This window comes from Eubalaena glacialis, chromosome 5 (genome assembly GCF_028564815.1).
Source record: "Eubalaena glacialis isolate mEubGla1 chromosome 5, mEubGla1.1.hap2.+ XY, whole genome shotgun sequence".
Taxonomy (NCBI): domain Eukaryota; kingdom Metazoa; phylum Chordata; class Mammalia; order Artiodactyla; family Balaenidae; genus Eubalaena; species Eubalaena glacialis.
Window position 1 is genome coordinate 42,217,567 of NC_083720.1, and position 72,089 is coordinate 42,289,655.

General features: G+C 37.7%; 1 pseudogene; it reads right to left on the reverse strand.

Annotated features, from left to right (window-relative positions):
• Nucleotides 1-45,007: 45,007 nt before the first annotated feature.
• On the reverse strand, nt 45,008-56,063 carry LOC133091767 (tigger transposable element-derived protein 1-like; annotated as a pseudogene).
• Nucleotides 56,064-72,089: the final 16,026 nt, after the last annotated feature.

Sequence of the window (72,089 nt, forward strand, 5' to 3'; positions counted from 1 at the left end):
TGAGCAGGACCCTGTGGGGCTCCTGGGAACAAAAGCCTTTCTGTGTCCCCCATTTCTTGATTACAGGAAATAGGCTTCATTCAGCCTCCAGGACCCTCCCTGAGTTCCAGCAAGCAGGTTCAAATAGATGCTATTAAAGAGAGGGGGTGCAGAGACAAGGGAAAGCCAAAAGAAACAGTAGTGCAGCCTTGTGGTAGGGTCCTTGTTCTCCCTCAAGGATATACATAACAATATCTTTGAACTGTTTTGCAGATACTGAGACCCCCCAACCAAGTGGGAGAAATTAACATTATGGTGCTCTCAAGCACGGAGACCCCAGACCTGTTGGAACCAGAAGGTTGATGGTGCTGACTCACCCACTTACCTCACCACCAACCAATCAGAAGAATGTCCAAGAACTGCTCACGCTTTCTCTGAACCATTACTATAAAACTTCTCATTATGCCGTCCAGGTGGGGACACACAGTTTTGAGTGCATTAGCCCACTGTGGCTCCCTTTGCCTGGCAAAGCAATAAAGTTATTCTTTTCTATTTCACCCAAAACTCTGTCTCCGAGATTTAATTCGGTGTCAGAGTACAGAGGCCAGATTCGGTCTCACCAGTGAATACAGCTGACTTCCAGTGTACTCCTCAAAGTTTTCTTTCCTTTTCTTCCCGAGATGAAGAATCTCAGACATAAAGGAAATGCTTCGACAGTAGCTTTGGAAGCTTTCCTAAATGTGGATTTACTGCTATTTCTAGTTATGGCATAGCTATCAGCCTGTACTAGTACATCTATTCAGTGTAATTGAATACTTAAAAGAATGGAATATGCTTCATAAAATGCAGGTGTAAAATCAATTGCAGCAAGCCAAGTTAAAAAAATAAATAAATAAACTCCACCAAGGAATATTTATTGGCATTGATTGTACTTTATTTTATTTTTTATTATATTTATTCTTCAATTTTACCACTTCGATTTCTTATTAAGAGATTGCATAAAAAATTTATGCAAAAGTCCCAGTTAAACAAGGAATAGACAGAACTTGGTGAACACATTATTGTAAAAATAAAATATTTACCAAATATATAGACGACTAATAGGAAGAGCTAATGTATACTGGGTCCTTACTAAGTATCAGGCATGAAGTATATATGCATGATTACTTAATTTACCTTCACAACAGTTCTTTAAGTTAAGCAGCACTGTTACCCCATCTTACAGTTTGGCAGCTGGGGCGCATGTAAATTATGTAATACATCCAGGGGTACTGAGCTAGTCAGTGACAGAGCAGGGATTCAAAACTACGTTGTCTAAATCTCACTAATGTTATTTTAATTAAGGAATCTTGGACCCATCAAAGCTCACTCTTCAGGCAATATGGAAAGAAGCTTCCATTTCCTCTTTTTCTTAGCTTTTTTTTTCAACAAAGAAAGACACATTCAGGGATTGATTCCTTTTATTTAGAAAAGTGTTAAAACAGGCATTTCAAGGAGTGAGTGAAATACGAGAGATGGTGGGATCCTGGACATGTTATTTGGAAAGACAAATAGAAAATAATAAAGTGAATTCTTGACTACAATAGTAGCCCATATGTGCTCAAGTTAAAGTGACACGGGGCAGTAGAAGACAAAATTTGGTTGAGGGCACAGGTAGACTGAAAAGGTAAAAAGAAAACTATAAGCAAAAAGGTAGGGAAGTGAAGACATCTGTGCATGTTGGAGAAGGTGGGACCAGTGGACTGGTGGGTTTGAGTTATATTCCTTTAGGACAGTATTGATTAGGGGAGAATGGTGGCTATGTATAATCTGCTTGTCATCATTAGAGCCTAGATTTCAATGACTGTGACTTGAATTCTATTATTTGACATAAAAAACCCACCTAAAAGTGAGTTCTCTCTACCTGCTTCTGGAATGTTAGACTCCCTGGAGAATTATTTCCCAACTTTGTCATTTGACAAAGGCACTAGTTTCCTAGGGCTACCATAAAAATGCCACAAACCTGGTGGCTTAAAACAACAGGAACTTATTGTCTCACAGTTCTGGCAACTAAAAGTCTTAAGTCAAGGTGTTGGCAAGGTTGGCTCCTTTTGGAGGATCTGAGGAATAATATGCTCCATGCCTCTCTCCTAGCCTCTAGTGGCTAAGGGCAATCCTTGGCATTAATTGGCTTGTGGTTTTATCACTCCAGTGTCTGCTTCCATCCCTTATATGGTTGTTTTCCATCTGTGTGTCTCTGTGTCTTCACCTGGTGTTCTTCTTGTGTGTTCATGTCCAAATTTCCCTCTTTGTATAAGGCCACCAGTCATATTTGATTAGGCTCACCCTAATGACCCCACTAACTTGATTAAATATACAAAAACCCTATTTACAAATAAGGGCATCTTTACAGGTGCTGGGTTTAAGACTTCAACACACCCATTTTGGGGGGGGGGACACAATTCAAGTCATAACAGCAAAGTTAGCAGATATGATGATCACTGCTTTCTCACATCCAAGGCTTAGGATTTTCAAAATCAGATTTTATTGGTGTGAGTTGATCCCAACCCCAAATCCAAATCAATTTCTTCCCACTTTTTCATTCTGGGAAACTTCTTTCTAACCACTGAGAGGCCATGATAAAGGATGTGGTTCATCCTCCTACACTGTTGGCAGGAATGTAAATTGGTGCAGCCACTATAGAAAACAGTATGGAGTTTCCTCAAGAAACTAAAAATAAAGTTGCCATATAACCCAGCAATCCCACTCCTGGACATATATCCAGACAAAACTATAATTCAAAAAGATACATGCACACTGATGTTTATAGCAGCACTAGTTACAATAGCCAAGACATGGAAGCAACTTAAATGTCCATCAACAGATAAATGGATATAAAAAAGAAGTGATATATATATATATACATATATATATATACACACATATATATATATACATATATATGTATATATATGTATATATATATAATGTAATACTACTCAGCCATAAAAAAGAATGAAATAATGCCATTTGCAGCAACATGGATGGACCTAAAGTTTATCATACTAAGTGAAGCAAGTCAGAAAGAGAAAGGCAAATACCATATGATATCACTTATATGTGGAATCTAAAATATAACAAAAATGTACTCATTTATGAAACAGAAACAGACTCCCAGACATAGAAAACAAACTTACGGTTACCAAAGGAGAAAGGTGTGTAGAGCAGGGATAAATTAGGACTGTGGGATTAGAAGATACAAATTGCTGTACATAAAATAGATAAAAAACAAGGTCCTACTGAATAGCACAGGGAACTATATACAATGTTCTTCTGTACACCAGAAACTAACACAATACTGTAAATCAACTATACTTCAAAAAAAAAAAATGAAAAGAAAAGAAAAAGAAAAAGATGTGGTTCAGGGAATGGGGTCAGCAAAAATGAGGGTAGAGGTCACAATTATTCCTATTTATAACCTTGGTATCCTATATTACTTGGCACCAAGTACACATATGATAAATGTTACACAATTGCATGAAATTACACATAGCCTAAAGGTTACTGGGATATCAAGAATTACTTTTGAGAATTCAGTTAGCTTACAGTTATTTTTTAAACTCCCTTCCTGGTATACTGTAAAGCCCACTAATCTGAAAATCAGTTTCCTAACACAATTTCTCACCAGTGGTCTGGCTTTGGTTCACCACCTAATAGAAAGATAGCACTATCCTTAGAGCATAACCCATAAAACCAAACAGATCTGGTTTCAAATATCAAACCCTTCACTTTCTGGCTTTGTGATATTGGAAAATTTATATAAACCTCCCTGAACATCAGTCTCTTTATCTATTAAGCGAAGATCAAAATAGCACATGCGAAGCTTAATAAGCAAGTCTATGTAAAGTGCTAGAGAATAGAGCCTGGTAAGCAGTAACTCTGCAAGGAATGCCTTAAGTTGCTATCATCATAATTATCCCAGGCTTGATGCTTAAATGTGGTTTCACATTTAATGCTCATAACACTTTATGAGGTAGGTATGGCTTTTATATCCATTATACAGCTGAGAACACTGGCACAGTGTGGGCTTAGGAACTAGCTCAAGCACTCATGAGTTCTTTAAAGAAGTTGGAGAAGGAACTGCAGGTATGGGCCAGAGCACTCTGACTCCAAAGCCCTGTTTGTCACCTGCTTCTCTTGTTTAAAATGGTGTATTTAAGAGAGTATAAGGCAATGTGTTTTAGGTTATCATCAGGTGGAAAAATGAATTTAATTTCAGAGTGTTTGTTTCACTGTGACCATCTAGACAGTAGTAAAATAAAATAAGTTCATAAACAAGCAAGCAAGCAAACAAACCTGTTTTTCTTTAGCAGGCAGTGGACAGAGCTTGAATCTCACCTGTGTCCAACTCCCATTCCAGCTCATGTTCTCCACTGTGATGCTATGGTGATTATCATAGCTCCTCCATAGTAAAGAGGTAGACCGTTGGGGTAACCACACATACCTAGAAACAGCAAAGTTCCAAATGGATACAGTCCACTTTCCATCACAAGGATATTTTAAGTAATTCAGTAATGCACAATATACATACAGTGACCAAAACAAGTGGAGAAAGTAGGGTGAGGAATCGGATCACTAGTGAGTTCCAAATATTAACACAGGCCATAGATTGCAGGTATGCAAACTCAAAAGGAGGTAAAAACCGATGCTAGTGAGTGTTAATGAGAAGAGGCTACAGAAACAAGGAGGCGTCCCTGGAGGGAGACATTTGTAAATGGAAGTACAAGCACTCAGAAACAAACTGGACATGTGGATTGAGCAGAGGGGGACTTGAGATGGCATCTAATTCCCACTGCTAAACTACCCTGAAGTCAATGGAGTCACAGCTGTCAAAGAATTGTAGAGCTATTTAGTGGAAATTAAAACCTAATTTCAGAAACAACACATAGGTTTGATGGGCACAAATCATGTCTTATGTTTCTGTGTCTGCCTTTAGATTCCAACACTTAGGATGTATCTCAGTCATTTAGCATCTACCTCATCTTTGAGGTTGAGCTTCCAGAAAATTTCACTGGACCCAAAGTAAAATATGTTTGTCAAGGAGATGGCATAGCACAAAAATTTGGGAGATAGATATTAAAAATCTCAGAGATATCCAACAATTTGTAATTGTGTGAACAGATTTTGGGTCTGTTAGGCCAGGGGTCCCCAACCCCTGGGCCGTGGACCGGTACTGGTCCATGGCCCGTTAGGAACCAGGCCACACAGCAGGAGGTGAGCAGCGGGCGAGCAAGCAAAGCTTCATCTGCCGCTCCCCATTGCTCCCCATTGCTCATATTACCACCTGAACCACCCCCCAACCCCTGTCCGTGGAAAAATTTTCTTCCATGAAACCAGTCCCTGGTGCCAAAAAGGTTGGGGACTGCTGTATTAGGCTATGTATTCCCTTTCATAAAATGACTGAAACTGAGACATTGAGTCACCTTTAATAGGATACAGGCTTGGAATTAGCCTGGAGCTGGTGTCTTACAAAATATTCCACTTTCAACAGTTACATCTTGATTGACTTGATCAAAATTGGTCAATGACTATCACTAGACCTAAAGCAGCACACCCTTTTAAGAGTAAAATTGATTGGGTTTATTTAGACTGTTTTTGTATTGCTGTTACAAATCCATTCATTTGTATAGCTAATAGCTTAATACTTTCCATTGCAATTGATCAAAATTCCATGAGGATTTTTGTTTAAGAGAGCTACAACTGAGAAAAGAAAAGAATGTACATTTGTGGTAAATCCCTAAGATTTTGTTGAACTGCCAAGACTTCTGACCATCACTGATAAGGAATTTACAATGCTGACTGCTCTTTATCTAAGTTTTCTCTTGAGTTTTCTGGGTATGTAGATGCTGCAACAGAGCTGCATTCTAGGCTTTACCACTTCCTTCTGAGCTCTGAGCACTGAATCTGTTTTTTTTTTTTTTTTTCTTTCTTTCTGTGGTTGTTTGCTTTTAATCTGAGGAAGATCTTTCTCCTCTATTTTAGTTTCAGTTTCCTTAATCATAGATCTGACAAAATTTATTTGGTTTTCTAATAACCTGAGAAAGTTCAAAACAAAAACCATTCAGAGTCCATCATCAGAATCTTAAGTAGTTACTCTGAAATACGGCCAAGTGTTGCCAAGGAAATGTGGCATCCCTGAGTGGAAGAACAACCCAGATTTCACAGACTGCTTCATTCTTTCATCAGAAACATCATTTTGACAATGGCAACAACAGGGTGAGCTATAACATCTTATCTAATCTAAACGTCTTCCTTCCTCTCTTTCTAAGTTGTGGAAGCCAAAGGTCTCATTTCATCTCTGGCCCCCAGTGAGGTTTAAATTACACAAGCAAGATATAGTTTTCATTCCAAATGCTTAAGATTGTTGGGGGTAAGTAGTGATCATTCAGAATCAACACTAATGACAGTCAGAAATTAGACACAGAGAGATGAAATTCTAAGTCCCTGATGTGTTCTGTAAAGTTAAATAACTGCCTTGCTTCAGTTGGTGCCTTTTTAAGAGAGTCCAGGTTGGATGATTGAGGAATAAATAGATGAAAATCCCTTTTTAAATTAACACAAGACAGGACAGGAAAAGAAAGAAAAGAGAAGCAAGAGTTGCATTCTGATAAATATTAAAAACATCCAAAGGTGGATTCAGTAATTATTTTAGGGTTTTGCAGCTCAGTGTGGCAAAATTGTCACAGATTTTAGTACAGCTGAAAGATTTTTTTTTAAGGGGGAGGGTCATGAGACAGGTATATATGTAGAAAATGTCACATGAAACTCAACATGACAGTGCTTGAAAACAAACAGCTATGTTCTAGCTATCTATGACTGCAGTCAAACTGTTTTAAAACTCAGTGTTTTTATTGGAAGAATGCAGACATGCTTCACAGAGTTGTTCAACTCGTAAGCCACTGGTACACTATCGGGCACAGCTAGAACAAGGCAGGGCTCTTGTCTCTCAGTAACTTCTCCCCTTTTGCTGCTGATCCAGAACCATGGCTGTTGACAACTCTTGAGTTTCATCTGCTTCAGGAGATTACTTGGATTCCCTGTAACAAAAGGCTAAAAATATTGAGTCAAGGCTCTGATTGACCTGGTGTAGGTTAGATACCTAACACTGGATGAATCATTAGAGCCAAAAGTTAGGTATCCTAGTAAAGAAAATGCCGGTTTCAGTGGTAACCTTGTGATAAACAATAGTATCCCCCAGAAACCTGGGGCGAGAAGCAATCCTTTGGGTTGACAAACTCCTGTTCATCATGTAATTGAAGGTGATTTCCCCTCTTCTTTGACTTTTAATAAGATGAATGCACACTTTGCCCCCACCTCTAGAGAAAAATGTAAGACCATATGGTGTGAAGTTTGTGTGTTCTGTAAAGTTGATGAAGCAGGAACCTTGCCTGTCCCGTTCATCATTACACATTTCCATCTAGAGCAGAGCCTGGCACTGTGGATTCTCAATAAACATATGTTGAATGAATAAATAGAAAAAAAAATCTGGCTTTATTCTATTTTTTCTAACTATTTTATTCTTCTCTTCTGTTTCCCTACTTACTAGTATTTTATCTTGTTGTTTTGTATATAATTTTGAAATCCACCTCAACTCAAAAGGAAAAGGAAAGGAATTGTTTGGATTTCAGGTGGTCACAGATAATACTCTCTTTCCCATTCTAAGTTTAGAACTATTGAGAGTAAGATGTAGGAGAAAGCCTGGGGTAGAATATGACTTTAGGTTTACAGCCAGATAGTCTTGCTTCTATTTCATTTCGACATTACACAGACTCGTCAACCCAGTCATTGTCATAGGTGGGCACCCTCTGGAAGGGGCTGAGCAGGGCCCTCTCAATTTCTTCTAATTTGTTCACCATTCAGATGAATCACTCCCCGTCTCCTGAGAACAGTGGAAGTCAGATCCTGAGAACAGTGGAAGTCGGAAGAGAGACCAACACTCTTTTTCTAGTACAAGTCCCTTCATATAGAAACCCATGCTTATGGGGGCATGGAAATTCTTCCCTAACAGGTATATAAAGAAAGAAATGGAAGAAAGAGGAAGGAAACAGAAAATCTGCCAGAAAAAAAAAATAAGATGAAACCAAGTTCTGATCTGGTTACTCCTTTGACATAAGCATGAATGACAAGCCTCTACACCTCCCACCCCCTCCCTCCATCCCACTCTATTCCAGCAACTGCTTTCTTTCCTATCTTGCCTTTGGGTTTCTGTCCTAGTGTCTCAATATCCTTGCTCTCTTCTTGAGACAAGAGATATTTAAAAATTATAACAAAAACTAGCAAAGATATCAAGTCTATCATTTCCAAATTAAATATCCATTATCCTAATGTAGCTATTATGACCAAATAGTTTCAAGACATTTGGGATGAGAGATCTTTGGTCATCACTGGGAATCCATCCCATGGATATGAGAATCACTAAAACCCTTTTCTTTTTTCTGTTTATAATGAGGAAAGTGGTTAGGAAACTAGAATTATGTCAACCAAGTCAACAGATATTCATTGACTTCCTACCATATGTAAGACATTTTACCTCAAATAGAGTCAAATTAAGTTTGATTGATACACATATTTTTTAAAAGACATTTAAAAGCACAAGATAAGACCATTAAAGGATGGCCCAGGATCAACTGCCAGATGAGTTATATGACTAATATATAATGATAGAAGAAGAAACTTAAAAACATAAAAAACAAAAACAAACAAGCAAAAATTCTTCCTCCTTGTGCAAAAATTTTACCTGTTGCAAAATAAGCATGAATAGGAACACAGGAATATATAGCGTATTAAAAAGACCCATAAAAGTTCCCATTATTTTCTAAACTCTAAATAGTTAATTTAGGGCTTTTCATGAAAGGTGAAAGAAAATTTATGTATGAGTCAATCAAGAACATGAACAAATATCTAACAAATAGTGTTGTCTCATAAACTTCAAAATCCATGAAAATACATTTCTAAGTAGTAAAGGGATAAAATAAAGAAATAAAGCAAGGAACGAAACAGCTTCAAGTTAGGGATAAAAGTACTAGAGGACGTAAGTGTTGTACTTTAAATTCTGCTTCAATTTTTTTTTCTGAAAATATAAATGAAAATCACATAATTAATTTTAAAAATTCACAATTTTGATATATATTAATATTTTTAAAGTGGATAGTGAATGCTACATTGTCTGAGATTCAGCAGTCCACATCTGGAAATTAGATATCAACTAAAGCAAGACCTAAGGACTCCTTCCAGAAAATGCAGGCAATAATGTCAGCTGACCTCTAGAGGGCTCCCTATAAACCAGATCTAGTTCATGAAGTGATACCAGTCATCAGAGGGGGAAGCACTTTTCTTAAAATGTGGTTCACACAGATTTAAAAGGTTTTTATTTGGAGAATCACATGCCTAACTCGCTTTTCCAGATGAAATGAATCTTCAACAACCTTTAGGCATAGTTTGGTATGTTCCAAAGCTTAATTCAGGATACTTGTCATTTCTGCAGTGCTGAACAAATTGTATGCTCCAGGTATGCCCACTTACCTTTGTACACAGCACCAAACACAATGCCCCGCATAGAACTGGGTGACCAAGAAATGTGTGTTTATTTGAATCGATCTGCTCTTGTAGTTCAAATGGTGTCTGGAAAAATATTATCAACACAGAATGAAGCAGAAAATAATGAAAACATATTTGACATTTTTGTAGCTTGTAACACTTAACACACACTTTCATGTATATTATCTTACTGAAGGCTTAAAACATTGGTGAATCCGGCTTTATTATCATTTACATTGATGAGATGACTGCATCTAAGGGACTTGATGTAATTAAGCATAGATTCAAATTTAGTTCTTTTGATTTCAATCTCAGTGACCTTTTCATTGACTCATTCTGGTTATCAAGATAATGAAGTGACAAATTGGTAACATTTCTAAAAGGTGTCCCTTAGTAGATAGACTCATGGAACCTGAGCAAGGGAGAAGGCATTAGACATGATCTCTTCTAATTAGTCATAACCTTGGAAAGCTGGTTGGCTCATGAAGGGAATCAGGTAGTGGAGCCCCCATGTATCAGCTCCTAGAGAGACTGAGGGACTCATGCAAAATTGTTCAACTAACAGGTGCCAGGAGCAGACATCAGAACCAGAAAGGAGAGCCATTTTCTTAGTTGACAAACCCAGGGAGGTAAACAGGCCTCTATGATGGTCTCCAAGTAACAGGATGAATGAGGTTGGAACTGAGTATCAAGTCTGAATAAGAAACAACACAGAGGAGCACAAGAGGAGTTGATCAACATGAGATCTGGTGGACATGAACTTGACCCTATGTGACTGGGTCTAACTGCAGTCCTAGTTTAGTTCACCCATACTGTTTCTATCTTAGTGTTGCAGTGCTCAGGATAGGAGGAGGAAGAGGGAATAGAAATTGTTAATTTAAAAAAAATCAATTTTCTTCTTATTCATCAGTTGATACCTGGCAGTAAACCTGGAGAATCATGACCCAGAGAAATGCATTCTTGATAAAACAAATACCTCTCTGTTTATAAATAAAAGTAGGTTGGTGGGATTGTTTCTAGACAAAGCCCTGAGGGTGATAAAGGACAAAAGGGCTGAAATGGATGAAAGGTAACAGAGAAGAGAGGATGAGTTCCCAAAATGTAAGTGATGCCAACCTTGTAATTTTGCTATGGGCTTGTCTTCCATAGAATTGAAAGGGCAATAAATCACAGTGGTTAAGAGCATAATCTGCCTGTGTTTGAATCTTTTGTGTCTACCAATCACTAGCTGTGTGTTTTGAAAACATTTTTTAAAATTATCTAAATTTCTCTTCTGTAAAATTGAGATAATATGGCACCTACTTCATGGGTTGTTGTAAAAAAGTCCTAGTTTAAGCTAGGACTTTTTAAAGTTTACAAAAGTCCTAGTCTAAACACTAAAATAATTATATAATATACGTGACTCACTCAGACCAGCAAACCCCAAGTAAATTTCAGTTATTTTGATGGGAGAGGGACTGTGGTGGATGAGGCATTCTGGGAAAGTATAATAATTTACACCAGCAGAAAACCAGATTGGATGTCACATTTTTAGGATACATATAGCTCTTCAGGGTCTACAGGAAAAATCTGGACTTTTTAGCATGATGTTAAGGCTTTACAGTATGTCAATGAATTTCCACCCGTATCCCTTGTCTACCTCTCCAACTCCCTGTCTCAAAGGAAGGCAGGCATCTGTTCTAATTTATCCATTAATTCAGCAAATAGTTATTGAGCATCTATACTTTGATGCAATGGTCTATTCCAAGAATTGAGATATAGTAGACAGAATTCCCTGCCCTCAGAGAACTTTTATCCTAGTGGAACTCATTTGAGTAGTTACTAATGTTCATCTCTGTGCTTCCTGCCTATTGTGGAGTTACTGGATGTTGGAAAATGGGTTTTATTTTCCTCCTCTCTAAGGTGTGAGGATCCTAAGCCTTTTTACACATTTATTTCCTTTGGATATTTTTCAGGAAACCTGAGTTTCATCCTGGTCCTTGCTACCCATCCAGCTACCAGAAGGGACAGTTGAGGGGGAGTCCAGATTCCTATGTCCACTGGTGCATTGAGCACAGGACCCTACCTCTTCCCAGCTGGCGGCTACTTACACTAGCACTGAGTCCTGCTATTGGTTTCCGATGCCCTGTCCTGAAAGCCCCCAACCACTCATAAAACGGACTAATATAGCATTTCCCTAGTTTCCATCAAATCTGTCTGCACCCTGACCCAGCAGGGCTCTCCCAAGAGTGACTGTCTCCTTGGGCTCTTATGGGATGTCTGCAGAGTCTTCTGTTCTTTGACAGTCATCTCTTTCTCCAAAGGTTATTGCCTTCCTGAATTCCCTGCTATGTGCCCTGCCTGGCCCACCAGCGAAGACCTAATAAATGCTTTTCAAATGAATCCAGGTGAGATGACCTTGGGGTATGTGGATCAACAATTTGTATTTTAATAAATTAATGTTTACTTTAATGTTAAGAAAGATGGAACTTGGATGAATAGATGAATACATTTTTAAAGTTTAAAGACCACCAACTTTAGTAGTGTCACAAAAGTGATCAGAGTTTGGGTACCACTGACCCAGTAGCTGATAATAAAAGCTTTATAGTTTAACTGGTTGGGTTTTAATCATGTTTCAGACAAAAACCAGTTAAGTGACCTTGGGAAAGGGCTTTCTGAACCTCAGTTTACTTATTTAAAAATGGGGCTAATAATAGTACTTACATCATAGCATTGTTGTGATGAGTAAATGAAATACAAAATGTGTAATCCATGTGAAATGCTAAAACCTGTTGCAGGCACATGTGAATGTTCAGTAAATGATGACTATTATTCATCATTGCTATAATAACATATCTACCGCCTTGTCAACTCCTGCTTCCTATTTTAAGCACCACTGAATAGAGAACTCAGGTTGCTGCCTTGTTCCCAAGAACTTGCATAGGAGTTGGGGTAGGTCTGGGGATATTCAGGTGGATCCCACTTGTAGACAGTTTGAGAGGAACCTGGGAATTAGAGAACTGCATAGGACCAAGGAGAAACTGAGGCCTGGGCAGATGTTCTGTGGCTTAGCTCAGGAGCACATCTCCCAGGCAGTGGAATGAGAAGACTGAAATCTCTTCTGATAACCCCAAGACTGCTTTGCCTTGCCAATTTATTTTAATTGATACACTTTATTCCTTAAAAAAAATGATCAGGCCTTCCTAAATCTTAGACAAGTGCTCAGTCCATATTCAATGCTATGAAGCAGAAATTCTGCACAGCAATAAGGAGAACAGACATAAATAAGATTTGTTTAATCGTAAAACCTGAAGTGCTTAGTCATTACATTGTAATCTAAGCTGATCTAAACAAGGGAGTGCATATATGCCATATAAGCTTTTTCTCTTCTAAAAATATCTCACTACCATCCACAGGAAGAGTTAAATATAAATATTTCATTTTATGGCCTTTATTTCTGAAACATAAAATGTTTTACATTTCTAATCCCTAGACTATTTTTCATGGTATTTCTGTTTATCTTGCATTCTACTTCCAAGCCATGTTTGGAGGGGAAATGCAATGATTTCAGGAAAGTCTGAACTGTTTTTCAATTATCATGAGTGAATCTGGGACTGGAGGAGTCATTTAACTCCTCTGATCTTCAACAATTGCTCTGCATGACAGGAGTTGCTCTAGTTGGGTTTTTACCCTCTTGGTTTCTTTTGAATTCTCTGTGGTTGCTCTCACTTCCTTTTGTGTTTCTCCATTGTTTATTGCAGTGAGTTTCAATGGGGCTTACCTAGACTGGTTTTATAGCAATAAAGAGTTGTTTGGGTGGGCTTCCCTGGTGGCGCAGTGGTTGAGACTATGCCTGCCAATGCGGGGGACACGGGTTCGAGCCCTGGTCTGGGAAGATCCCACATGCCGCGGAGCAACTAGGCACGTGAGCCACAATTACTGAGCTTGCGTGTCTGGAGCCTGTGCTCCGCAACAAGAGAGGCCGCGATAATGAGAGGCCAGCGCACCGCGATGAAGAGTGGCCCCCACTTGCCGCAACTAGAGAAAGCCCTCGCACAGAAACGAAGACCCAACACAATCATAAATAAATAAATAAATTAATTAAAAAAAAAAAAAAGAGTTGTTTGGTTGAATGTTTTCCAACATCAAAGTTTCATTATGCAGAAAAGTAACAACTCTGGAGTCACTTCCAATGACCTTAGGATGGATTTGAAGAATTCTAAGGTGAAAACAGCAGTGGTAAATTTCACGTACATTCCTCCTCAGGCAGGGCAATTTTGTTGAGCCTATGCAATCACAAAAGTCCCCACACTTAGAAGAGCTCTGACCTCGGTTTAATGCTCTGCTGTCACCATTTGACATTCTTAATAATTTTTGAACAATTCCTTATGAAGTCATGGACTGCCCCAACTCCAAGCTTGATGCCACAAGATGCTCCAACTGCTTGGAATGCCACGGCCTACTTCTTCCCTGCCTGATGAACTCATAGTTCAAGGGTCATTCTCTCTGCATAGTTTTCTCTCAGTTCTCCAGGCAGAGTTAATCACTCAGTGTCTCCATGTTTCCATGGCAACTCATGCACACCTTTGGAATTGCAGTTTTTATTCTATACTATAGTTGCAGGTGTGATTTTCTATCTATCTCAAGCATGAACTCCAGGAGAGGGATCAGGTCTGAGTTTTTCCTTTTGTTCCCCTAGAATAGTTCCTGATACTTAGTAGTGCTACTTCAATATGCAATAATAAGGCACGTTTCAGTAAGTATTCACACTTTCAATAAGTATTGTCTCTTCATGCAGCAACCTGATACTTCTCATTCATTGACCCTGTGCATTGCTCTCTTTGCACAAGATACCACTATCCATTCTTTGTACGTGCAGAACCCTTATTCATTTTGGAATGCCCAACTGAAAGTCACTTCTTCTGGGAAGACTTCCTTGAACGTAAAAGAAAGAGGATATCGCTCTCTCCTCTGTGCTCTTGCAGCACTTACCTCATTGAATTGTGAGTGTTTGAAATGTATATTTCCCCCACCTGACTGAGAGCTCCTTGAAGCTCATGTGTTATTCAACTTTGAATCCCAAGCCCTGGCTTGGTACACAGAACAAAAGAGAAAGAAAGAAGGGTAAGAGGGAGGAAAGAAGGAAGGGAAGGAAGGAAGGGAGGGAGGGAGGCAGGGAGGGAGGAAGGAAGGAAGAAAGGGGGGAAAGAAGGAAGAAAAAATGAAGTGAGCAAGCAAGAAAAGAAAAAGGCAAAGGAACAAATCATATGATACCAAATGATGATGTGATAGATGAAAACTCCAACTGAGCAATTCAGTTGTAATATCTTACATGCCATGAGTTGACTGCGTGCCTTTTTCTTTATACCCTAGAGTGTGGAAGAAGAATAGGGGACCCTCTAAGATAACTGATTTTTTGGCACAAACTTGAATTGTCTAGTTGCATCAGTTTTATGGATCCAACTAAACTAGAACCCATATTTTTCACCAGATAGGAAAGAGAAATCTTACACTTTAAGATAAAAATGTAGCTCCCTTAAAGTCTTACAGATGTACTGATTGATATATTTTACAAAGTAAATTGTGTATTGTGGGTTTTTTTGGGGGGGGGTTTTAAACATCTTTATTGGAGTATAATTGCTTTACAATAGTGTGTTAGTTTCTGCTTTATAACAAAGTGAATCAGTTATACATATACATATGTTCCCATATCTCTTCCCTCTTGCATCTCCCTCCCTCCCACCCTCCCTATCCCACCCCTCTAGGTGGTCACAAAGCACCGAGCTGATCTCCCTCTGCTATGCGGCTGCTTCCCACTAGCTATCTATTTTACACTTGGTAGTGTATATATGTCCATGACACTCTCTCACCCTGTCACATCTCACCCCTCCCCCTCCCCATATCCTCAAGTCCATTCTCTAGTAGGTCTGTGTCTTTATTCCCGTCTTACCACTAGGTTCTTCATGACCTTTTTTTTTTTTCCCCTTAGATTCCATATATATGTGTTAGCATACTGTATTAGTTTTTCTCTTTCTGACTTACTTCACTCTGTATGACAGACTCTAACTCCATCCACCTCACTACAAATAACTCAATTTCATTTCTTTTTATGGCTGAGTAATATTCCATTGTATATATGTGCCACATCTTCTTTATCCATTCATCCGATCATGGACACTTAGGTTGCTTCCATGTCCTGGCTATTGTAAATAGAGCTACAATGAACATTATGGTACATGACTCTTTTTGAATTATGGTTTTGTGCATTGTATATTCTTGACACCCTTGTTAAAGGTCAGTTGACCATTTATGTGTGTGTTTATTTCTGGGGTCTCTATTCTGTTCCATTGGTGTATGTGTCCATTTTATGCCAGTATCATACTGTTTGGATTACTGTAGCTTTGTTATACATTTTGAAATCATGATTCTTTCCACTTTGTTCTTGTTCAAAATTCCTTTAGCTATCTGAGGATTTTTGTGGTTCCATATGAAGTTTAGGTTTTTTTTTTTGTTTTTTTTTCCTATTTCTGTAAAAAATACCACTAAAGTGTTTTTAAAAAGGAAAAAAAAAAAAAAAGCATCACTTCACTTTCTTCTCCCAAACCCTATTTAGTAAGCACCACTGTTACCATTTTCCTGGTAAGAAAACTGAACTTAGGAAAGCTGAAGATCTTTTTCGATGTTATTTGGCTGATAAATAGCATTAGAATCAAACAGATTCCATTTTTTTCCCAAACACGTGTTTTGGGGTTGTGGCCAAGGGGTGGGATGGGGTGTTACTTATGTTAATAGGTTAAACTCATTTTATTTTAAAGATTCAGAAGGCAAAACCCCATTCTGGTTAATGGGTGCCAACTAATTCCAATAATAATCCATTGCAAGTCTCTGCTTACTAGAGACTGTTAACTGTTTAGCAGCAGTCATTTTTAACAAGTCCATAACATTGCCATTACATGAATTATACATGGATTATAAAATGATTATTTAGTCAGTGGAAAATTAAATCCGTCAGTGTTTTCCAAATCTGAGCTAGGACATTCATCAGAAAAACTGTTAAATTTTTAATCAACTGTACTGCAGTTGATGTAGCTATCAGCCTAAATTGCTCTTTCTCTGTCATTCCCCTTGTTGCAGAATATAGTGTAGAATTACCAGCTCTACGATGCTAATTGATTTTTTTCTTGCAGAGATTTAAGACAGACTGACATATCATCCAGCACTGAAATAAAAAAAGTTGCATGAGCTTCAAAGACACATTTCACATATACTGAGCAGTAATTTAACATTTTAGGGTTTTTTTCAACTTTCCTCCTGCTGACCCAGCACCTCAAACTGGAGTCCACCTTGGACCGAGATCACACTCTAAATATTCAGACCCAAACAGTACTATAATTAAAAAATAATATAGTATGTTAAAAGAGAAGTATTATGAACAACATAGTATAAGAAAAAGGGACTTCCATTTGTATAGCAATAACATAACATAATAAAAGAGCAGACTCAAATGCACAAAAGAAAGACTGAAGCTCCATACAGATAGATAACTTCATGGGACATTTCTTGCATCCATAAAGTGATTTAGACAGTTTCTCACTTAAAAAAAATCTCTCCTTTTTTCCAGTGTACTTTAAGTTCTTCTGATGACAGTCAAGGGAAATGTTTGTGTGTTTCTTCAAGAAAATTCATTTATTTATTAGTTGAACCTTGCAAGCTTGTCTTTGCATCCATTTAAAGAAATACCTTCACAGGCAAACACAGGCAAAGAAAGACCCTGAGAACACTCTTCAGGCTACAACTCTGTGTCAGAAGCACAGCTGGAAGGAGGAATCAGAAGATACAGTGCTCACCTGTGCCCCTGACACAGCACTGCCCACCTCAGGCCCCAGTTGCTGTCACACTGTGGGTTTCTACCCAGTTCCAGGTCCTCTCTGGCTTTCTTAGACATGATGTATTGTGAGCAATAACATGTTTATCTAAACCAGTGTTTCTCAGAATCAAATGTTCATGCAACTCACCTGGGAGTCTTGCTGAAATGCAGATTCTGATTTTGCTCATTCGCACAGTGAAGAGCACCACATGAGATAAGGATGCACTTGCTCAAGGCCCTCATGTTCTGTTTCCAAAATTTTAGGTCCCACCGTAGCCTGGAGATAACCATTCACTGTTTCCCGAACATACTCTGTGCTTAGAAACCTCTGTACACTTGCAATCTTTGTTCCCTCTAACTGCAATATCCTTCCTCCTTTCCCTGCCTGATGAGATCTTGTTTATCTTTCTAGATAGAACTCAAAAGAGAAGCATGCTCTGTCCCCTGCCTGAGCACTCCCCACTCAGGCAGAAGTAACACTCCTCCCATTGACCTGGTGTTGCTATTGTAACAAAGAAGAGCAAACCTGACTCCATGTTGGATCTATTCCTTCAGCTCTAACCCTTGTGCTCTGTTGCCTGTGCTTAGTCATGCTGGCTCTGCACCTTTTGTAAAGGAATTGCCTACAGCCTGAAATATACAGAATAGCCCATTCTCAAGGCTCTGACCTTTAAAGGTATAACACTTTTCCATTCGTATAAACACAAACAGAGGATAACACCTGTCTAGTTGGAGGTTTATAGGAACATTGTGACCAGACCTATGTGGACAGCTGCAAGAGCAAAGGATTCCAGCATCAGAAGTTTGCAACAACCAGCCACACACCCTTTAGTATAAAGGAAGCCTGAATTCTAACTCAAGTAAGATGGTTCTTTGCGACACTAGTCCACCATCTTCTCAGTCTGCTGGCTTTCCGAATAAAATTGTTATTTCTTGCCGCAAGGACTCATCTCTTAATTTACTGGCCTGTCATGTGGCAAGCAGTACTAGCTTGGACTCAGTAACATTGTGATAGCATCTTAATGGTTCTTTCTGCTTCTGTTCTCACCAACTCCACCCCACCTTACAATCCATTCCAAATTCTGAAAATGTAAATCAGATTATAAAAATCCTCCGTGTAAACACCTCTTGCCCCACGAGTGGCCACTTAAACACCTTAATAAAATTCAATCTCCCTACCCTGATCTACAAGTATCTGCATGACTACTTGCTGCTGGGATGCTTTTCCATACTGAATCCCCTCCCACACAGAGGCTCTGGTTCCACCATGCTTCCATCTGAACCTGTAAGAGGATGAGTTTGTTCCTACCCCAACCATGAGCTGATTCCTCTGTCTGGAATGTTCTTCCCCAGGAGCTTCACTTACCTGACCTCTTCTCATTCTGGTCTCAGCTCACTCCATCAAAACAAAAATTGAAGAAGCCACAGGACTGTCTCTGGGAATTGTGCTGTATTGCTTCCATCACAACCTTTATGATTATTTTTAGAGATTCTTATTTTAAAATAAAAATAAAAACAAAACTAAGGTACACATTGGGAATTGAACTACTATGGTTTTTCTTTCTAGAGATATGACATCATGTTTTCTGGTCAGTAATGTTCTATCAAACATTGTACTAAACGAATGTACTAAATCCAAGCAGACAGATGACCAGTAAAGCTATTTCAGTCCTGCAGCCTTAATGGGGTTTTAGACTGGGAGTACTTATCTAGGGTTTAACTCAAGCTAACTGCCCATCTCAAGATTTCTGAAAATCCTACTATCACAGCTAGTGTTGGCTGCAGGAATCAACTTAGAGAGATTTCCTTTACCTAAAAAGTACATGTGAAAATCAATACCTAGTCTTACATGTGCAGTCTTGTATCACTGTCTTCTGCTGGTACTGATGTAGTCCCATTGGTTAATAACTTTCATTTACATGTTTTTTAAAAAAAATATTTTTATAGATGAATACTCAGGCTAACCTAGTGGATATAATCTTGGAACTTCCGTGATTACTCACTTCAAGGTCAAAGTATTATATGCTGTATGCTTTTTAGCTGTTAGTGCTATGAAAGAAAAATGCTTTCTGGGCTTCCCTGGTGGCGCAGTGGTTGAGAATCTGCTAATGCAGGGGACACGGGTTTGAGCCCTGGTCTGGGAAGATCCCACATGCCGCGGAGCAACTAGGCACGTGAGCCACAATTACTGAGCCTGCGTGTCTGGAGCCTGTGCTCCGCAACAAGAGAGGCCGCGATAGCGAGAGGCCCGCGCACCGCGATGAAGAGTGGCCCCCACTTGCCGCAACTAAAGAAAGCCCTCGCACAGAAGCGAAGACCCAACACAGCCATAAATAATAAATAAATAAATAAATAAATAAATAAAGGGAAAAAGATGATTCAATTAAAAAAAAATGCTTTCTATGCTGGTGTTCCTATTTTACTGGGCAACAACTTTTATGACTACCTGCTGTTTTCTTCTTCATTTATTGTCCGTCCTTTTCTACCAGAATTACTAATCCCATGAGAGAGGGGACTCTGCCTTCATTATGGAACACTGTATTCCCAGAGACTAAAGCAATGTTTGGTGCTTTCAGTAAATATTGGTTGAATCAATGAATGTTGAAAGTATTCAACAAAATTAAATCCCCTTAGAAAGACAGATGGCTTGAATGCCAGCCCTGTTCTTTATGAGCTGCTTACCCCCTCTAAGCCTCAGTTTTCTCATCTGTAGGATGGGAATACTGAATCCCACCCTCCAAAGCTGTTGTGATAAGTAAAATCAGATAATGCACATAACATGTGTAGCACAGCATGGCATAAGGGACAAGCTCAGTCAGCAAAGTTATGATTTTCATTACTATCAACAACTCTTTTATTTACACAAAAGGAGCAGTAGGGCTTGGGGGAAACCAGGGAGATTGTGAAAGCACATGCCTTAGAAACAACATGGGAACCATGGCCTTCTCTCCTAGCTCCAAGAGGTATCTCAAGATAGGGAATGTTTATTTAGAGAATCAGCTTGAAAGTTAGTAATTATCTGATTAATGATCATCACACAAAGGTTTCTTTTCCGAGATGATGAGTTTAAGAGTATCTGGGCTCAAGGGGAAGATTCTAACCTGCTGCTATGTGAATAGTGAAATATTTAAAATTGGATGTATGGAGTGGGAAGGTAATTATGTATATGGCAAACACATGGCAGAGGCTATATTTCTTCCACTGAAAGAAACAAGTCCAAATATGTAACGTACACACATTCTTCTTCCTATAAATACACAGATTGGATGATGCTGTGGCAACATTTTGTTAAGTACCAGAATCCTGGAGAAATCACTCGAAGCACGTTATCCAAAGAACAGATGGTCGGTGTCCTTCCTGATCTGAAGGTATTTCTGGCTGTCATGTGGTTATTCTATAATAAACCCCACTGAGAGGCAATGGAAGGTAAGCAATCAGTTGCACTCTCCAACTTTACAAAAGAAAGCACTGGAAAAAAAAATTAAAGACTGGCTCTTTTAAAGATGATTCTATCACAGAGCCTGAGGGTTAGAAGGGGCCTTAAAAAACATCAAGACCATCTGTTCTTTCTGGGTGAAAGCTCATTGGATTAGAGTCAGCTTGACTTTGAAGACCTGCAAAGGATGACTCAAAAATTCAATCATGACATCTGTGGCTTTGTCCAAAAATGTTGCCATGTAGACTCTGCTCACTCAGATCCTATTCTCTCAGCTTCTTTCCTCCATAGCCCTCTCCCGCAGGGACTTGTTCCAGATCAAGCAGCCTGCAGCCAAGTCCGTGTCTCTGCTGGTTCTTCTTTGACCTCTGCTCAGGACCCATGAAGGGAGGTACTGGTAACCACATGCTAACTGTCCCCCAGACAATTTGCTTTCAATATGTTTTTTTTTTTCCTCTCTCTCTCTCTCTCTCACACAACTGTATTACAAGACCTGTTTCATTATTTTTATTTTACAGATGAGGCTTTGAAGTCCAAGATGTTAACTCTTCAACCAAGAGGTAGTAATTGGAAATAAGATAGAGACAGTGCCCAGGTTGTCTGCCTCCTTGACACTTCATCAAACCTGTGCAAAAATCTTTTTTTTCTAACTTCTTAATACCTCCATAGAAGTTCTCTTCCCAGAACTTAAGGGATAACCATTTATTCTCTAAAGTAGAACATGAAACTCACCCATACATGGGCAATGAATAGCTGTAGAATGGGATACCTATATCCTATCATTGACTGATTGATCGATTGATTCATTCATTCATTCATTTTTTTTCTTGAACATGATCATGAGAGTGAAGGACCTACTGCTCAAGCCAGAAACTTCTCATCATTCTTTAAATGTCTCTATCTCTACTTTCATCTAATCTTGATTAGTTACTTGAGCTTCTGAACCATAGTGTCCAGGTCTGTAAAACAGAGAAATTACATGCCATAGAGAAAGGTCATGATTATGACAAAGTGCTATCTGTGAAGTGCTTGGGTTTTTAGCCAGTGTTAGTACCCTTTCTCTCTATATGCTGAATAAAGGAGGGTGAAGACTCTTCACATTCACCATAACCTCTTCTTCAATATGGAAGAAAGATGTGTCTGTTTTCTAAATTCCTGGGGCTGGATCTGTAAGAATTTCTTACAGTTCAAGCTCTTTTGGTCTCATTCATTGATGTGTGCTCAGAACCAGAATGAGAGTGGGGCCAGTCCAAAGCAAATGCTTAAAGGGTCTTTGTTGAATACACATATTGATAAATGGAACCTGAAAGCAAAGTAACTTTTTCAGAAAATTCTCTACTCATTTTAGTTTTTATAAAATAGATTTTTCTTTACGCATTAATAATTGCTGTTTTTTAAAATGACACTTTTATATTGGATGTTTATCCTGTAATGATAATAGTCTCAACCATTTCTAAAGAAAAACTAGAGTTTTGAAGCTGCTAGAAAAAATTATCTTATTCCCCAAATTCTTTGTTCCTACCTTCTAAGAATAACCAAGATCTCCAACTTGAAGAATTCAATGAAAGAATAGCCTTTTATTTTCCTATTTAATTTTAGAAATTGATATTTAAGATCATCTTAGAACTTTACTTTTAGAAAACAAAAATCAGTTCTATGTAAATAAAGGTATACTGTAGACTTTCTTTTGTGTTTCTGTGTTATCTACAATTATTATTTGACTTATGTGGAAAGAACATCTATCAACAGAGAAATGACATTTTGAACAATAGGGCTGGAATTTCATTGGCAGAGATAGCCTGTTTGTATACATCTGGTTGTCAACTTTGTTTCATTCCCTCAACAATCAAATTGCTTTCTGAAATATTAACGATATCTCTATTTTCCAGAACTGCTAACCTACTCCTTATGAGAAGCACATTTATTAACTAAACTACAGCATTCGTGTACAGTTATCGTCTTTCACTTTACTAAGTATTTCATCCAAATTCTAGGTTTTCAAAGATTGTTTAGGCTGGTTCTTTACTTTCCCAACCCTTCAGTGTTATTTTTTTTCTTCAATTTTTTTTAATGAAATTAACTTCATTTGGTATTGTTTCTTTTTCACTTTGGATTCCCTTGCATTCTGGTTGATTTTAATTATTTATTATTTATGGTGGGGTTTGTGACATATTCCTGTGATTCTAAGAGTTAGAGCTATACCAAGAGGTATCCTTTCCTTCTTAACCCTGCTACCTGTTCCTGTTCCATGATACTTTCCAGCCCTTTCCTATCTAACCTCTGCATGTAACCAACCTCTTTATTTTTTGGTTTATCCTTCCTGTATATCTTTTGCAAAATCGTGTGTGTACATTTTCTTATATTCTTTTCTTTATTACATGAAGTGTAGCTTACTATAGGTAAAACTTTTGCACTTTGCATTTTTCACATAACAGTATGTTCTGAAAATCACATTAGTTAAAAAGGTCTTCCACTATTTTTGTTATAACTACCTATTATTCCATTGTGTAGATGTACCATAATTTTTTCAATAATTTTTGTAGAAGTATCTAGATCATTTCTAATATTTTGTAACAGTAAACAATGCTGCAACGAATAACTTTGTACATATATGTATTTCATGCTGTAAATTCTTAGGAGTGGAATTGTGGGTTCAAAATATAAGTTCATAGGTAGTTTTGTTGGGTCTTGCTAAACTCCCCTCCAGAAGGGTTGTATTGGTTTGCATGTTGGCCAGTAATATTTGAAGAGAGTGTGTTATCTCACTGGTTTGCTAACAGGATGGGTTATCCTACTTTTTTTTTTTTTTTAAATGGACTTTGCTTTTTAAAGTAGTTTTAGGTTCACAGAAAAAAATGAGTGGAAAGTAGATAGTTCCCATATACTCCTTGCCCTACACAATGCACAGCCTCCCTCACATTCAACATCCCCCACCACAGTGGTACACTTGTTACAATTGATAAACCTACATTGACACGTCATCATCAACCAAAGTCTATAGTTTTCATTGGGGTTCACCCTTGGTATTGTGTGTTATATGGGTTTGACAAATATATAATAACCTGTACCCACCACAATAATATTATATGGAATAGTTTCACAGCCCCATAAATTCTCCATGCTCTGCCTATTCATTCCTCCCTCTTCCCTAAACCCTGGACACCACTGATATTTTACTGTCTCCATAATTTTGCCTTTTCCAGAATGTCATATTGTTGAAATCATACAGTATGCAGCCTTTTAAGATTGGCTTCATTCACTTAGCAATATGCATTTAATGTTGCTCCATATCTTTTCATTTCTTAATAGTTCACTTTTTTTTAAGCACTGAATGATATTCCATTGTCTGGATCTACTACAGTTTATCCATTCACCTACTGAAGGACATCTTGGTTGCTTCCAAGTTTTGGCAATTATGAATGAAGCTGCTATAAGCATGTGTGTCTAGGTTGTTGTGTGGATGTAAGTTTTCAACTCCTTTGGATAAATACCAAAGGGTGTGATTGCTGGATCATATGGTAAGAGCATGATTAGTTTTGTAAAAAACTGCCAAACTGTCTTTCAGTGTGATTGTACTATTTTGTATTCTCACCAACAATGAATGTGAGTTCCTATTCCTCCACATCCTCCTTTGCAAAAATTTGATATTGTCAGTGTTTTGGATTTTGTACATTTTATTTTTTTATTTATCTATTTATTTATCTATCTATTTATTTATTTTTATTATTTTTTTAATTTTTAATTTAATTTAATTTATTTTTTATACAGCGGATTCTTATTAGTGATCAATCTTATACACATCAGTGTATACATGTCAATCCCAATCACCCAATTCAGCACACCACCACCCCGATCCCCCTGCCGCTTTCCCCCTTGGTGTCCATACGTTTGTTCTCTACATCTGTGTCTCAATTTCTGCCCTGCAAACCGGTTCATCTGTACCATTTTTCTAGGTTCCAAATATATGCATTAATATACGATATTTGTTTTTGTCTTTCTGACTTACTTCACTCTGTATGACAGTCTCTAGATCCATCCACATCTCAACAAATGACCCAATATCGTTCCTTTTTATGGCTGAGTAATATTCCATTGTATATATGTACCACATCTTCTTTATCCATTTGTCTGTCAATGGGCATTTAGGTTGCTTCCATGACCTGGCTATTGTAAACTGTGCTGCAATGAATATTGGGGTGCACGTGTCTTTTTGAATTATGGTTTTCTCTGGGTATATGCCCAGTAGTGGGATTGCTGGATCATATGGTAATTCTGTTTTTAGTTTTTTAAGGAACCTCCATACTGTTCTCCATAGTGGCAGTATCAATTTACATTCCCACCAACAGTGCAAGAGGGTTCCCTTTTCTCCACACACTCTCCAGCATTTGTTGTTTGTAGATTTTCTGATGTTGCCCATTCTAACTGGTGTGAGGTGATACCTCATTGTGGTTTTGATTTGCATTTCTCTAATAATTAGTGATGTTGACCAGCTTTTCACGTGCTTCTTGGCCATCTGTATGTCTTCTTTGGAGAAATGTCTATTTAGGCCTTCTGTCCATTTTTGGATTGGGTTTTTGTTTTTTTAATATTGAGCTGCATGAGGTGTTTATATATTTTTGAGATTAATCCTTTGTCTGTTGATTCGTTTGCAAATACTTTCTCCCATTCTGAGGGTTGCCTTTTTGTCTTGTTTATGGTTTCTTTTGTGGTGCAAAAGCTTTGAAGTTTCATTAGGTCCCATTTGTTTATTTTTGTTTTTATTTCCATTACTCTAGGAGGTGGATCAAAAAAGATCTTGCTGTGATTTATGTCAAAGAGTGTTCTTTCTAAGTTTTCCTCTAACAGTTTTATAGTGTCCGGTCTTACATTTAGGTCTCGAATCCATTTTGAGTTTATTATTGTGTATGATGTTAGGGAGTGTTCTAACTTCATTCTTTTACATGTAGCTGTCCAGTTTTCCCAGCACCACTTATTGAAGAGACTGTCTTTTCTCCATTGTATATCTTTGCATTCCTTTGTCATAGATTAGTTGACCATAGGTGTGTGGGTTTATCTCTGGGTTTCTATCCTGTTCCATTGATCTGTATTTCTGTTTTTGTGTCAGTACCATATTGTCTTGATCACTGTAGCTTTGTAGTATAGTCTGAAGTCAGGGAGTTTGATTCCTCCAGCTGTTTTTTTCCCTCAAGACTGCTTTGGCTTTTCGGGGTCTTTTGTGTCTCCAAACATATTTTAAGATATTTTGTTCTAGTTCTGTAAAAAATGCCATTGGTAATTTGATAGAGATTGCATTGAACCTGTAGATTGCTTTTGGTAGTATAGTTATTTTCACAATATTGATTCTTCCAATCCAAGAACATGGTATATCTCTCCATCTGTTGGTATCATCTTTAATTTCTTTCATCAGTGCCTTATAGTTTTCTGCATACAGGTCTTTTGTCTCCCTATGTAGGTTTATTCCTAGATATTTTATTCTATTTGTTGCAATGGTAAATGGGAGTGTTTCCTTAATTTCTCTTTCAGATCTTTCATCATTAAAGTATAGGAATGCAAGAGATTTCTGTGCATTAATTTTGTATCCTGTAACTTTACCAAATTCATTGATTAGCTCTAGAAGTTTTCTGGTGGCATCTTTAGGGTTCTCTATGTATGGTATCATCTCATCTGCAAACAGTGACAGTTTTACTTCTTTTTTTCCAATTTGTATTCCTTTTATTTCTTTTTCTTCTCTGACTGCCATGGCTAGGACTTCAAAAACTATGTTGAATAATAGTGGTGAGAGTGGACATCCTTGTCTTGTTCCTGATCTTAGAGGAAATGCTTTCAGTTTTTCACCATTGAGAATGATGTTTGCTGTGGGTTTGTCATTTATGGCCTTTATTACGTTGAGGTAGGTTCTCTCTATGCCCACTCTCTGGAGAGTTTTTATCATAAATGGGTGTTGAATTTTGTCAAAAGCTTTTTCTGCATCTATTGTGATGATCATATGGTTTTTATTCTTCAATTAGTTAATATGGTGTATCACATTGATTGATTTGCATATATTTAAGAATCCTTGCATCCCTGGGAAAAATCCCACTTGATCATGGTGTATCATCCTTTTAATGTGTTGTTGGATTCTATTTGCTAGTATATTTTTGAGGATTTTCGCATCTGTATTCATCAGTGATATTGGTCTGTAATTTTCTTTTTTTGTAGTATCTTTGTCTGCTTTTGGTATTAGGTTGATGGTGACCTCATGGAATGAGTTTGGGAGTGTTCTTTCCTCCTCAATTTTTTGGAAGAGTTTGAGAAGGATGGGTGTTAGCTCTTCTCTAAATGTTTGATAGAATTCACATGTGAAGCCATCTGGTCCTGGACTTTTGTTTGTTGGAAAATTCTTAATCACAGTTTTAATTTCATTACTTGTGATTGGTCTGTTCATATTTTCTATTTCTTCCTGGTTCAATCTTGGAAGGTTATACCTTTCTAAGAATTTGTCCATTTCTTCCAGGTTGTCCATTTTATTGGTATACAGTTGCTTGTAGTAGTATCTTAGGATGCTTTGTATTTCTGCGGTGTCTGTTGTAACTTCTCCTATTTCACTTTTAATTTTATTGATTTGAGTCCTCTCCCTACTTTTCTTGTTGAGTCTGGCTAATGGTTTATCAATTTTGTTTATCTTCTCAAAGAATCAGCTTTTAGTTTTATTGATCTTTGCTATTGTTTTCTTTGATTCTATTTCATTTATTTGTGCTCTGATCTTTATGATTTCTTTCCTTCTGCTAACTTTGGGTTTTGTTTTTTCTTCTTTCTCTAGTTCCTTTTCGTGTAAGGTTAGATTGTTTATTCGTGATTTTTCTTGTTTCTTGATGTAGGCTTGTATAGCTATAAACTTCCCTCTTAGAACTGCTTTTGCTGCATCACATAGGTTTTGGATCGTCATGTTTTCATTGTCATTTGTCTCTAGGTATTTCTTGATCTCCTCTTTGATTTCTTCAGTGATCTCTTGGTTATTCAGTAACGTATTCTTTAGCCTCCATGTATTTGTGTTTTTTACCTTTTTTTCCCTGTAATTCATTTCTAATCTCATAGCCTTGTGGTCAGAAAAGATGCTTGATATGATTTCAATTTTCTTAAATTTACTGAGGTTTGATTTGTGACCCAAGATGTGATCTATCCTGGAGAATGTTCCATGCACACTTGAGAAGAAAGTGTATTCTGTTGTTTTTGGATGGAATGTCCTATAAATATCAATTAAATCTATCTGGTCTATTGTGTCATTTAAAGCTTCTGTTTCCTTATTTATTTTCATTTTGGATGATCTGTCCATTGGTGTAAGTGAGGTGTTAAAGTCCCCCACTATTATTGTGTTACTGTCGATTTCCTCTTTTAGAGCTGTTAGCATTTGCCTTATGTATTGAGGTGCTCCTATGTTGGGTGCATATATATTTCTAACTTTTATATCTTCTTCTTGGATTGATCCCTTGATCATTATGTAGTGTCCTTCCTTGTCTCTTGTAACATTCTTTATTTTAAAGTGTATTTCATCTGATATGAGTATTGCTACTCCAGCTTTCTTTTGATATCCATTTGCATGGAGTATCTTTTTCCATCCCTTCACTTTCAGTCTGTATGTGTCCCTAGGTCTGAAGTTGGTCTCTTGTAGACAACATATAGATGGGTCTTGTTTTTGTATCCATTCAGCAAGCCTGTTTCTTTTGGTTGCAGCATTTAATCCATTCATGTTTAAGGTAATTATCGGTATGTATGTACCTATGACCATTTTCTTAATTGTTTTGGGTTTTTTTTTGTAGGTCCTTTTCTTCTCTTGAGCTTCCCACTTAGAGAAGTTCCTTTAGCATTTGTTGTAGAGCTGGTTTGGTGGTGCTGAATTCTCTTAGCTTTTGCTTGTCTGTAAAGCTTTTGATTTCTCCATCGAATCTGAATGAGATCCTTGCTGGGTAGAGTAATCTTGGTTGTAGGTTCTTCCCTTTCATCACTTTAAGTATATCATGCTACTCCCTTCTGGCTTGTAGAGTTTCTGCTGAGAAATCTGCTGTTAACCTTATGGGAGTTCCCTTGTATGTTATCTGTCATTTTTCCCTTGCTGCTTTCAATATTTTTTCTTTGTCTTTAATTTTTGCCAGTTTGATTACTATGTGTCTCGGCGTGTTTTTCCTTGGGTTTATCCTGTATGGAACTCTCTGCACTTCCTGGACTTGGGTGGCTATTTCCTTTCCCATGTTAAGGAAGTTTTCAATTATAATCTCTTCAAATATTTTCTCTGGTCCTTTCTCTTTCTCTTCTCCTTCTGCGACCCCTATAACGTGAATGTTGTTGCGTTTAATGTTGTCCCAGAGGTCTCTTAGTCTGTCTTCATTTCTTTTCATTCTTTTTTCTTTATTCTGTTCCACAGCAGTGAATTCCACCTTTCTGTCTTCCAGGTCACTTATACGTTTTTCTGCCTCAGTTATTCTGCTATTGATTCCTTCTAGTGTAGTTTTCATTTCAGTTATTGTATTGTTCATCTCTGTTTGTTTGTTCTATAATCTTCTAAGTCTTTGTTAAATATTTCTTGCATCTTCTCGATCTTTGCCTCCATTCTTTTTCCAAGGTCCTGGATCATCATCACTATCATTATTCAGAATTCATTTCTGGAAGGTTGCCTATCTCCACTTCATTTAGTTTTTTTTTTCTTTCTGGGGTTTTAGCTTTTTCCTTCATCTGGTACATAGCCCTCTGCCTTTTCATCTTGTCTATCTTTCTGTGAATGTGGGTTTTGTTCCACAGGCTGCAGGATTGCAGTTCTTCTTTCTTATGCTGTCTGCCCTCTGGTGGATGAGGCTATCTAAGAGGCTTGTGCAAGTTTCCTGATGGGAGGGACTGGTGGTGGGTAGAGCTGACTTTTGCTCTGGTGGGCAGAGCTCAGTAAAACTTTCATCCATTTGACTGCTAATTGGTAGGGCTGGGTACCCTCCTTGTTGGTTGTTTGGCCTGAGGCAACCCAACATTGGAGCCTACCTGGGCTCTTTGGTGGAGCTAATGGCAGACTCTGGGAGGGCTCACGCCAAGGAGTACTTCCCAGAACTTCTGCTGCCAGTGTCCTTGTCCCCACGGTGAGCCACAGCCACCCCCACCTCTGCAGGAGACCTTCCAACACTAGCAGGTAGGTCTGTTTCAGTCTCCCCTGGGGTCACTGCTCCTTCCCCTGGGTCCCGATGCACACACTACTTTGTGTGTGCCCTCCAAGAGTGGAGTCTCTGTTTCCCCCAGTCCTGTCAAAGTCCTGCAAACAAATCCCACTATCTTTCAAAGTCTGATTCTCTAGGAATTCCTCCTCCTGTTGCCGGACCCCCAGGTTGGGAAGCCTGACGTGGGGCTCAGAACCTTCACTCCAGTGGGTGGACTTCTGTGATATAAGTGTTCTCCAGTCTGTGTGTCACCCACCTAGCAGTTATGGGATTTGATTTTACTGTGGTTGCACCCCTCCTACCGTCTCATTGTGGCTTCTCCTTTGTCTATGGATGTGGGGTATCATTTTTGGTGAGTTCCAGTGTCTTCCTGTCGATGATTGTCCAGCAGCTAGTTGTGATTCTGGTGTTCTCGCAAGAGGGGGTGAGAGCATGTCCTTCTACTCCGCCATCTTGGTTCCGATTCTTGGACATTTTAATAGTGTATAGTGGTATTTCATTGTTGTAGTTTGCAATTCTTTAATAATATATGACGTTGAATATCTTTTCATATGCTTATGTGCCATCTGTATATCTTCTATGGAGAGGTGTCTGTCCAGGTCTTTTACCCAATTTTTAAATTGGGCTTTTTGTTTTCTTATTTAAGAGTTATTTGTGTAATACTTTTTTTTTTTAAAACACCTTTATTGGAGTATAATTGATTTACAATGGTGTGTTAGTTTCTGCTGTATAACTAGGTGAATCAGCTATATGTATACATATATCCCAATATCTCCTCCCTCTTGCATCTCCCTCCCACCCTCCCTATCCCACCCCTCTAGATGGTCACAAAGCACTGAGCTGATCTCCCTGTGCTATGTAGTTGCTCCCCACTAGCTATCTGTTTTACATTTGGTAGTGTATATATTTCCAGGCAACTCTCTTGCTTCGTCCCAGCTTACCTTTCCCCCTCTGTGTCTGCAAGTCCATTCTCTATACCTGGGTCTTTATTCCTGTCATGCCCGTAGGTTCTTCAGAACCTTTTTTTTTTTTTTTTTAGATTCCATATATATGTGTTGGCATATGGTATTTGTTTTTCTCTTTCTGACTTACTTCTCTCTGTATGACAGACTCTAGGTCCATCCACCTGACTAAAAATAACTCAATTTCGTTTTTTTTATGGCTGAGTAATATTCCATTCTATATATGTCCCACGTCTTCTTTATCCATTCATCTGTCGATGGATACTTAGGTTGCCTCCATTTCTTGGCTATTGTAAATAGAGGTGCAATGAACATTGTGGTGCATGATTCTTTTTGCATTATGGTTTTCTCAGGGTATATGACCAGTACTGGGATTGCTGGGTCGTACGGTATTTCTATTTTTAGTTTTTTAAAGGAAACTCCATACTGTTCTCCATACTGGCTGTATCAATTTACATTCCACCAACAGTACAAGCAGGTTCTCTTTTCTCCACACTCTCTCCAACATTAACTGTTTGTAGATTTTTTGATGATGGCCATTCTGACTGGTGTGAGGTGATACCTCACTGTAGTTTTGATTTACATTTCTCTAATGATTAGTGATGCTGAGAATCCTTTCATGTGTTTGTTGGCAATCTATATATCTTCTTGGATTTTTGTTTTTTTCTTAAGTTTATTTATTTTTTTTTATTTTCGGCTGTGTATGTCTTCATTGCTCTGCACAGGCTTTCTGTATTTGCGGCGAGCGGGGGCTGCTTTTTGTTGTGATGCATGATTCTCATTGCAGTGGCTTCTCTTGTTGTGGAGCACAGGCTCTAAGCATGCGGGCTTCAGTAGTTGTGGCAATTGGGCTCAGTAGTTGTGGCACATGGGCTCTAGAGTGTAGGCTCTGTAGTTGTGGCTCATGAGCTTATTTGAGCTGCGGCATGTGGGATCTTGCCGGACCAGGGCTCGAACCCATGTCCCTTGCATTGGCAGGTGGATGCTTAACCACTGTGCCACAAGGGAAGTTCCTGTATATCTTCTTTGGGGAAATGTCTATTTAGGTCTTCTGCACATTTTTGGATTGGGTTGTTTGTTTTTTTGACATTGAGCTACATGAGCTGCTTATAAATTTTGGAGATTAATCCTTTGTCAGTTGCTTCATTTGCAAATAATTTCTCCCATTCTGAGGGTTGTCTTTTGGTCTTGTTTATGGTTTCCTTTGCTGTGCAAAAGCTTTTAAGTTTCATTAGATCCCATTTGTTTATTTTTGTTTTTATTTCCATTTCTCTAGGAGGTGGGTCAAAAAGAATCTTGCTGTGATTTATGTCATAGAGTGTTCTGCCTATGTTTTCCTCTAAGAGTTTGATAGTGTCTGGTCTTACATTTAGATCTTTAATCCATTTTGAGTTTATTTTTGTGCTTGGTGTTAGGGAGTGTTCTAATTTCATTCTTTTACATGCAGCTGTCCAATTTTCCCTGCACCACTTATTGAAGAGGCTTTCTTTTCTCCATTGTATATTCTTTGCCTCCTTTATCAAAAATAAGGTGACCATATGTGCGTGAGTTTACCTGTGGGCTTTCTATCCTGTGCCATTGTTCTATAGTTCTGTTTTTGTGCCAGTGCCATACTGTATTGATTACTGTAGCTTTGTAGTATGGTCTGAGATCCAGGAGCCTGATTCCTCCAGCTCTGTTTTGCTTTCTCAAGATTGCTTTGGCTATTCGGGGTCTTTTGTGTTTCCATACAAATTGTGAAATTTTTTGTTCTAGTTCTGTGAAAAATGCCAGTGGTAGTTTGATAAGGATTGCATTGAATCTGTAGATTGCTTTGGGTAGTAGACTCATTTTCACAATGTTGATTCTTCCAACCCAAGAACATGGTATATCTCTCCATCTGTTTGTATCATCTTTAATTTCTTTCATCAGTGTCTTATAGTTTTCTGCATACACATCTTTCTTCTCTTAGGTAGGTTGATTGCAAGGTCTTTTATTATTTTCGTTGCAATGGTAAATGGGAATGTTTCCTTAATTTCTCTTTCAGATTTTTCATCATTAGTGTATAGGAATTCAAGAGATTTCTGTGCATTAATTTTGTATCCTGTTACTTTACTAAATTCATTGATTAGCTCTAGAAGTTTTCTGGTAACATCTTTAGGATTCTACAAGTGTAGTATCATGTCATCTGTAAAGAGTGACAGCTTTAGTTCTTCTTTTCCGATTTGGATTCCTTTTATTTCTTTTTCTTCTCTGATAGCTGTGGCTAAAACTTCCAAATCTTTGTTGAATAATAGTGGTGAGAATGGGCAACCTTGTCGTGTTCCTGATCTTAGAGGAAATGGTTTCAGTTTTTCACCATGGAGAATGATGTTGGCTGTGGGTTTTTCATATATGGCTTTTATTATGTAAGTTTGCTCTATGCCTACTTTCTGGAGGGTTTTTATCATAAATGGGTGTTGAATTTTGTCGAAAGCTTTCTGCATCTATTGAGATGATCATATGCTTTTGTCCTTCAATTTGTTAATATGGTTTATCACATTGATTGAGTTGCGTATATTGAAGAATCCTTGCATTCCTGGGATATACCCCACTTGATTATGGTGTATGATCCTTTTAATGTGCAGTTGGATTCTGTTTACTAGTGTTTTGTTGAGGATTTTTGCATCTATGTCATCAGTGACATTGGCCTGTAGTTTTCTTTCTTTGTGACATCTTTGTCTGGTTTTGGTATCAGGGTGATGGTGGCCTTGTAGAATGAGTTGGGGAGTGTTCCTCCCTCTGTTATATTTTGGAAGTGTTTCAGAAGGATAGGTATTAACTCTTCTCTAAATGTTTGGTAGAATTCACCTGAGAAGCCATCTGGTCCTGGGCTTTTGTTTGTTGGAAGATTTTTAATCAGAATCTCAATTTCAGTGCTTGTGATTGGTCTGTTTATATTTTCTGTTTCTTCCTAGTTCAGTCTCAGAAGGTTGTGCTTTTCTAAGAATTTGTCCATTTCTTCCAGGTTGTCCATTTTATTGTCAAAAAGTTGCTTTTAGTTATCTCTCATGATCCTTTGTATTTCTGTAGTCTCAGTTGTTACTTCTCCTTTTTCATTTCTATTTCTATTGATTTGAGTCTTCTCCCTGTTTTTCTTGATGAGTCTGGCAAATGGTTTATTAATTTTGTTTGTCTTCTCAAAGAACCAACTTTTAGGTTTATTGATATTTGCGATTGTTTCCTTTATTTCTTTTTCATTTATTTCTGATCTGATCTTTATGATTTCTTTCCTTCTTCTAAGGTTGGGGTTTTTTGTTCTTCTGTCTCTAATTCCTTTAGTTGTAAGTTTAAGTTGTTTGTTTGAGATATTTCTCGCTTCATTAGGTAGGATTGTATTGCTATAAACTTCCCTCTAAGAACTGCTTTTGCTACATCCAATAGGTTTTGGGTCATCGTGTTTTCATTTTCATTGGTTTCTAGGTATTTTTTCATTTCCTCTTTGATTTCTTCAGTGATCTCTTGGTTATTTAGTAGTGTATTGTTTGGCCTCCATGTGTTTGTATTTTTTACAGATTTTTTCCTGTAGTTGATATCTAGTCTCATAGCGTTGTTGTCAGAAAAGATACTTGATATGATTTCAATTTTCTTAAATTTACCAAGGCTTGATTTGTGACCGAAGGTATGTTCTATCCTGGAGAATATTCCATGATCACTTCGGAAGAAAGTGTATTCTGATATTTTTGGATGGAATGTCCTCTAAATATCAATTAAGTCCCTCTTGTTTAATATATGATTTAAAGCTCATGTTTCCTTATCTATTTACGTGTTTATTTATTTTCATTTTAGATGATCTGTCCATTGGTGAATGTGTGGTGTTAAAGTCCCCAACTATGATTGTGTTACTGTCAATTTCCACTTTTATGGCTGTTAGCATTTGCCTTATGTATTGAGGTGCTGCTAAGTTGGGTGCATACATATTTACAATTGTTATATCTTCTTCTTGGATTGATCCCTTGATCATTATGTAGTGTACTTCTTTGTCTCTTGTAATAGTTTTTATTTTAAAGTCTATTTTCTCATATGAGAATTGCATCTTCAGCTTTCTTTTGATTTCCATTAGCATGGAATATCTTTTTCCATCCCCTCACTTTCAGTCGGTATGTATCCCTAGGTCCGAAGTGGGTCTCTTGTAGACAGCATATATACGGGTCCTGTTTTTGTATCCATTCAGCCAGTCTATGTCTTTTGTTTTAGCATTTAATCCATTTACATTTATTGTAGTTATCGATATGTATGTTCCTATTACCATTTTCTTAATTGTTTTGGGTTTGTTATTGTAGGTCTTTTCTTTCTCTTGTTTTTCCTGCCTAGAGCAGTTCCTTCAGCATTTGTTTTAAAGCTGGTTTGGTGTGTGAATTCCCTTAGCTTTTGCTTTTCTGTAAAGGTTTTAATTTCTCCATTGAATCTGAATGAGATCCTTGCTGGGTAGAGTAATCTTGGTTGTAGTTTTTTCCCTTTCATCACTGTAAATATGTCCTGCCACTGCCTTCTGGCTTGCAGAGTTTCTGCTGAAAGATCAGCTCTTAACCTTATGGGGATTCCCTTGTATGTTATTTGTTTTTATTTTCCTTGCTGCTTTTCATATTTTTTCTATGAATTTAATTTTTATAGTTTGGTTAATATGTGTCTTGGAGTGTTTCTCCTTGGATTTATCCTGCATGGGACTCTCTGTCCTTCCTGGATTTGACTGACTATTTCCTTTCCCATATTAGGTAAATTTTCAACTATTAACTCTTCAAAAATTTTCTCAGTCATTTCTTTTTCTCTTCTTCTTCTGGGACCCCTATAATTCGATTGTTGGTCCATCTAATGTTCTCCCAGAGGTCTCTGAGACTGTTCTCAATTTTTTTCATTTTTTTCTTTATTCTGCTCTGCAGTAGTTATTTTCACTATTTTATCTTCCAGGTCACTTATCTGTTCTTCTGCCTCAGTTATTCTGCTATTGATTCCTTTTAGAGAATGTTTGATTTCATTTATTGTGTTGTTCATCATTGTTTATTTATTCTTTAGTTCTTCTAGGTCCTTGTTACATGTTTCTTGTATTTTCTCCATTCTATTTCCAGGATTTTGGATCATCTTTACTATCATTATTCTGAATTCTGTTTCATGTAGACTTCCTATTTCCTCTTGATTTGTTTGGTCTGGTGGGTTTTTACCTTGCTCCTTCATCTGTTGTGTGTTTCTCTGTCTTCTCATTTTGCTTAACTTAGTGTATTTGTCATCTCCTTTTTACAGGCTGCTGGTTCGTAGTTCCCATTGTTTTTGGTCTCTGTCCCCAGTGGGTAAGGTTGGTTCAGTGGGTTGTGTAGGCTTCCTGGTGGAGGGGACTGGTGCTTGTGTTCTGGTGGATGAGTCTGGTTCTTGTCTTTATGGTGGGCAGGACCATGTCCGGTGGTGTGTTTTAGGGTGTCTGTGACCTTATTATGATTTTAGGCAGCCTCTCTGCTAATGCGTGGGGTTGTGTTCCTGTCTTGCTAGTTGTTTGGCATAGGGTGTCCAGCACTGTATCTTGCCGGTTGTTGAGTGGAGCTGGGTCTTAGTGTTGAGATGGAGATCTCTGGGAGAGCTTTTGCCGTTTGATATTGTGTGGAGCCAGAAGGTCTCTGGTGGACCAATGTCCTGAACTCGGCTCTCCCACCTCATAGGCACAGGCCTGACACCTGGCCGGAGCACAAAGACCCTGTCAGCCACATGACTAAGAAGAAAAATGAGAAAAAAAACAAAGAAGAAAAAATAAAATTAAATTAAAAAGTTATTAAAATAAAGAAATTATTATAAATAAAATTTTAAAAATTACAAAGTAATATAAAAATAAAGAAAGGAAGACAGAAGAGAGCAGCCAAACTAAAAAACAAATCCACCAATGATAAGAAGAGGTAAAAACTGTACAAAAAAGAAAAAACGGACAGATAGAACCCTAAGACAAATGGTAAAAGCAAAGCTATACAGACAAAATCACACACAGAAGCATACACATACACACTCACAAAATAGAAAAAGGAAAAATTATATATATCTATATATTAAAAAAAGGATGAGAGCAACCAAATCAATAAACAAATCTACCAATGATAATAAACTCTAAATACTAAACTAAGATAAACATAAAACCAGAAACCAATTAGATACAGAAAGCAAACCCCAAGTCTACAGTTGTTCCCAAAGTCCACCGCCTCAGTTTTGGGATGATTCATTGTCTATTCAGGTATTCCACAGATGGCCAGTACATCAGGTTGACTGTGGAGATTTAATCTGCTGCTCCTGAGGCTGCTGGGAGAAATTTCCCTTTGTTTTCTTTGTTTGCACAGCTCCTGGTGTTCAGCTTTGGATTTGTCCCTACCTCTGCGTTTATGTTGCCTGAGGGCATCTGTTTTCCCTCAGACAGGATGGTGTTGAAGTAGCAGCTGATTAGGGGACTCTGGCTCACTCAGGCCGGGGGGTGGGGGGGGGAGGGGGGAGGGGTATGGAATGCTGGGCTAGCCTGTGGTGTCAGAGGCTTGTGTGACGTTGCAACAGCCTGAGACATGCCTTGTGTTCTCCCGGGGAAGTTGTCCCTGGATCACGGGACCCTGGCAGTGGCGGGCTGGGCTGCACAGGCTTGCAGGAGCGGATAGTGACCTGTGCTTGCACACAGGCTTCTTGCTGGCTGCAGCAGCAACCTTAGAGTCTCATGCCCATCTCTGGGGTCCGTGCTGATAGCCGCAGCACTTGTCTGTCTCTGGAGCTCATATTGGCTGTGCTCTGAATCCCCTCTCCTCGTGCACCCTGAAACAATGGTCTCTTGCCTCTTAGGTAGTCCCAGACTTTTTCCTGGACTCCCTCCCAGCTAGCTGTGGTGCACTAGCCCCCTTCAGTTTGTGTTCATGCAGCCAGCCCCAATCCTCTCCCTGGGGTCTGAGCTCTGAAACCTGAGCCTCAGCTCCCAGCCTCCACCCGCCCTGTCAAGTGAGCAGACAAGCCTCTCAGGCTGGTGAGTGCTGGTTGACACCAATCCTCTGTGAGGAGATCTCTCCGCTTTGCCCTCTGCACACCTGTTGCTGCGCTCTCCTTTGTGGCTCTGAAGCTTTCCCCCCACCACCCCCAGTCTCTACCAGTGAAGGGGCTTCCTAGTGTGTGGAAACTTTTCCTCCTTCACAGATCGCTCCCAGAGGTACAGGTCCTGTCACTATTCTTTTGTCTCTGTGTTTTGCTTTTTTCTTTTGCCCTACCCAGGTATGTGGGGAGTTTCTTGCGTTTTAGGAAGTCTGAGGTCTTCTGCCAGCATTCAGTATGTGTTCTGTAGGAGTTGTTCCACATGTAGATGTATTTCTGATGTATTTGTGGGGAGGAAGGTGATCTCCACGTTTTACTTCTCAGCCATCTTGAAGGTCTCTTTCTGTGTAATTCTTTGTATAAAGGAGTAACAGTCCTTTATCAGATATATCTTTTTCAAATATTTTCTCCCAGTGTGGTTTCTCTTTTCTTTCTCTTTACAGTGTCTTTCATAGAGCAGACATTTTTAATTTAATAAAGTTCAGCTTATCGATTATTTCTTTCATGGATCATATCTTTGATGTTTTATCCAAAAAGTCATCAACATATCGGAGGTCACATATATTATCTCCTATGTTACCTTCTAGGAGCTTCCCAGTCTTGCTTTTTACATTTATGTTTATGATCCATCTTGAATTAATTTTTGTGAAGAGCATAATGTTTGTGTCTAGATTCATATTTTGCTTGTGGATGTCCAGTTGTTCCAGCAACTTTTGTTTTCCTACTCTTTAGTCTTTGTCAATCTGGGACATGAGAAAATATACCTCAGTGTTGTTATAACTTACATTTCTTTTATTATTACATTTTTATATGTTTGAAGGCAATTTATATATATATATATATATTGTGAGCTGTCTGTCCATATATTTTTTTCTATTTTCCATCATTTTTTGTCTTTTTTCTTTCAATTTTTAAGAATTCCTTTTGTACTATTAATCAAACTTTTGTAGATGGTACACATTACAAATATTTTCTCACTGTTTTTCAGTTTGTCTTTTGATTTTTTATGGTGTTTTGTGCCATGAATTTTTACAATTTGTTTTCTGTAGTCAGCTTTATCTTTTTATTGCCTCTAGGTTTTAAGTCATAATTAGAAATTCTATCCTACTCTGAATTTAAAGAGGAATTCACCCATATAGTACATGTTGATTTCATTTTTTATATTTATATTTATAATCCATTTAGACTCTATTCTTGTGTATGGTGTGAGATATGAATCTAATTTTACCTTTTTTCCAAATGGCTACCCAATTGTCCCAGAACAATTTATTAAAAATCCATCTTTGCCTGGAGTTTATCTTGATTACTGTGTTCTGGGGCATCTGCTTTCTGCTGTAGAGCCTTTATTGTTAATAAAAGTAAGATCCTAACTCCATGACAAGAGTCACCACAATGAGAAGCCCATGCACCACAACGAAGAGTAGTCCCCATTCACTGTAACTAGAGAAAGTCTATGCACAGCAACAAAGACCCAATGCAGCCAAATAAATTAATTAATTAAATTAAAATTAAAAAAAAATAAAAAAAATAAAAGTAAGATCCTAGACTTTTCTTTTGCTTTTGCTCAAAGAATACTAGTTTAATATGGGGTTTTTATAATTTTATTGCCAATAAACTCTAGCTTCTCCTTAACATGCCATGCAAGCTGGTTGCCTATTGGGTTTGTTGGAAAGGAATGCTGTCAGACATGGCAGCCTGGTACCCTGTGATTGCAAGCTGGAGTGGTGGGGATGGTTGTCTTAAACATCTTTTTGCAGAACATCCTTTGCCATTCATAGTGAATGTTAAAATCATCATTCTTATATTAGGAAGCCAAGGCCCTTCTTGTCTAACAACTTTTACCACCCTCACCCCCACCCCCAAACAGTAGCCTATTGGTTGTAGACTATGGTGGATAGATTTATTTTCTGCCTTGTTAAATAGTACATATTCAGGGTCTAGTAAAGTGACTTACACACAGTAGGTAATAAACTAAAACTTTGTTTAATGACCATGAGTGTGAAAGAATAAACGAATGAATGATGTATTACTTTAATTTTATTTGCTTATTTTAATTTTTTTTTATTTAAAAAATTTTTTAAACTATTTATTTTATACTGGCGTATAGTTGATTAACAATGTTGTGTTAGTTTCAGGTGTACAACAAAGTGATTCAGTTATACATATACATGTATCTATTCTTTTTCAAATTATTTTCCCATTTAGGCTGTTACATAATATTGAGCAGAGTTCCCTGTGCTGTGCAGTACGTCCTTGTTGGTTATCCATCTTAAATATAGCATGTCAATCTCAAACTCCCTAACTATCCCCCCTGCACCCTTCCCCCCTGGTAACCATTAGTTCATTCTCTAAGTCTGTGAGTGGACCTAGAGATTGTCATACTGAGTGAAGTAAGTCAGACAGAGAAAGAGAAATATTGTATGATATCGCTTATATGCAGAATCTAAAAAAAAATGATACAAATGAACTGATGTATTACTTTAAATCATTTCAAGTCCAGTGTTGAAACAGCTATGGTATCACATTACCAGACATTAAATATTTATTTCTCAATCATATTTAAATTAAAAAATGATATTTATGAATGTATGTTTTCCCTAGGGATCAATTATCTGTGGGTGTCTCTACAATAGAGTATTGCACCTGGATAATTGACATCTATTAGCTCACTTAATTCTCATTGCAACCCTCTGAAGTAGATATTAGCCTGCTTAACAATGGGGAGGGGAAACTCAGTAAGTTTCAGTGATTTGCAGAAGATGATGCCAGATCTTTGGGTTTCAAATCCACTCTTCTTTCTCAACAGCATGTTGAGAAGTATTAAGATTTTTTCCCCCAAATGCAGAATCTAGGATAGTCACATCAGTCCATGACCCACCCCTTGCAATGGCTGATGTGTGATAACTTACTGATATTTACAAGCTATTTCTTGAGACAGTATCAGAATTTTTCTGCCTCTTACAATATTATTACCATACCACAATCTGTAGCAGGTAATAAATAATTCAGACTGAACTTGGCAAGAACAAATGTTTGTCCTTTCCCACTTTCTGTTGGCTTAGGAGGAAATTATTTTCTCTTTTTAATTGTTTACTGAACAAAAATGCATTTACATTGTTTTCCAAGCCAGCTGTGTGGTCTGGCCTATTTTCCCCCATAGCTTTGAAGACCAAATTGTGTAAAATCTACTTGCTTTAGTAACAGGAGTTCCTGCTAAGAAAATTTTCAGTTAGATTCACACAATAAAGCACACCAATCTGACGTCTGGGTCAGATTTAAGAAATCAATTCTCCCTTGCTTCCAAAGAAGTCATTTTATTCTGGAAGACAAACTATCATGGTACAACTGGAAAATGAAAATCTTTATTTGGAACCACTCTGGGTTTTCTGATGGGTCAATAGTTGTATTTAATATATGTAAAGATAGGCCAAAGGCAGTTTCAAATAATGATGACATTTTAGTCTGGGCATACTGGGCCCCTTCTGATAACAACATGATGGAAATATCACACATTTACCTAGAGTATTTTATTGTCAGCACAATGTGGTTCTGCATCTGGATGCAGCTGTGGTGCAGGGGCAGGAAGATAGAAAATGAGTTGGATTTGAAGTCAGACGCCTTAGGTTCAATTTCCAGCTGAATGACTTCTTAGTGACTTGACTGGACCTAGTGTCCTACCCTTTCTGAATTAGTAAAATGTGTAGATTTAAATGAGATTTGCATGTGAAAGCTGTTGACACAATCTAAAACACTATGCAAATGTAACCTTTTTTATTCCTATTGTTTTTCTTGTATTTTTCTTCCCACTGACTTAGTGAGGTAGGTAAAGATAGTAACACCTACAGAGACTTACTTGAGACATGCGCAGAGTAAGCCTCCTGGTTACATGCATGTTGTAAGGAGGAAGCTGCCATTGGAGAGGGAGGAAGCTCAGGTCTTTCTGCTCAGTCTTTTGACAATTTTTTTTTACCTATAAGACTCTGTGCTGAGTGCTCTTCAGATGCTGGAAAGAGGTTGAAGAAGACCACACTTATCCTGCTTAACACAATTGTGGTGTTGCATAAGGACCAGGATCTGCCATAAAAGAGTAAATCCTAATTTCTCCCCTCAAGGGGCTCATGACATATTGGGAAGGAAAGGCTGACACACAACTAAATAATTGTGACTGATTTGACCCACTTCACAGGCTTCCAGAACAAAATTGTTATATTTCTCTGGTTCTTCAGAGTCTTAGCTGAAGTCTCTTTGCTTTGATTTGCCATAAGATCAAATTATCTCCTGAGTTCTTCTTCTTCCCCCTACAGCAACTTGTCAAGAATTATGAGATTAACTCTATCTCCATACAACAGAGAGAGAACAAAGCAAACTTAGCAGTCTACTTGTGGTCCACCACGTGGTGTTGTGGTTCTTTACTGCTCTCTGGTGTCATCCTCACTACCCTTTGTGTCCCTGAGGTAGAACCAGCAACATTTCATAGTTACAGCTCTCTGGCTTATACTCTATGGTTCTAAAGCACGTCAGCTTTGTGAGAGTAGCTGCTAAGAGGGTATTTCTTACCTTTCTCTTATGAATTGTCCAACATGGTGGCCACTCAGTGATTAGAGCACCTGAAATGTGACTAGTTCAAATAAAGGTGTACTTACAGAAAATACACTCCTTGTGGGGAAAAGGGAACCCTTCTACACAGTTGGTGGGAATGTAAATTGGTACAGCCACTATGGAAAACAATATGGTGGTTCCTTAAAAACTAAGACTAGAGCTCCCATATGATCCATCAATCCCACTTTTGGGCATATATTCCAAAAAGATGAAAGATCTAATTATAAAAGATACATACACACCAATGTTCATAATAGCATTAATTACAATAGATAAGACATGGAAACAACCCAAGTGTCCATCAACAGAAGACTGGTTTAAGAAAAAAACAAACAAACAAACAAATATATATAGATAGATAGATAGATAGATAGATAGATAGATAGATAGATATATAGATAGATACAATGGAATATTACTCAGCCATAAAAAAGAATGAAATATTGCCATTTGCAGCAACATGGACCTAGAGAATATCATACTAAGTGAAGTAAGTCAACAGAGAAAAACAAATATTATATGATATAACATATGTGGAATCTAAAAAATAATACAAATGAATCTGTATGTGAAACAGAAACAGACTCACAGACATAGAAAACAAATTTATGATTACCAAAGGGGAAAGGGAGTGGGGGAGGGATAAATTAGGAATATGAGATTAACAGATACAAACTGCTATATACAAAATAAATAAGCAACAAGGATTTATTGTAGAGCACAGGGAACTATATTCAATATCTTGTAGTAACTTAGAAAACAATCTGAAAAAATTATACATATACATAAATATAACAATCACTTTGTTGTACACCTGAAACTAACACAATATTGTAAATCAACTATATTTCAATAAAAAAGAAAATACATATTTTACTTAAAAGACTTAACAAATAAAAAAATATAAAAATATCTCAACAATTTTTATATTAATTATTTTGGGATGATAATATTTTTGGTGTATTAAGTTAAATAAAATGTACTAAAATTATGCACTTCTTTTCCTACTAATGTGGCAACTAGAAAATTAAAATTACATTTGTGATTTGCAGTATATTTCTATTGAGTATTACTAGTTTAGTCTATGGTGTTTTCAGATTATTTGTCAAACTACTTTTCTCCATGATGATTTCCTCTTTGGTGGCCTTTGGTGCTCTTGACCACTAGCAACTTTTACTTCTGACCTTCTTAATCCATCAGAGACACTCTCAGACAGTGGCCCTTAAAAGATAAAGGGGTCAGAATCTAGATCTTTTTCTTCTCAGAAAGTTTCTTCTCTCTTTTGCAAATTTACTGATCCCTCCCTCAATGTCAGCTGCACATATCAAGGGGAATTTGGAGGGACTACCTTGTCAAGTCCCTCCCCTAAAATGACCATCCACCTGTCTCTCACTTAAGAAATTAGAATTACTCTAGTGATTTCTTTCATAACAGAGACAAGTTGAAACTGGTAATGCTTAAAGTGGCATCATTTATAATGCAACACGACATGCCATTTAATCAGTTTAATTCTTGCCATCTATAAAATGGGTACAGCATGCCTTGTCTATTTGGTTAACAAAGTTCATAAAGTGGTTGGGAAAACATGTAATATAGCATCTAAAACAAAAAACCAGGAGATGAAACAATCAAGTGTGTTTAAATGGTGTCCTCTGCACACCAGTTCATCTCAGAGAGAAAAACAAAATGAATCAGCTGATGGAATTAAATCAGCTAGAGATATGGCACCCCCAGAAGCACAAGAAATGTGTGAGAGCTTCAGGCATAGCTGTGCATGCCAGCATCAAAGCTCTGACAACTTTACTACCCCCCAGACCAAAACAAATTCTCTAGTGATCCCACAGCCAGATCATCTTCCTCAAATAAACCATCCTTCATTGTAACAAAGTCTTTAAATATTTAGAAAGGTCTTAGTGTGGATTATAGCAAACATCTCAGTACGTCTTTCCCAGCAAGGATCTTGATGCACCACTGGGGTGAATTTTAAATATGGTCTTATTAACTTAACACTTTCTACAGCTCAGAAAATGCAGGGATGCACTCAGAATCCTCCTAGAATGTGAAATGTTAAAACCTGGATTTCTTTCACTATGCATGCCAAATATCTGCAAAGTGGTAACCTATGGGATTCAAAACCACTACCCAGGGGGACTTCTGGGAAAGCTAGGTGAGTTTCTGAAGTAATTACCTCAGAGATATTGTGGGTTTAGCTCCAGACCACCAAAATAAAGCAAATATCAAAATAAAGTGAGTCATACAAATTTTTTGGTTTCCAGTGCATGTAAAACTTATACTATACTGTGGTCTATTATGTATACAACAGCATTACATGTAAAAAATAATGCACATACCTTAATAAAAAATACTTTATCGTTAAAAAATTCTACCCATCATCTGAGCCTTCAACAAGTCTTAGTCTTTTTGCTGGTGGAGAGCCTTTCTTCAAGTTGATGGTTGCTGACTGATCAGGCTGGTGGTTGCTGAAGGTTGGGGTGGTTGTGGTGCTTTCTTAAAATTAAACAGCAATGAAGTTTGCCACATTGATTGACTCTTCCTACACAAACAATTTCACAATGCTCTTTGATAGCATTCTACACACAGTAGAATGGATTTCAAAATTGGATTCAACCCTGTCATTGCTTCATCAACTAAGTTTATGTAATATTCTAAATCCTTTGTTGTCTTCTCAACAATCTTCACAGCACCTTCAACAGGAGTAGATTCCAACTCAAGAAGCCACCTTCTTTGCTCATCCACAAGAAGCAACTCTTCATCTGTTAATGCTTTATCCTGAAATGGCAGCAATTCAGTCACATCTTCAGTTTTCACTTCGAATTCTAGTTCTCTTGCTATTTCCACCACAACGGCAGTGACTTTCTCCACTGGAGTCATGAACCCCTCAAAGTCACCCATGAGGGTTGGAATCAACTTCTTCCAAAATTGTGTTAATGTTGATATTTTGACCTTTTCCCATGAATCATGAATGTTCTTCATGACAATAAGAATGGTGAATACTTTCCAGACGTTTTCAATTTACTTTGCCCAGATCCAACAGAGGGATCAATATCCATGGGGGCTATAGCCTCATAAAATGTATTTCTTAAATAATAAAACTTGATCCATGGACTGCAGAATGGATATTGTATTAGCAGGCATGAAAACAGCATTAATCTCATTGAACATCTCTATCAGAGCTCTTGAGTGACCAGGGACATTGTCAGTGAGCAGTCATATTTTGAAAATAATATTTTCTGAGCAGTAAGTCTTCACAGTGGGCTTAAAATATTCAGTAAACCATGTAGTAAACAAATATGCTGTCATCCAGGTTTTGTTGTTCCGTTTATAGAGTACAAACAGAATAGCTTTAGCATCATTCTTAAGGGCCCTAAGAATTTTGGAATAGTAAATGATCACTGGCTTCAAATTAAAATCATCAGCTGCATTAGTCCCCAACAAGAGAATCACCCTGTCCTTTGAAGCTTTGAGGCCAGGCATTGACTTCTCCTCTCTACCTATGACATTTCTAGATGGCATCTTTCTCCAATATAAGGCTGTTTTGTCTACATTGAAAATCTGACTCTTAGTGTGTCCACCTTCATGAATTATCTTAATTAGATCTTCTGGATAACTTGCTGCAGGTTCTACATCAACACTTGCTACTTCACTTTGTACTTTTATGTTATGGAGATGCCTTCTTCCCTTAGACCTCATGAACCAACCTCTGCTAGCCTCAAATTATTTTTTAATCTTTATTTTTATTGGGGTATAGTTGTTTTACAATATTGTGTTAGTTTCTACTGTACAGCGAAGTGCAGTTCCCTGTGCTATATAGCAGGTTCTCATTAGTTATCTATTTTATACATATTAGTGTATATATGTCGATCCCAATCTCCCAATTCATCCCACCTCGCTTTTCCTCCTTGGTGTCCATATGTTTGTTTTCTACATCTGTGTCCCTATTTCTGCCTTAAGAAGAGGTTCATCTGTACCAGTTTTCTAGATTCCACATATATACATTAATATATGATATTTGTTTTTCTCCTTCTGCTTGACTTCACTCTGTATGACAGTCTCTAGGTCCATCTACATCTCTACAGATGACCCAATTTCGTTCCTTTTTATGGATGAGTAATATCAAACTTTTCTTCTGCAGCTTCCTCACCTCTCTCAGCCTTTGTAAACTGAAGAGAGTTAGTGCCTTGCTCTGGATTAGGCTTTAGCTGAAGGGAATGCTGTGGCTGGTTTGATCTTCTATCCAGACCACTAAAATTTTCTTCATATCAGCAATAGGCTGTTTCACTTTCTTATTATTTGTTTGTAACACTGCTTATTTCAAGAACTTTTCCTATGCATTCACAACTTGGCTGCTTGCTGCAAGCGGCCTAGCTTTTGGCTCAGCTTTCCACATGTCTTCCTTACTAAGCTTAATCATTTCTAGCTTTTAATTTAAAGTGAAAGATGTGTGACTATTCCATATTGTAAACACTTAAAAGAAATGTAGGGTTATTAATTGGCCTAATTTTAGTATTGTTGTGTCTCAGGGAATAGGGAGGCTCAATGAGAGGAGATGGGGGAATGACCAGTTAGTGGAGCAGTCAGAACACACACAATATTTATAGATTAAGTTCACTGTCTTGTACGGGATTGGTTTGTGGTACCCCAAAACATTTATAGTAATAATATCAAAGATCACTGATCACGATTCACCATAGCAAATATAATAATGATGAAAAAGTTTGAAATATTGTATGCATTACCAAAATGTGCACAGAGATATGAAGTGAGCAAATGCTGTTAGACTCTTGATGCAGGGTTACCACAAACCTTCAATTTGTAAAAAGTACATCTGCAAAGCACAATAAAGCAAAGTACAATAAATTGAGGTATGCCTATATTCTGAAAATGCTAGGCTGCTTTTCAATCTAAAAAGAGACATTCAATCTAAAAAGGAGCTACTGTGTACCTCGTCATTAGCTACAAAGTGTTGAAGTGTTAAAAGGAGGACCTAATTATTTAAATGAGAGTGGGAATGAGGAAGGGGCATTGATGATTACACTGTTTGGCTGTGATATCCTAGGAGATATGGAATATGAGGTATACCTTCTACAGGTACTGGGGGTTGGGGATGGATGGTTCAAAACCCTGGGCTGAGACAACCAAAGGAACATAGGTGAATAAAAGACCTTCTGCTCAAAAAAATCTGCTCTCTCACTGCAGCCTCTTCTAAAGAGAGTCATCAAGTCAAACCTGTTACTAGCAATCCTTGAATTAAAATTAAAATACGTGTTCACAGCAGATAATTAAAACCACATTCGTAACAGCTTTATTCATAGTAGTAAAAAACAATTATTCTCCAACAGCTTAATGGATACAAAAGTGTAGCATCTTCATTTAGAGGAATACTCCTCAGTCACAAAAAGTAACACACTGCTGATAAATACAATAACATGGATGAATCTCAAAAACCTTACTTTTTATCAAAAAAAGACAGAAAATAAATTATGTATTTAAAAAAAAAAATTGGGGGGCGGGGCATGTGGCTTGTGGGAACTTACTTCCCTGACCGGGGATTGAACCTGGTCTCTCAGCAATGAAAGTGCAGAGTCTTAACCACTGGATAGCTAGGGAATTCTTAGACTATGTATTATATTATTTTATTTATATGAAGTTCTAGAATAGTAGAAACTAAATTACGGTGACAGATGTCAGAGCAGCAACTGTCTCAGGGTGAGAATTGACAGGAATGTGGTACTAAGAGGGAACTTTCTGGGATGATGAAAATATTCTGTATCATTATTACAGTGGTGTTTGCACAAATGTATACATTTGTCAGAACTCAACAAAATGTACATAAAATCTGTGTTTTACTGTATATAGATTATATTCCTATTTTTTTAAAGGTAGAAGAAAAAAGCCATTTTCCAAGTTTAAATGCAATTTCCTTATATCACAGCTGTCTTGAGTCTGTGGGTTCAATCTGACTTCAAGATTCATCCATACATACAGTCTTCTTTTATTCATGACTTATTATGCAATTTCTGCCCTGCACTATTTTCACAAAAAGTGGGGAGAAAAGGAAAAGGAGCCTGAGCATGAATGGGCTTTTCTCATCAGATAAAGTATTAGCCCAAGCATCTGCCATTAAAAGACAAGAGAACAAGTCCTCCTCCATCAGATATCCAGTTTCAGAGGTGATTTTAATGATAATTGACCTTATAAAGGTTCCTTTAGCAACTGGCAACTACCATCTGAAATAGAACTTGGAGTCTGAGAAAAGAAAATCTTGGTGCATTCTGGTCACTTTTCCAAAGGGACCAGCATCTTGGAAAAGCATCTTCCATTTCAAACAGAATGATGGTAAAGATAACACAGGCTTTAAAATAGATAAATTGGTTTTACCACATACTTTTCCACTTCCTTGATAGCTGGTCAGCAAAGTTTATTCTAACCCCAGGCCTGTGGATTTGCCATGTTCAAATAAGGTATATGATGACTAAGTGAATCTGGATGTGGACCACCAAAAGTAAATTCTTTACCACATACTTTACGGTGTTTCAAATCCTGAGAAAGTAAGTAATCTTATCTCATTGGTGTAAAATGATCTCAAATAAACACCAGAAGATCTTGTAGAGCATACCAATATTTATGCTCCAGTTTCGTGAGTTTGATGGGTTTTCTTCTCTTTGAACCTCAAGCATAAGATGATGATAACGTTGATGATGATAGTGGTGGTGATGGTGGTGGTGGCGGTGATGATGAAACTGCTTATGAGAATGTTGGCCACCAAGGAGAATGTGGGTAGAGAATTTTTTTTTTTTAACATCTTTATTGGAGTATAATTGCTTTACAATGGTGTTAGTTTCTGCTTTATAACAAAGTGAATCAGCTATACATACACATATATCCCCATATCTCCTCCCTCTCGCGTCTCCCTCCCTCCCACCCTCCCTATCCCACCCCTCTAGGTGGTCACAAAGCACCGAGCTGATCTCCCTGCGCTATGCAGCTGCTTCCCACTAGCTATCGGTTTTACATTTGATAGTGTATATATGTCCATGCCACTCTCTCACTTTGTCCCAGCTTACCCTTCCCCCACCCCGTGTCCTCAAGTCCATTCTCTAGTATGTCTGTGTCTTTATTCCTGTTCTGCCCCTAGGTTCCTCATGACCACGTTTTTTTTTTTTTCTTTTAGATTCCTTCTATATGTGTTAGCATACGGTATTTGTTTTTCTCTTTCTGACTTACATCACTCTGTATTGCCTACAATAATTTCACACTAGAACTCTCATCTTGTGGCTGGACCTCTCTCCTTTCTTTTGCTCATACTATCCTATAGTATAACCATACTATACTATACTCTATCTTATAACATCAAGACTATGTTCTCTGCCTGATTTACAAACCCATTCAATATTGTCTTCTACAGTTCCTGGACACGCACCTTCCCCACAAGTGAAACTTTTCTCCTCGCCATCACATGATCAATATATGCTTATTCTTACAATAAGAGGGTTCTACCTGGCATGAAAAGTAAGCCCCTAATTATAAAGGAACCGTTTATTACCTTTATATATTTTTAATTTTTCTTTTCCAATGTTAATTGTGTGCCTATGAAATGTAAGACACTGTATTTGGCAGATATAAAAGCACATCCCCTTTAAATAATTCTGATGCATTTATACATATGATATAGACATATAGGTATAGATAATAAAGTTTAGAAAAACTATGAAATCATGAGCAACTGAATTTGCTCAAATGGCTATGTTATTGGATATTAGTTTTCAAAAGTTCAAGAGACTGTGGTGAAAGTTTTTATTTTAAGAGCAATCATTGAAAGAATCAACTGACCTTGCTCTTCTCTGTCTCAAGTCAAAAAATAAACAGTGAAAGTGTATCTTAGTGGTTTGCAAGTGATTCAGAGCAGGATGCTCAGCTATTAGAAAGCCATCGATTGGCTGGAGGAAATGAGTTGGCTGCAGCCTGAGATATAAGCCAAAGCCCAGGATTGTGAGACCAGGGAAGGATGCCAAGGTGCACTGCATTACTTGGCAGGAGTTCAAGCTCATTGCTAAAGGTCTGCTCTTATTCAGAATCCAGGTTTTCTAGGCTTTGCAAAACTCTTGCCTTGATATTCAATATTTTTTATTTAATCTTTCCATCTTTCAAGATCTCGATATTGATATAAAATGTTCCTTTGATTACAGTCCCCAAACCCACTTTTTTAGGTTAAAATTCTTTCACTGCTTTTAGACTGACTGTCCTTTTAGACTGATAATCAACTTTGTGTACAGACTCTATTTTCAGAAATATCTCTCACTTTGGAATATAAGCAAGTTTGGCAAGAGTATTACTGAGAAAAAATATTAATGGTTCAAGAATATCAAATCCATTAGCCACTCTCACCAGACTGTTTCAAATAAAGTGTACTGGGAAGGGTCATGGCTGAACGGGAAACCAGCAGACATCAGTTCTATTCTGGGCTTGACTTCTATGTGATCTTGAGCAATTCACTCAATTTCTCTGCAGTTCAGTTTGCCCAGGTTTCAAAAAATTGAAATGATAATACCTGGATGTTGTGGAGAGTCATCATATTAGTAAGATGCTTTGGACTCCTGAGACACAGGCTAATGTAGAAATAAAGGAAACCCAAGACATGGCCTTCAGCAATATATCTTGTATTCTCTATACTGTATTCTCCTGTATTTCCTTTCTTCACTGCTTTAAAGCCCCATGAATTATTCCTTTCAAATACTGTATTATTCTATTTGAATTGTTGCCCAGTTACAAATGATGGGATAAAGGTATACTCTACTGAAATCAATTCATTTAAATTCAACACAAGAAAGATTGATGAAGTACTTAGAAAGTAGGTTACTAGTTTGATGACAATCTCTAATCTCCTAATATTAAAAGAGCCTCATTGTTTCTATCTCTTTTTCTGAACCATGAAGAATCTAAAGTTGTTTTACTAATACCACCTCATATTTGCCAAGTGATTATTAGCTGCTAAATACTTCCCTTGCATTATTTTATTTAGTTTTCACAACTCCATGAGGTGTGTTTTATTAGCATCCCCATTTTGCAGACCAGAAAACTGAGTGAGAATTAGCAAAGACTCAGAATCACTCAAGTTGTCAGGAGCATCACTGTCATTCAACCTAGTGTCTCTTAACTTCTAGACACTAACTTAAACTTTCCCCAAACTAATGATGTCAAACCTGAGTATGTCATGCTTTTGAATATTTGACATGCTTGTTAAAGATGCAGATGCCTGAAACCCACACACACACAGAGCTTTGATGCTATGGCTTGTTTATTGTACATTAGAGACACATCCAAGGATTGAAAGTGAGGGGCTTTGATGTGGCCTCAGTAAAGACTTAGGTCAGAACAAAGACCTTATAGGAAGCCAACAGGGGACTCTCCTTTTGCTAGGTTGAGATGAGCAGATGGGTACAACAAATCTTATGACCTTCAGTCATTGAGTGGTTAAGCAAGTATTAACTAGAAATTGATAAAAGACAACTGTGCTTATATACCTCAAGAGCAAGTGTTTCTTTAAGTACCACTTAGCCAGGACTCAACTCTTATTCCCATCATCTAGAGAACTGCTGTGGGAGATTGCAGTTATTGCACTTATTGTGGGAGATAAGTCATGGTTTCTCAACCTCAGCACTCTTGACATTTTGAGCCAGATAATTCTTTTTTTGTGTGTGTGTGTGGATTTTTCTGTACATTGTGGGGTATTTAGTGCTATCCATGGCCTCTAACCACCAGTAACCAGTATAAGGCCCTCCCTAGTTGTAAAAATAAAAAAATGTCTTCAGACTTTGTCCAATGTTCCCTGAAGGGCAAATCACCCTTGCTTGAGAACCACTGTTTTATGTTATATGGAGAACTCAGGGCATTGGGAAGGTCCAGCTGGGGAAGAAGAAGTCTATCTTCTTCATACAACTTATTATTTGAAAAGGATATGTAAAGAATCCAGAGCTCAATAAGGCCTGCTCTTTGCAATTAAAGCATCTATATTCCACTGGAGCAAATACCATATTTGCATACACCACAGTAATATAAAGTATCAATGGCTGTAACAAATGTTCCAAAAGCTGTGTGGACCCAGTGGCAGGTGCCCACCCCAGACTCCTGGAGAAACCCTGAATTTGGGGAAAGGGGTAGGGAAACCATCCAAGCAAGAAGAGAGAGAAGACTAATTAGAAATAAAGGCTGAGAACCACAATTTGGAATAGCTGTGACAGCCAAGGGGGGGAGTTTTAGGGACATGACTCGGCTGACAGGGGCACATACTCCACAGACAGAGAAAGGGAGAGAGAGGGAGAAGTGGAACAGCCAGGAGCCTGGGGGAGAGGTAGCCACTGCTGACTGGAACTAAAGCACTTTGGGCTGAGGGGGCAGCAGGCAGGTGACAGGGAGTGAGTGAGAAGTGATGGAAGATGAGAAAGTGGAAGCAGGAGAGAAAACCACTTAGGGAAACTTTGTTTGGAAAGAAATGAAAGTTACAGCCTGAGGGTAAAGCAGCAGAAGAGGGACATTTAAGCTGATGCATTCACAGCATCGTTCCAGAACTAGACGGGCTGGGTTCTAACACAGTAAAGGTGTAAAAAGTTATGTGGCTTAAGTAATTGAAGGATTTTGAAGATTATACTACACAAAGGGCGGAGAGGAGGTAATTTGCCAGAACTCTGGTTTTGTTTGTTTTAAAGCACGGAAAGAAAAACTGTCCCAGGGATGGATCTCCCTTTCTTGCTGGCACTTCCTTGAGAAATCACAGAAAGAAGAAGCCTTTCTCTTAAGGCCTTTAAGAGCCAGAGACCTAGAGGGGTGGGATAGGGAGGGTGGGAGGGAGGGAGATGCAAGAGGGAAGAGATATGGGGATATATGTATATGTATAGCTGATTCACTTTGTTATAAAGCAGAAACTAACACACCATTGTAAAGAAATTATACTCCAATAAAGACGTTAAAAAAAAAAACCAAAAAACAAAAAATAGTGACCTTTCTCTGTAGTTGATGCTATGCTAGAAAAAAGTTTATCAACTGCCTGGCTGGGACAAAACAATACAAAACACAAGAAAACACTCAGATTTGTAGCATTTGCTGATTTCAGTGGTGTAAGTATCCAGCTCCCCTTCCACTGCTAATTTTAAACTACCATCAAGAAGCCATTGACTAGAGGATTGGGAAGAGCTGCATACAATTGGCTCTTGCTAGCCAGTGTGAACCAGCTGCAGCTCACCAGTGTGGTTTTAGTCTCCATAAGTCATGCTTTCTGGAAGCCATCTTCTCAGCATGTCTGCCTTGACTAAATGTTTGGGCAGAAGTAAAACTTTCAAGTGAAGGGCTTTTCAAGTGCCCCCTTGTCTCAAGGTAATAGTTTCCATTTTTGTGGCTTTCCATCCATAGTACAGGAATGGTGTACTACGTACAGGAATGGTGTACTCAGGCAGCAGAGAGCCAACTTGAAACGTGTGGGACAAGTGTGGTCCAACAAAGATTTAGAATAACAAAAACAAAATAAATTAATAGGGAAAAAGTGACCGAAATAAACGGCTCATGTGTGTAGAATCTAAATTGGTAGCTTCTGCTCTTTGGTTATTTGGAGGAGACTTTGATTTCATCCATGTGGACAGACAGGGCAGCAGCTACGGTTATCTGTGTTGTGCTAATAGACAGAAGACTTCCAGCCCTGTTAGCCATCTGCAATCCTGACAAGGGCTTAAGGGGAAATAGTTTCTGTACCTTGAGATAGGAGCAGGGGAGTGGAGGAAGAAAGGGCATGTGGCTGGATTCACTGTATCTACAAGTTCTCACATTTAATTCCACTGAAGTTACATCATGAGATTTGGACATTATAAAAACTCCCGACCTGAGGAAAATAATCTTGGATAAAAAACTCTGTGTGTCCTTGTCTTTTATTTCTTTTTTGTTACAGAGATGCCAGGAATAATTCTTCACATATTAGCGTCATCAGTTTAGGATCCAAATGGCCAAGTATGTATGGTTTGGTTGCCCACTGAAAACTTTTGGGGGATATATTAAAAATAATATATTTCCATGTTATCAAAATATGTAGGAAAAAATTGAATGATGGAGAAAAAAAAAACACATATAATCTGAGAGGCACCCATATACTTTTGTCTTTTTCTTTCTAGTCTTCTTTTTCCTATTATTTTTCTACTATATCTCTTATCCCAAAGGTATTTAGAGCAATGAAATGTGTTGCTAGTTCATATTTTCCTTTAGAAAGGAAGTACTGGTGGGTAGATGCTGACGAGAGAAATAAACTCATTAATGTACCCTTGTCTTGCCTTTTCTGTCCCTAACTCTGTAAATTAAAGATATGAATACAGGTTGGTGCAAAAAAGTCAGAATATTTAATTCCTTAATTTGAATTCAGGGAAGGTGTGTGGGTTGGAGAACTCTCTGGCAAATTAAAGCAGACCTTTTGTTTGTTTAATAACTGGATGATGCTGAGTTACCTCATTAGGCCCATGCAGGTTTAATGATGCTTTACTGAGGGTGCATTGGAAGGTCCCTGAAGAGGGCAAAAATTGTTTTCCTTGAAAGTTTCTAAGGCATTTGTAACCTCTTCTCTATAATTGCCCCATTTGGTTTTGACTTTCTTTCATAGCACAGGTCTTTTCCTAAACATTTTTATTTTCGGTCTATCATCATTCCTCTCACATAACTCTTAGTGGATTTTTCTTGTTGGAGAGCCTATAATCAGCTCTCACTGGGCTCTGCACTCATGTATACTTGGGGGTCATGAGATTTTCATCTGTTTACTGCTTATAGCACCTATTCCAGTGGCTAATCATGGTGACAATCTCTGCCAAATTTAGGACTTGACAATCTACCTGACTCTTCTACAAACATTTTCTCAGTCCATCATCAAATCCCTGGGAAGGAGGCAGGAGAGGGTTTTATTGGGGAGGCTGGTAGAAGGGGAAACCCAAGCATATGGAACAAAAGTAAGTTTGGAGGCAAAAGTCCATCAGCACTGTCTTAAACTTTTTTCAACTTTGTGATTTGCTTTCCTTTCCTCTTTTGTTTATCAGAAAGGATCCATTATCTAGTTAGACAATAAACTTTTCTCATAGAAGTTTTTAAAATTGCCTTTTGCAGCTGTGTGTTTAGCAAGAAAAAGCTGGAACTATTTCCTATGTGTCATCTATGTAATCTTGATACTCCTTACTTATTGATATTGGATGATGGGTCAGGTATTCATGCTCAACATAACATCCCTGGTGTGATGATGATCTAGGTGGCCAAATCCAGAAGGAGGGAGGCTTCCCAAGATGGTACCATCCAAAACCTCAAACAAAAAGATGAGATCATCAGATCATTCCTTTGGGAACAAATGCCTCTGAATTTAAGGTATAAGTCACATTTCTAGACTTACTCTTGTAATCGCCCATGATAGCAGCAAGCAAATGTGCTGTGAGGATATTGGGACTGGAATGGACTAAAATAGAATTGGATTGGCAAAGATATTTTAATGGGCATTGAGATTGATAAGTTTTTGTAAAATAAAAGAATAACTTTCTCTTTTGAATTGAGCTAGAGACATTGCAACTTTTACTTCCATGATCCGTGCACCAAGATGTCAACTTTTTTTTTTTTTCTAATATTCTACAAAATACTCACTGTCATATCTCTGCAAAATCCCGGGAGCCTTACTGACAGTTGTGTGTGTCAGGGAGGTGAGGGAGAGGTGTTGAGGGTTTCTGGTAATTGTAATGATGTATTATCCCACCTCAAATGAGCCTAGCAGTAATTTTCCCAAAGTTCATAACTGGTCAAGTGTAAAGGTGGAATTCAAATCCAGTTCTTCTAGCATGAGGTGTTCTAACTCTAATCCAGTTTTCTATCCTTTCTAGCCTTGTTGCCACCTGCATATAGAGTGTTAAATAAAGGTTTGTTGAACTGGATTGAATGGAATTGCACGCCAAAGGGAGTTTTAGATCTGCCTTCCCAATAAATACAATTTCCTCTGGACCAGATTCTCAGCTTTCTGTTCTGCCTCTGAGTTCATTTGATAAGAGACTTGATTGGGGCTTGTTTTAACAGATAAGTTCAGTTAATATTTACTTTAGGAAAGTGGGATTAGTGAAGATAGGTGGAGAATGAATTATACATTCTCTGAGCAATTGAAGGTCATTAGGAAAGCATGCAGCTGCCAGAGATTTCTACGTGAGACTTGCACGGAGAGGGCTGGAGGCGATTTCCAAAAGTTCTGGTTTCTATTTACTGGAGTCACTTCAGAAGTGGTGAACTGGGACGATTAGGCTGTTAATTCAAACAAAGGGGAACTTTTTAATAGAGAAAGTGACACATGCCTATGTAAAGACCACTCCAGAAGGCTGGTGGACTGTGTAGGCAGTGGAGGTGGGGGAATCACAAGAGCTGAGTATTTTGTTGAGCCAATATGTTAAGAAGCCAAGAAGAGGGGTGTGAGGTAGGGAGAACCAACTCAACTAGCAAAACAGACCCTGGCAAGGGCAGTTATTCTAATGAAGAGTCCAAAAAGTATATTCAATTCAGGTAGCATTTTGAATAATGTTAACACCGGAAATTTCTCTCCGGAGGAACGAAACATTTCCTGTAGGATGAAACTGGAAGTTGAGACTGGGCAATGACAATAGCTAACAGGTCATCCTTCATCCTCCTGTCCTATATACCAGGCACTGTGCTTAAGTCCCCAAAATAGCCTTAAGTGCCAGGGAAAATCATACAAAATTTATAGATAGGGAAAGACTCTAAAAGTTTAATTTTTTTGCCCCAATTCATAAGTCCAAAGTGGAGGATCAGAATGCAAACTCATATTTGGTTGATGGTGAATTTTTATTGTGTATCATGTATCAGAGTACCTAAAAGTGTACAGTATGCTTCTTTGGAAAGGAAAATCAGAGAGCAAACATGAATGTTGTTTCTAGTGTCCTACAGGGAGATAGATTTGAAGCATTAAAATTTGGGGGTTTTATGGGTTTCCAGGGTCCATTTCTATCATAGGAGAAACTCAATACTTTTGAGACCTCATCAGCTGATGGGGCTGAGGTTAAGGATCATCTTCTTTCTCTATTCAGGATTGACTGACTCAGGAACAGGGAAAACCTGGACAGGTGGGTAGGGTCAATGATGTTCCAGTGAGAGAGACCTGGTGAAAACAAAGGCAGAAGAAAAAAGATTATCTGGGTGTCACTCACTATTCATTCAACAAATATTTGTTGAGTGTCTGTCATTTGCCAGGCAATGTCCTAGGCATCAGGACATAATACACGCTACAGGGAACAAAACCACAATTTAAAAGGAGAAGAAGCTTTGGTGGTAGGCAAATCTCAGCATTGTCACTAACTAGTTAAGTGACCTTGGGCATGTTACTCAACCCCTCTGAGCCTCTGCCTCTTCCTCAATATGGACCTAATGGAGCTCAGGTCTAACAGTTACAGTGAGGAGTAACTAAGATGCTGCATGTAAAAGGCATGGGTCATGGTGGGCACACACTAAATAGTAATGATATTACTATTCTTATTCACCATTAAGAATTTGTTTCCTAAGAAATCCATGTCCAGTTTTTTTTCATAATGCAATAAGATGTCAGCTTCCTCTGTGCCTCCTTCTAAGTATTCTATAGAATCTAAATGTTTCATCTTGTTTTCTGGAGGATGCTAAAATATCAGTGCCTTTCTTGGGTCTTAAATTCTACATTTCTGGGCTCTACTCATCCTTCACCTCCCTTTTTTCTTCCACATAGTATGGTTGATGTGATTGTTACTTTTATGTGTCAACTTGACTGGGCCACATGGCGCCTGGACATTTGTTCAAATATTATTCTGAGTATGTCTGTGAGAATGTTTCTGGATGAGATTAACATTTGAATAGGTAGTCTGAGTAAAGTAGATTGTCCTCCCTAATGTGAGTGGGCCCTATGAAATCAGCTGAAAACCTGAATAGAACAAAAACCTGACTTCTACCAGAATAAGAGGGCACGCCTGCTGCCAGACTGCTTTGAGTTGGGACATCAGCTTTTTCTTCCTTTGGACTTGAACTGAAACATCGTTCTTCTTGGTTCTTGAACCTACTGGCTTTTGGACTGGAATGTACACCACTGGCTCTCCTGGTTCTCAGGCCTTCAGACTAGGACTGAAACATTGCCTCTCATGAGTCACCAGTGTCCAGCTTGATGACGGCAGATCTTGGGACTGCCCAGCATCCATAATTGCATGAGCTGACTCCCTATTTTAGATATATATAAATATATGTAAATATAAATATGTATGTATCTATCTATATCTATCTATTTACTTATCATCTATCTATCTATCATCTATCTATCTATCTATCATCTATCTATATATCTATCTATCTCCTACTGGTTCAGTTTCTCTGGAGAACCCTAATACTGTTGAGGATACTGAAATATAGAAATGGGATCTTCCCAAGGTCATGCTAGTACCTAGGGGAGAAAACAGGGTAATTTCCAGCTCTCTTGGCTCCCAGTGCAGGGCACCTCCTGTATTATTCTTCACTTCATGCTCTCATGCTGTCTCCCAATAACAAAAGTTACTTCATAATTAAAGAAGAAGGGAATGCATATCAAAGATCTTCTTCACAAGATTAGATGAGACCTAGATTTGGTAACCATGATGTTACCTAGACTGAGAGAGAAGATGGGCTCTGCTTATGTCCGAGGGAAGTGGCTGACCATTTATTCAGCACGTGCTGTGTACCCAGCATACTCACACCTATTATCTTTTTTTTTTTTTTTTTTTAATTTTATTTATTTATTTTTGGCTGTGTTGGGTCTTCGTTTCTGTGCGAGGGCTCTCTCCAGCTGCGGCAAGCGGGGGGCCACTCTTCATGGCGGTGCGCGGGCCTCTCACTATCGCGGCCTCTCTTGTTGCGGAGCATAGGCTCCAGACGCGCAGGCTCAGCAGCCGTGGCTCACGGGCCCAGCTGCTCCGCGGCACGCGGGATCCCCCCAGACCAGGGCTCGAACCCGTGTCCCCTGCACCGGCAGGCAGACTCTCAACCACTGCGCCACCAGGGAAGCCCTATTATCTTTTAATTTTCACAGAAATCTACCCTTGTCTCCATTTTTAGATGAGGTCACTTCTGAATCCAGAGCTCACTTTCTCACCATGACAACAAACTCAGTCCCTAAAGCTGGACTGAGGAACAGGTGGAAGATCCCTTTCCAAAACTCTGAGTAGGAAAGATGCTGAGGGGGCTTGAGAATGTGTGAGACGGTTGGGTTCTGTTTATTACTCTGATTCTAGTCTTGCATCTCCCATCTTTCCCTCTTTATCACCAGCTCCACATGCCGGTGTGTTACACACAAGTCTGGGACAATGCCAGGGCCTGGCGGGCAATGCTTGTTTTACAGCCAAGCACACCTGCTTCCTGCAGCCTGCCAAACCCTTTAGCTGCTGGCTCCTGGGCTGGATGATTATCTCCCTTCAGACTCCATGCCTGCATTCCTTTCTCATGGAAGAAAGAATCCCTTCTCTCCCTCTCTCTCTCTCTCTCTCTCTCTCTCTCTCAGTCTCTCTCTTTCAATACCCCTCTCTCCCCTCCCAACCCCTTTCTTCCTCTCTCCTTCTCTCCTTCTCTTCTCTCTTTCTTTTCAGTTGGATTTTGTTCTTATTTTACAAAGATAAAAACCAAACCAAAACCTCTTTTGAACATTTTTTGGCTGAAACTTGTGACAGGATTCATTCTATGCAAAAGTCCTATGCCTCTGGCCTCCCCTTTTTCACCCTTAATTTGGTACCCATTTCCCTTTGATGCTTTTTCTTCCTGCAGAATTTTTACCACGTCCTCAACACTGGTGTTTGTTCTGACTGATGCTCTGCTGTTTGTCATGCAAATAGGATTTTGCTTCAAACATGATTTTAATTTAATGAATGTTCTGGTTGTTTGTCATGGAAGCAAGATCTTGCTGGCAGAACATTTTTTAGCCAACTCTGGTAACTCCCCAAGTTCCCACAGTTACTCTAATCATTTAGTCTTTCTATGTAAGGCCTAAGATTTTAGAGAATTAAAACCATTTTGATTATATACATTAAACTCATAATCCTTAACATTTTCACATACCCATAAAAATGCATATTATCTGGATTCTTAAATGGCTAAAAATACCAATGATTTTTCAATGTTTAATATATAAATATGTATAAATATGTACATACATATATGCATATATATGTACATACCTATATATGTATATATATTTCTATGCTATGCATCTGCAATTACTTTTTATTCACACTCATGAAAGTAATGATGTCTTTTATTTATGAAAAAAAGGAGAGATCTAGATCCTGGTGCCCAGTTTCAAATGCAGAGAGGAGCACCAGCAGTAAAGGTCTGGGGTTGTTAGGATACTGTGTGCTTGGATGGAAAGGTGTTTGTGCAAGGAGTCCATAATCAATGTAATGTATAGTTGGCCCTCCATATCAGTGGGCTCCGCATCCATTGATTCAACCAATGGTGGATGGAAGATATTCAGAAAAAAAAATCTAGAGATGATTTAAAGTATGTGGGAGGATGTGCTTAGGTTATTTGCAAATATATGCCATTTTACATTAGGGACTTGAGCATCCATGGATTTTAGTATGGGGGAGAGACTAATCCCCTGTGGATACCAAGGGTTGACTGTAGGGGTCAGAGGTGCAGTAGAACTAGAGATATACAAGGGAGATCAGGGGTCAGTCCCAGGGGAGCAGGAGCAGAGTGCCTCTCATTATCTCATAATGAGATAAAGCCACTTAAAATTTGTCCATAAAAATGGGAACACAAATTCTGGAGAAAATAAAAGCAAGTTTGACTGAGATAATTATGGTAAATGAAACTAACAACTATGAAAATAAGTTCATCTTATGTTTAGAAATGCAATCTTGATCTAATTCTTAGAATGAATAAAGAAAGGATCAAGTGGATTTCATTGTTTTGGAGGGGGTGCATGATTTTTACCACAAGTATATGAGATCAGGATAAAATAGTCTTCAGTTCCCACCTGCCTTTTGTACTTTGACCTTAAAGAGAGTACTGTTTTTTTAAAAACAATATTTAGTACTTTACTCATCATACTAAGATCTTTTTTTAATCTCTTGGTAATCAAATTATTTTCTCTTGAAATACTTTAAGGTTATCTTTGCAGTTTGTCCTTTCCTCAATTGTTAATTGTTTTAACTCTGCCACTTTCTCATCTATCAGGGGTTTTATAGGAGAAATGGGACCTTCTTCAAAATCACTCATCACTTTCACAAATTTAATAAAATTGTTTGCAAATTTTGCAGTTCCTTTGCAATTACTTTGTATTGTATTCCTCAAGTTGGGAATACCATATCAAAAGAACATATGCATTTATAACACTTGACAATCTTTGAGAGTCTAATTCAAAAGACATTGATACAATAGATCAGGATGAGTGTTAATGTTAAAAGGGAGATCTCTAGTGACTAACTTCATTCATGAACATTTTTTCTATTATTTTGACTTTTGCTTTCCTAGAAGCTGTGTAACCGTGGGAACAGGAAGAATTGAATAAACTATAACATCTTTGGTCAAGAGTTGTGTCTTAAGGGTGACATTATAGTTTGGAAGCAAGAGGGAAGAGAATGTTTAACATCCAGAGATACAGGAAATAGACCAGAAATTGGAAAGTTAGGATAAATCCATAGGCCCTGGATGAAGCTTACATTTTCTGAATCTGGTTTCTGCTGGGGGCTTGTGTAGAGGTGATAGAGACCTTACAGGAGGTGATGGAATTATAATGATGCCTTAGATTGGGTTCCCTGGGAAACATACTGAAATGGAGACTAGCAGGCAGGGCTCTTAAGGTCCACTCCTGTGGCAGGGAAAGGAAGGAAGCAGGATTTGGCAGAGGGAGAAGTCAGTTTGCAACACAGTCTTATCAGAAGCCTCAGTCGAGCTTCTGAGACTGGGATGACTCTTCAGTCATCCAGTGTTGAGAGTGAGGGACCCAAGATTAGTTTATACCCTCACATTGAATACTCATGGGTGCAGATAGTCCCAGGAAGGTCATGTGAGTTTGGGCAGGAGCCTTTTTTAGCAGAGGCAATTCCTATTGGGTACTGATGGGTGAGGCTGTCTGCCAGGACAGTTCTTGAAGCTTAGGATGATAATAATGATAATAATAACTCATATTTATTGAAAACTTACTATATGAATATGTAGTTTCTATTCAAGTTACTTCACCTCAATTTTTAAAAAAAATATTATCCTAACAAACTTGTAAGAAGGATGCCATTATCACCTCCACTTGAAAGAAGATAAAATTAAAGTTTAATTAGTAGGTGGAAGAACACTAAGCATACTCTTTATAGTGCAACCGTCTGCCCAAACCATCAGTTGGTCAAGCAAGTTTGTGTAGCATCTCACCACCAAAGCAAATTGCATGAGCTATGCTTCTTCACATTGCATACTCCTCATCGGACACATTGCTGTGCCATTCTTTCTTTTCCTTTGTTAAGGGTGCCTCACACAGCATACTTCTCCTCTCTTATTTCCTATAAGAAAGGGATGCCTATTGATCCACATTACAGGGTGGAAAAATAACGTTCACTTATTCATTGATTTACAACATCAAAAAGTAGCTAATCAGCATCATTATATAACAGCAAAGGTGTGAGGTTACGGGCAGTCAGTAATAAACAAGTTAGACAAATTCACTTCCCTTAACAAGGTTATACCTAACTACTCACAGAGATTAGGTGACTTTTCCAAAGTCACAGATGTGACAATGGGTAAAATCAGGATTGACACTTACTTGGGACCCGCTGACTCCATAATCTTTGTGCTTGCCCCTAGGACATCTGAATCTTGGGTCTTTATTACAACCTCCTCTCACCTGGACACAAATGGAGGGACGGCTCCAGGGAAATTTGCTCTGGGCTTTCCAGTCCACACACTGAAATTCTGCATGGCAAGGTCACCCACTCATCAGTTGTCCTGATTTAATGCTTGAGACATCTCATCTTAATACTTACTGCTTTTCATTGTCAGCCAACAAAATCAACAAACACAGAAATAAAGCCAACTGGAAATAACTTCATTTATAATCAGCCTAGATAATTTGAATTTTGGATAGGTGATTTCAGTGCAACACCCACCCACAGGCAGAAACATGAACTGATAAATCTTTAGCACATCTATCCCACCCTGTGTCTCCTTTAGAGAGGGAGAGGACTCAATGAAGTGGAAAAAAAACCCAAGGACAAATTTAGGTGATATAGACTTTTAGAAAGATCTGAAACAGTTTAATACAGAATTTCTCTTTATAGAATTGGTTTCCACAGAAATAGGTCCATTACTGTGTACAGTCATTACTGTACAAAGTGGGTGCCCCAAAAGTGAGGATTTTACTTTCCTGTTTGAGGTTTTCTTGGTTGATGGAATTCAAGTGGCTTTAGAAGTAATTTCCTTAATCTCTATGAATGCATTTCAGTTATGACAACTATATAAATCTTTTCTCCTCAACCATCTGAGCTAAATATATAAGAACTATCAATACTTACACAGCAAATGCAAAAGTATAGATATCCTGGGTCAGGAAGATGGGAAATAGCCACTGATTGTAATACATTGTGTAATTGCAACTCTGTCATCATTTATGAAAGGCTTGTTTTAATGCCTTAGACTTATCCCTTTCACATATATTAAGCACTTAAAAATAATGGTATAAAGGAGAAATTCTACCGTTACTGAGGTCCTGCTATGCACCAAGGGTTGTGCTAAGCATTTTATATGTACCATTTTATTGACTCTTCTACACCTGAAATCAGATTGAAGTTACTCAAGAACTCTTAGATTTTAGAGGCAGAACAAGAATTTGATCACTGGTGTATACGTGACTAGAGACTGTGATTTTCCCTGACCACACCAGCTGTCTATAATCCTTGTCAGTGTGCAGACAGTAAAAAATGTTATATGTTGCTTCATCTCATAGGTCTTCCTGAGCCTAAGGAAAGACTCTCAGAGGCTGGTTGGTAACAACTGTTTCTTGAACTCCTGCCATTGCCAGGCATTGGACTTGATATTGCAAAGGAAAACATAAAACAGATATAGATCCTGTCTGCAAGCAGTTTAATTTATAATTTGTAAGGAAATGGTATATTACCATTTAGGAGTGCTATGGCAAAAATACGTATGCAAAAATATGGCAAAATATAGCGTATATTTTTGAATTTTGTCATTCCAGACACTTGGTGATGTAGACAAGAGCAGGTATTATTCACCTACTTTGGGGTCCCAGTTGCCTCATTTGTGAAATGGAGTCCCATTTGATATAGTATCTGATACAGTACTGTAAGTGCTATCATAAGTAGAAGACTTTACTCTGGTCCAATATAATTTCATGTATCCATGTGCAAAAATTACTATCATAAAATTAAAAATAAAGTAAAAAAGTGTAGTTAAAGTGCTATGGGAGTTGGAGGAAAGCTAAGGGAGGAAGGGCTGAAGGAACAATACAAAATTTTACTGCAGGTCTTCTATGTATGAAGCATTTTATTTATTCTAGTCATGCAGAGAGAAGGAAAAGTTACAGAGAAATAAACCATTTTGCTCAAGATTTCATAGATAGTAAATGATACATCCAAGAATGAAATTCAGACCCCTTTAACACTCAGACCTGGGTTTATCCTACCACATCACACAACCAGTCCCAGAGAACGGCATTCAGAGGAAGAGGAGGTTTTTCTGGGGCTCAGGGAATACTGCAGTATCAGCTCTTAGGACAAAGACTGAATTCCTCTTTTCTTTCTAAATGCATGTCATTGTTCAGACTGATAGCGGGCAGCAGTGAAATCAAGGGATTAGCTTTATATAATTATGAAAGCTTTGGGTATTTTTTTGTTTGTTTGTTTCTGCTAATATCACTGACAATTGGATCAGACTCCGGCTAAAATAGAAAATAAAGACAAGTGTCTTAGAAAAGATGTCTTATATTCTGTTGCTAAATATAAATATTAACAAAGAAAAAAACACTTCCTTTCATTTGAGGAATCAGTGCTTGCCACGCAGAAGCTTTAATACAAATCAAAGGAGAGTTTATTTATAGGTAAAAATGGATTGCACACAAAAGTGAAGCATGGAAGTGATGATAGTCTCTGTTTGTGTTTTCTGGATATTTCTGGCTCTCTTTTTTTGGGCACATGGAAGGATAGAACTTCTGATGCTTTTGAAGTGAGGTGGAGCTATATGAATATTCTTGCCAGTGGATTGTGAGCAATGGTGATAAAGGACAAGTGTTCAGTTACTAATGTGAGACCCTCCTGTTCTTTCATTCTATCTGGTATGTTCACTTGTAATGATTGAGATGGTGACTGCTTCACCAGGCCAGGTTTCTGAGTGATTCTAATAGAAAAACACCCTACTGTCCTGCAGTGAACCTGCACTGACTCTCCCTAGTGACCTGCAGCGAACAGGCAGCATGAGTAAGAAAGAAGTGCATGTTTTTTATTTTCAATATTGAGATTTGGGGGTCATTTCTACTTGCTACCTATCTTAGTCTAGCGTGACTGATATGGGAATAGTCACAGGATACACTCAGTACAAATGTTGGTATTCTTTCCCACAATCCTCTTTATTATCAACCTTTCTTGTGCATTCTTGTAAGAGTGCTTCTTAAACTCTAAAATAGCAATCCTTACAGCTGAAGAGTACCCTTTTATTTTCCTTAAGATCATCTCTATGCCTATTTCTAACATAATGGAGTCAGAAATAGAGTAACAAATTTGAAGGTGTTATTTGTGGATATTTGATTTTGATTGTGGATGAGGGTAAAATTTGTGTTCCAAATGTGTGTGGGAAGCACGCTAGTGACACATGGTAAATTAAGAATTTTACCTCTGATGGAATCACACGGGCCAAAAGCCACTTCAGTCAGTGGAATCACTACATAATCCTGACTTTTAGATATTATTGAGGAACTTTGCTTAGTCTGGATTTTGCCATCCAGGGAAGCATAATAAAGCATAATGTACTGACCTTATAGTCACCTTTTGACATGAAAGACTACAAAATGATAGTTTTATTTGATTTTAAACCAACGGTTCAAAATTGAGAAGAAAAGTTATAGAAAACAAAAAATAATCTTCAAGTAGTTCAACTTCAAAAAAAAATCAAGAAACAAATGAGAAAACCTTGCGTTCTTATCACACGTATCTCAGAAACAAAGGGAAAAAAATCTTTGTCTTCAACAACTTCAAAGTTTATGCAAGAAAATCTCAAAAATATATATCTGTGCACTAACCACTTAGCTGTTGACAAACAGAGGTAATAGCAACCAGGAATTGAAAAATGAAGCAGAGGGCCCGTCTGAGAAATGATATCCTAGGGTAATGACTCACAGGAGAAGCAATTTTTTAAAAACTTCATGACCTGAAAATAAATTTTCTTAGATCTAGGCAAGCAATATTCAAGACTGAGAGAAAACTAAAAAATATATAGGTAACCTGCTAAGGTTATCTGTTCAGCACCATTTAGTTGCAGACAATTTCAGATAGATAATTCCTTGGAATGCACAATCACATATATAAATAGATGTTTACACACACACACAAACACACGCACACTCTAATCCTTCCGGACTTGACTTTATTTTTATATGTATTATTCCTTGTTTTAAATTTTTATTTATTACTTAAAGACATATATCCATTATTGTAAATTTCTTCATTCTAACTTTTTATTTAATGTTTGGCTTTCCTGTTCAATTTTATTTTTGTATACATAAAATCAGGGTCTTTCTGTACATAAAATGCACACAAGCACAATTTAAAAAATATATTTACATGTATATTCAGCCTTAAATTATTTATTTTTTTAACAATTTGTATCAGGGATTTTTTTAATTGTAGTAAAATTGCTTTACAATGTTGTGTTAATTTCTGCTGTACAATGAAGTGAATCAGCTATATTTACACCTATATCCTCTCCTTCTTGGACTTCCCTCCCAACCCCCCCATCCCACCCATCTAGGTCGTCACAGAGCACCAAGCTGAGCTCCCTGTGCTATACAGCAGGTTCCCACTAGCTATCTATTTTACACATGGTATTGTACTTATGTCAAACCTAATCTCCCAATTCGTCCCACCCTCCCCATCCCCCTCTTTGTTCACATGTCCATTCTCTACGTCTACGTCTCTATTCCTGCCCTACAAATAGGTTCATCTGTACCATATTTCTAGACTCCACATATATGTGTTAATATACAATATTTGTTTTTCTCTTTCTGGCTTACTTCACTCTGTATGACAGACTTCAAGTCCATCCACTTCTATACAAAAGACCCAGTTTTGTTCTTTTTATGGCTGAGTAATATCTCATTGTATATATGTGCCACATCATCTTCATCCATTCATCTGTCAATGGACACTTAGTTTGCTTCCATGTCCTGACTATTGTAAATAGAGCTGCAATGAACATTGTGGAACATGTCTCTTTTTGAATTATAGTTTTCTCAGAATATATAGTAGTGGGATTGCTGGGTCATATGGTAGTTCTATTTTTAGTTTTTCAAGGAACCTCCATACTGTTCTCCATAGTGGCTGTATCAATTTACATTCCCACCAACAGTGCAAAAATATTCCCTTTTCTACACACCCTCTCCAGACTTTATTGTTTGTAGATTTTTGATGATGGCCATTCTGACTGATGTGAGGTGATACCTCATTGTAGTTTTGATTTGCATTTCTCTAATAATTAGTGATGTTGAGCATCTTTTCCTGTGTCTCTTGACCATCTGCATGTCTTCTTTGGTGAAATGTCTATTTAGGTCTTCCACCCATTTTTTAATTTGGTTGTTTGTTTTTTTGATATTGATCTGTACGAACTGTTTGTATATTTTGGAGATTAATCCTTTGTCAGTTGTTTCATTTGCAAGTATTTTCTCCCATTCTGAGGGTTGTTTTTCTGTCTTGTTTATGATTTCCTTTGCTGTGCAAAAGGTTTTAAGTTTTATTAGGTTCCATTTGTTTATTTTTGTTTTTATTTTCATTACTCTAGGAGGTGGATCAAAAAAGATCTTGCTGTTGTTTATGTCAAAGAGTGCTTTTCCTATGTTTTCCTCTAAGAATTTCATAGTGTCCAGTCTTACATTTAGGTCTTTAATGCATTTTGAGTTTATTTTTCTGTATGGTGTTAGGTAGTGTTCTAATTTCATTCTTTTATGTGTAGCTGTCCAGTTTTCCCAACACCACTTATTGAAGAGGCTGTCTTTTCTCCACTGTATGTTCTTGCCTCCTTTGTCATAAATTAGGTGACCATATGTGTGTGGGTTTATCTCTGGGCTTTCTATCCTCTACCATTGATCTATAGTTCTATTTTTTCACCAGTACTATACTGTCTTGATTACTGTAGCTTTGTAGTATAGTTTGAAGTCAGGTAGCCTGATTCATCTGTTTTTCTTTCTCAAGATTGCTTTGGCTATTCAGGGCCTTTTGTGTTTCCACACAAATTGTAAAATTTTTTGTTCTAATTCTGTGAAAAATGCCATTGGTAGTTTCATAGAGATTGCATTGAATCTGTAGATTACTTTGGGTAGTATGGTCATTTTCACAATATTGATTCTTCCAATCCAAGAACATGGTATATCTCTCCACCTGTTTGTGTCATCTTTGATTTCTTTCATCAGTATCTTATAATTTTCTGAGTAGAGGTCTTTTACCTCCTGAGGTAAGTTGTTTCTCGGTATTTCATTCTTTTTAATGTGATGATAAACGGGATTGTTTCCTTAATCTCTCTTTCTGATCTTTCATTGTTAGTGTATAGGAATCAAGAGACTTCTGTGTTTTAATTTTGTATCCTGAAACTTTACAAAATTCATTGATGAGCAGTAGTTTTCTGGTAACATATATAGGATTTTCTATGTAATATTTTTTACTGTCTGAAAGTATTTTATTTTATTTTATTTTTCATGTATATGACTATTGTCTACAGACTAGAAATTTGGCTCCATGAAAGCAAAGACGTTTTTCTACTTTGTTCACTATTCCAATGCTTAGAAAACTGCCTAGTCCTAATAGGACTTCAGCAAATATTTGCTTAATGAATGAATATTGAATCTAAACACAAATATTTTTAATTCTATGGTCCATGCTTTCTTGTATAACATTTCATAATTGCATGCTGTAATTCTCTAGGGTATCCAAGAACTATAGTAGTGCAGTGGCATTATAAAATAAAAAAAGGAATCATTATCCTTGGTACATTTTAAGATGATATTTTGACTGGGTCTTGGAGAATGACCATACTTTTGACTTGATTTGCACAGGTACATGAAGATAAGAGAACATTTATTGCTAACTACTCTTACACAAACATCAGGCAGGAGGTAGAGGAAGAAAAGCCAGGATTTCTGACATACTCCTACTCAAACATAAAGAAATTATAGATTTGAAAATAATTGTAATAATCAAGAATATGTGATAAAACCATTAAACAAGTACAAAACCAGTGACACATGTTACAAAATACATCACAATTTAATTCATTCTGCAACAAGATAGAAAAATTCAGCTTTTATCAAGATAGAAAATAAAGAAAAACTATTACCATTGATAATAGAGCTTCTGTCTTGGCATCCTGGCAAGTTAGTTATATCAACATTAAGACAGATTATATTTCCTTGGCTCACATATTTCTAATCCTATAGTTGCTTTGATAATCTGATAATGGTATATTGCGGTTCTTTTCTCAATAACTTTGGATTTCTGAATGCTGATGCTCAAATAATGATCTTTATTTTTTTTAAAATTGCTTAAATTTTTCTAATTAATAAAATATCAGTATCTTGCATCACCAAAACCTCTATCCATTTTTATCTATGATTTGTCCCTCTCTTGTCTGCTATGTATGATCTTTTCTCTTATCTGGTTAAGAAATCCTAGGAAAAACTGGACAATAGTTACTTGTTTTCCAAGGTTAAAAAATTGTCAGTACCATGGACAGCACCAATGACTGCATTACTGCCATAACCTTTATTTGTGTTAGACCAACTAACCTCACTTGTCCCATTCTTCTTTTCTCTTTACTCAATCTTATTTTCCTCTAACACAGATTCTAAGTGTGTACTCCCTCAAGCTTGCCTCATTGAGACCCCAGAGAATATAGTTTAATACCATGTCTTACTAACGTAATTGTTCTTGTTTAGTTTTTCTTTGTTGTTGGTTATATTCTATAATTTTAGACACTTACTTTGCTGTGCCATGTCAGATAAAAAATATGCACAATTCTTAGCAGGAAAACGCTAAATAAGTGGGCATTGACAAAGGTTAATTCAACAAATAGACATTATTAATTGTTTAACATGGGAAGTTCTAAGGAAAGATGCTAGCAAGACAGAGAGAGAGTGAAAGAGAGAATGAGAAAGAGAGGGAGAGAGAGAAGAAGAAGAAGAAGCAGAAGCAGAAGCAGAAGAAGAAGAAGAAGAAGAAGAAGAAGAAGCAGAAGCAGAAGCAGAAGCAGAAGCAGAAGAAGAAGAAGAAGAAGAAGAAGAAGAAGAAGAAGAAGAAGAAGGAGAAGAAGAAGGAGTTGAAGGAGAAGGAGAAGGAGAGGAAGAAGAAGGAGGAGAAGGAGAAAGGGGAGGAGGAGGAGAAGAATGGGAAAACAGTACTGGTCTTGGTTTGTGAGCACTTGTGTAATATAACCTGCATAAAAACATAAAACAAATATTTATTTCTAAATATTTTATCTTCATTGGGTTGTCACAATTTTATTGACCAGGACTATTGGCAAGAAGAGTGTTAAAGGAAACCTAATGACTCATTGGGTTCCAATCAGATTGGAGGAGGAGAAGGGGGGGGGGAGAAGAGGAGAAAGAGGGAGAGGGGAAGAGTAGGAGAAGAAGGGGAGGAGGAGGAGGGAGGGAAGGAGAGAGATGTGAAGAGAAATAAAAGATACAATTTCCACTGAGAACAGGAACGCTTACTGTAAAGAGAAGATTGACATATGCAAAATTTTCTATCACATTGGATAGTCTGTGATTAGTACTATGTTAAAAAAAGCAATGAATTTGCTAAATATGAATCCTTTACGGTTGTATATTATTTATTTATTATTTATTTTTTAAAACTTGCAATTATCTTTACATATACTTAAACCTTAATTAAAAATTTTTATAACAGCTCTGTGAGATCAATATCCTAGGTAACATACATTATTTTATAAATAAGAAGAAACTGACACTCAGTGAGATCAAATGACTTGTCTCAGTTCTCAGAACGAGAAAATAAGAAATTTGGTCCTCAAACCTAAGTCTTACTATCAATATTTTCCATTATAAGCCTATTTTTTATTATGTATTCCTTCTATGATGTTTTATTCATATTTTAGCTTCAAGTTTTTTGCTTATCACTTTTTTATCAACAATGCCCCCACTTCCTTTCCAAGAAAAGGAAAATAGTACTGGTCTTGGT